Source organism: Hevea brasiliensis, chromosome 18 (genome assembly GCF_030052815.1).
Source record: "Hevea brasiliensis isolate MT/VB/25A 57/8 chromosome 18, ASM3005281v1, whole genome shotgun sequence".
Taxonomy (NCBI): Eukaryota; Viridiplantae; Streptophyta; class Magnoliopsida; order Malpighiales; family Euphorbiaceae; genus Hevea; species Hevea brasiliensis.
The window spans coordinates 22,681,547-22,753,635 of record NC_079510.1 but is presented as its reverse complement, the minus strand read 5'-3'; the positions used below and the strand labels follow the sequence as shown (position 1 = coordinate 22,753,635).

Sequence of the window (72,089 nt, the reverse complement as noted above, 5' to 3'; positions counted from 1 at the left end):
AGATTAGATATAGACCTAAAAATTTTATGCGGAACACAAACCCAAATTATGCCATTAACCCAATCAAATTACTGAACAAAGTTGAACCACTGAATCTGCAAAACTGCAGATTTGCCATATGAACAATAAAGTTTCAATGGCTATAACTCTCTCTAGAAAACTCTGATTTAGGTGATTCTTGAACCGATGGAAACCTAAGACATAGTAGAACATTTCATATGAAGAAAATTAGACCAAATTATGGACTTAACTTGATCAAATTGCTGAACGAAGTTGGAGTAATAAATCTGCAGAACTAAATTCTGCAGCATGAATAGTAACTGTATTTTGGCTATAACTTGAGCGAAAAAACTCCAATTGGAGTGATTCAAAAAGGAGAATAAACTTAAGACAATAGGAAACATTTTCTGTGAAGGAAGTTTTGTCAAATTCCAACAGAAAAGTGACCAATGGAACAGTGCAACCTTAGACACCAAAACTGAAAATTTATCAAATTTGCCTAAAAGACTTAAATTTGAATAAACAACCAAAACCAACAAATTTAGTGACTAAAATGTGGTATGTGGGTGAAGTTGGAGTTCCCATACCTATTAAGCCTTAGAAAGTCAACAATTTGACTTGAATAGTGTAGTGAATAGTAACCCGAAACACAAAAATTTCAAGAACGTCGAGTGAGCACATTAGGCTAGGTAAAAGTGAAGCTAAATTTATTTTGGGTTTATGTTAAGTTCTAGTACTGAAACATTGTAAAATTATGTGTTTCAGTTGGAAAGAATACCGGGAAAGAACCCGAGGAACCGAGTCGAGGCCAAGAGGTGACTCGCTTGAGGTTTGTGCACAACGTGTAATTTTTGTAAATTATTTGCTGCATATTGTTTTGAATGATTTGAAAAAGTGAATTGAGACATTATTTATGATGCTTTAATCGAAATTGTTGAAAGTTATTGTGTATATTTGAAATAACAATGTTTAGCAAATTATTAAGATAAGTTTTGAAACCACAGTGTCATGACCATATATTTGAACACCTCACTAGCACGACTAGTGGGGGTAATTAGTTTCGAATTTTGATTCCTTCTCTGGAGAAGTGTTGAGGTGTGCCAGTAGAAGATGATGTGAATGGATATCCATATATTTGAGCTAGCTAGCCTTGTGATGTGATTTCTCTTTAGCCTCTGGCTATTAAGATTTTATTTGTTTCGAATGGCATGATATAACTATGGGTTTTATGAAATGTGATTTGATACCTCAAAATGAGATTGTTTGGGATTAAAATCTCATAATGCATGACTTGTATTTAATTCTCATGTTCAGTCAAATTTTTGAATAAATGTGATTTTATTTCTGCATAAAGGTCATTTTAGTATGTTGTGCACCATTGAGTCCTAGTACTCAGCGATAGCTTTATTGCTGTCACAGATATGGAGACTAGAGGAGCAGCAGACTGAGCTGCTAAGGATTGAGGATCTTCCTGCTTTGAAGCTATCGGGTATAATTTATACTCTGATTGTAAATATTTATTTTGATATATGTAATGCACAGAAATGTATGGACATGTGAAAATGGGTTTGAGCAGCTTGTACAAAATCTGTATAAAATTCATAATAAATTTTAGTTTGGATTTTCTTAATGTAAATTTTTGTATGATGTATATATAAATTGTTTATCTTTAAAGAAATATGAATGTATGAAATTGATTGACAGTACCTTGAGGATTATTGAATTTTGGAAATTGAGAAATGTTGATTGTTGAATTTTGAGATTTGAAAATTGTTGAGATTGATTGTGAAATTGAAGTAGTGGTTGAGAAAATTTTTGGAAGTACTTTTTACAGGTATTTGAAGAATTGTTTTCTCAAAATACAGATAGAACTCTGTCAAAATTTTATAAAATTTGCAAAAAAATAAAATGGGCCAAAAGTTTTAACTAGTTTTTAATTTTAATTAAATGTTTTAAATACCTATTAGAAAATGCTCACCATTGAACAAAAGTAAGAAAATTATTTTAAAATCCCTTGTAGGGTACTTAATGAGTTATCGGTAGGTGAAGTTCGATAGTTCATTAGGTATTCTACGGGATCATGTTATGCCTTACAGAGGAGTAAGGTGTGATATGTTTTAGTGGTATCAGAGCAAATTTTTGAAGTATGTTTTAACTTGAAAATTTGTGTCTTTCCTTGTTAAGTACAACTGCTCAATTTCCATATTTGTTACATACAGTGCATTACATAATAAATATGAACTAACAGAGGAAATCTCCTTGTGTTATTTGTTCAGGAGATACCCTAACTTCAGCCTGAAATGGAAGAAGGGGATCGCTCAGTCGAGCAATCTGTTGAAGCTGAGGCACAAGGGGAAGCCCTAGCTTTACAGAATGTCAATGGATCTGTAGCACCAGCCCCACAAATGCTGCAGTTTCCTGCACAATTTGTACAGCAGATGGCTGCAATGTTTCAACAAATGGCTGGGGGTATGCCTGTTCAAGCTCCACCCCAACCACCTGTGGCACAACCACTGCCTCCAGCCAGACAGTATGATAAGTTATTGAAGTATAGGGCTACAGAATTTAAGAGTACAGTGGACCCTTTATAGGCAGAGCAATGGCTTGAAAGAATGGACAGAGTATTTAAGAAGCTGCACTGCCAAGATGAACTAAAGTTTGAGTATTTTGTGTCGCTACTGCAAGGGGATGCGTATGATTGGTGGAAGACCATCCCCACGGCCATTTGAACCACGATATTGACACAGGGATGACTTTATCAAAGAATTGCATGTAAATAAATCCCAGATGCATATGTTGATCAGAAACTACAAGAATTTTTGAGTTTGAAATAAGGGAACCGAACAGTAGCAAAGTATGAGAGGGAGTTCTCCCGCTTGAGTCATTATGCTGGGAGTCTCCTTACTACCAGCAAGGCAAGATGCAAGAGATTTGAGACGGGTTTGAAGCCCAGTATAAGGATGCAAGTTGTGGGATTTTGACACAGCAACTTCTCAGAGCTTGTGTCTCAAGCACTTGAACTGGAGAGAATTGAATCAGAAGCAACCCCAGTGAAAGAAAAATCAGAAAAAACTGAGAAATCAGAAAAAGACAAGGGGGAAAAATCAGTTGAACAGAGTTCTGGTGCTACCTCTGGAAAGAAAAAGAAATTTAGTGGACCCAGCAAGGGTCGAGGTGGAAGATTTGGTAGAGGCAGATTTTCTGGACAGAGACCCCCTAGGCCTGGTCAGCAGTCGAGCAGGAGTTCACATTCTGCCCACCCCTGTGAGACTTGTGGCAAGATTCATGGGGGGGAATGTTATTAGGCCACTGGAGCCTGTTTTAACTGTGGAGGCAAAGGCCATATAGCTAAAGACTGCACTAGTGCTCCGTCTCTGAGATATGGTCCAGCTCCTACTACTGCCGAGGGATCTATTCAGAGTCCTGCTCCCAGAGGTTCACAGTCTGTTGGCAGAGGAAGAGGTAGAGGTAGAGGCCCTGCTTCAGGCAGTCAAGGCACAATTAGTCTGTCTGCACAAGGAAGTGCATCAGCCAGAGTCTACACAATGAGACAGCGAGAAGAGGCTGAGACTTTCGATGTGGTAGCTGGTACATTCTCTATCTCTGATCAAGATGTATTTGTATTGTTTGATCCAGGTTCAACTTATTCATATGTTAGTGCTAGCATTGTCAGTTCACTTGCTGTTCCATGTGGGCAAATGGGTTTTGAAGTGCTAGTAACTGGTCCGTTAGGGCAAGAGGTCCAGGTCAACAGAATCTATAGAGACTGTGCTTTGGTTATCCAAGGACATGTTTTCCTGTCAGACTTGATTGAAATGCCCTTCAGAGAGTATGATATCATCTTGGGCATGGACTGGTTAGCCAGGCATCACGCCATGATTGACTGTAGACTGAAGACAGTCACTTTTGGTCTCCCTCTGTACGGTGATGTGATAATACACGGGGAGAGGCATTTACTGCCATCAAACATCATTTCGGCTGCACTAGCCAGAAGGATGATCAGAAAGGGGTGCGAAGCATACTTGGCACATGTGATAGACACCCAAGTGGGGAGTCCAACACTAAGAGACATCCCTACTGTATGTGCCTTTTCGGATGTGTTTCCTGATGAATTGCCAGGATTACCTCTAGAAAGAGAGGTGCAGTTTGAAATTGATGTTATGCTTGGTGTCGACCCAATCTCCATAACGCCATATAGAATGGCACCTGCAGAATTGAAAGAGTTAAAAGTGCAATTGCAAGAATTGCTTGACAAGGGCTTTATCCGCCCTGGTGTGTCACCTTGGGCAGCGCCAGTGTTGTTTGTTAAGAAGAAAGATGGCACTCTCCATTTGTGTATTGATTATCGACAGTTGAATAAGGTGACAATAAAGAATAGATATCCATTGCCCCGCATTGATAACTTGTTTGATCAGTTGAGGGGTGCAGCTGTGTTCTCCAAAATTGACCTAAGATCAGATTATTATCAATTGAAAATACAAGAGCAGAGTATTCCTAAAACTGCCTTCAGAACCCGCTATGGCTATTATGAGTTCCTAGTCATGCCATTCGGGTTAACTAATGCTCAGGCTGCTTTTATGGATCTGATGAACACTATCTTCAGACCATACCTCGATCAGTTTGTTGTGGTATTTATTGATGATATATTGGTCTATTCGAAGAGTGCAGAAGAGCATGATAGACATCTGCGCATTATACTGCAAACTTTGAGGGAGAAACAGCTATACGCCAAATTGTCGAAATGTGAATTTTGGCTGAAAGAAATATCTTTTTGGGGCATGTAGTATCTGAAGAGGGCATCAAGGTAGATCCAAGCAAAATTGAAGCTATCCTTAATTAGAGGCCACCCAGAAATGTCACAGAGATTCGTAGTTTTCTGGGTTTAGCTGGATACTACCGTCGATTTGTGAAGGGATTTTCCATGTTGGCATCTCCATTGACTAAGCTACTATGAAAAGATGTAAAATTTCAGTGGACGGATAAATGCCAACAGAGATTTGATGAATTGAAAAGATGTTTGACTGAAGCTCCAGTCCTGACCTTACCTACACCGGGTAAAGAATACACCGTTTATAGTGATGCTTCTCACAATGGGTTAGGCTGTGTATTGATGCAAGATTGAAATGTCATTGCCTATGCATCACGCTAGCTAAAACCGCACGAGAGGAATTATCCAACACATGATTTGGAGCTTGCAGCTATAGTGTTTGCTCTTAAGATCTGGAGACACTATTTTTATGGGGAGAAATGCCACATCTACACAGATCATAAGAGTTTGAAGTATTTGGACACTCAGAAGGAGTTCAATTTGAGACAGAGGAGATGGTTAGAGTTGATAAAAGACTATGATTGTCTAATAGACTATCAGCCAGGGAAAGCTAATGTTGTGGCTTACGCCTTAAGTCGCAAGACCATGGCAAGTCTACGGGTTACTCCTTTGTCTTTGGTACATGAGTTAAGATCATTGCATGCCAGCTTAGAGATTAATGATGATGGGCAGACAGCAGTTGCATGGCATGTACAGCCAGTGTTGATTGATCAGATTAGAATGGTCGCCGTAATGATCAAGTATCGTGAATCGTTGGAAGAAGTCCAGCAGGGCAAGAAACCAGAATTCTCAATAAGAGATGATGGTCTATTGCTACACTAGGGCAGAATGTGTGTTCTTAATGATGTTGATTTGAGGCAGATCATTTTGAAGGAAGCACATGAGTCTCCTTTTGCCATGCACCCTGGTGGTACAAAAATATATAGAGGGCTAAAGGAGCATTATTGGTGGATGGGTATGAAAAAAGATGTGGCAGAGTTTGTTTCTAAATGCCTAACTTGTCAGCAAGTGAAGGCAGAGCATCAAGTACCCGCCGGGTTGTTACATCCACTACCAGTACCAGAGTGGAAATGAGAGAGAATAACGATGGATTTTGTAATGGGACTTCCGAGGACACAGAAGAGTCATGATGCAGTTTGGGTCATTGTTGACAGACTAACCAAGTCTACTCATTTTCTACCAGTTCGGATGGACTACAGTTTAGAAAGATTGACCAAGTTGTATATTAATGAGATTGTGAGACTACATGGAGTGCCAGTATCCATCGTATCAGACAGAAATCCTAGGTTCACTTCTAGATTCTGGGGTAGTCTTCAGAGAGCCCTAGGAACTAGATTGAACTTGATCTTGCATTCCACCCACGCATGCATGGCCAATCCGAGAGGGTAATTCAGATCTTGGAGGACATGCTACGGGCTTGTGTGATTGAGTTTGAGGGTAGTTGGGATACACACTTGCCTTTGATTGAGTTTGCTTACAATAACAGCTTCCAATCAAGCATTGGGATGCCTCCATATGAAGCTTTGTATGGCAGAAAATGTAGAACCCCGTTGTGTTGGGATGACGTGGGTGAAAGAAAGATGATTGGACCCGAAATTGTTCAGCAAACTGAGAAAAAGATCAGAGTAATCAGAGATTGACTTAAGACTGCATCAGACCGTCAGAAGTCCTACATTGATTTGAAGAGAAGGGATATTGAGTATGCAGTGGGTGAGAAAGTTTTCCTCAAAGTTTAGAATTATGAGATTCGGCAAAAAGGAGAAAATGAGTCCTCGTTTTATCGGGCCATATGAGGTTTTGGAAAGAATGGGTCCTTTGGCATATCGTTTGGCGCTACCTCCAGAGTTGGAGAAGGTACATAATGTCTTCCATGTGTCTATGTTGAGGAGGTATCGATAGACATATCTCATGTACTACCAGTGGAAGAAATTAAAGTGAATCCAGACCTCACATATGAGGAAGAACCCATAGTGATTCTGGCTTAATAGGTGAAGCAGCTACGGAACAAGCAAATACCGTTGGTAAAAGTGTTGTGGAACCATCATTCGGGCCAGGAGGCTACTTGGGAAAGAGAGGACATGAGGAGACAGCACTCACAGCTATTCAGAGATTAATACTAGGTAAAATTTTGAGACGAAATTTATTTTAAGGGGGAGAGAATTATAACACCCCCGTTTGTATAGCCTGGTAGATTTCACTGTTCCAGTGACCAGTGTCGGTCTGGACAATTAAGGGGATTAGAAGCACACTTAAGACAACTAGAGAAGCCATAAACACAAATAATTAGTAATGTCCAATTAGTTAAGTATGAACAAGAAAAATAGAACATAAGAAGTTAAACGAGCTGAGAGTCACAGCAATGGATGACCTTCTCGGGAACTACTGCAAAGTCGTTTTAAACTCAAATTTCAAACCGTAAAATATGACGCCGCGGTCCTTAGGACCCTTATGAACACAGTGGAAAAGAGAAAATCACAAAAAAGAACTATTAAGCCAGTCAAATAATTAGGTCAAGGAGCCGGAAGAAATATTAAATTAATTACAAACCGGGAAGAACCGGCGAGGGGAAATTTGGTTAATTGACCCCGAGAGATGACTCCTGACCTAATTGTCAAATAAAATCGGAGAAAAGAAAATTTCGGAATCGAGAATTAAATTAAAGAACTAATAAAAAAAATAAATAGAAAAAAAAAGAAAATAGAAAAGTTAAAAGGTGATGACATCATGCATGGCTTCATGCATAATGCCATAAAAACAATACTTAATATATTTATTTAATTGGGATTTTTGGGTCTTCCTTAAGGATAAAAACAAAACAAAAGAAAAGAAAAATAAAAATCAAAGTCTTCTTCCACCAAGCTTGCCGCCCTCACTGTAACATCCTCCCGGTAGTAATTCCGCATAGTCTACTGTTCCGGTGACCGGTGTCGATCCGGACAGCTAGAACGTCCGGAAAAATATTTAAACTAAAGTGAGGGACCATAATTAACTCAAATGTTAATAAGAAAAATTTAGTAAAAATTTTAGAAATAAAATACAACCAAGTTAAATGAGCCGGTGCCCAAGCGAGGGGTAACTCAGAGGGAAGTTGCATTTCTCGCAACGAGGAGCCCTAGACCCGGGGCAAAAATTATAAAATAATTTTTGGGACTCCAGAGAAGGGTCATTGAGGTTCCTATGGCATTAGAATGCCAAGAAAATATTTAGAAAAATTTTTCAATCGGTACAGACAATTTTGACCCGTTAAGCCAAACGGAGGGCATTTTGGTCATTTCGCCTTCAGAGGTGATTTTTGGCCGACTTGTCCAGTTAATTAAATAATTAATATGACATAAAATATGAATAAACATTACTAAAAATGAAATTGGAAATGAGTAGTGGATAAAAGAAAAGGAAAATGAAATAAAAAGCAATTTATGACATCTTGATGATGTCATTTAAAAGCCATAACCAATCACAATTAAGTAACCATTTGACTAATTAATAAAAGAGATAAATAAAGACCAAGGAAGACAAAAAACAAGCAGCCATCTTCTTCTTCAAAACGTGATCCTCTCCTCCATAACCCTCCATGGAAGTTTTCTTTAATTACTTCCATTTTCCCATGAATTTGCACTATAAAACCCTAAGTCCCTTCACTAAAAACTTGTCTCTACCTCTTGGGAAGTGTTTGGCAGCCTAGAAAGGGAAAGAAAGTGAAGATTAACTTGGGAAAATTCTGCCCTATTCAAGGTTAGTGCATCTATATCCCAAAAACTCTTTAATTCCATGATTTGGGACTTGGACTTACTAAGAAATTGTAATCTAAATGGACAAAAACTCATGTGTATATGTACATGAATTTCGGCTGCCCTAGCTATGGAATAGGAGGGAGTGTTTTTGATGAGCTTGAAGTGAACTAGAATCATGTTGGAAGTTTATAAACATAAGAATAATAAGTTGGTATGCTAACTAAGGCATTTGTAGAAAACATAATGTGAAGCTAGGGTTTTGGGGAGTGAAAATTGATTTGGCTTATGAAATTGTTAGAGAACATTTTAGTGGTCAATTAGTGACTATTTTAGGTAAGTTGAGCACAAATTGGACTGAAAAATAGGATTGCAAAGTGAAGATGTAGGCTGCCCGAGGACAGCAGCAGAGGGACTAAAAATTCAGTCCACTTGGACTGCCATAACTTGGGCTGTGTTGGTCCAATTGGTGTTTGGCCAATTGGACATGAAACTAGGCTTATAATGGCACATTTTTGCTGAAGAAACCATGCCCAAAAGACCAAAGCAAGAGGACCAAAAATTGGCCCCAATCCGGATACCCTGCAAACAGCCCCTGCAGAATGACCAAATGAACAGTAACTGTTCATTTGGCCATAACTCACCGTAGAATGGTCAAATTGACCTGAAATTTTTACAGCAACAAGATATGATATAGACAAACAACTTTCATGAGGAACATTACCCCAAATTATGCCATTAACCCATTCAAATTATTGGGCAAAGTTAAGTTATCAAACCTGCAACTCTGCAGATTTTCACTTGAGCAGTAATGTTTGGATGGCTATAACTCTCTCTAGAAAACTCGGATTTAGGCGATTCTTGAACCGATGGAAACCTAAGGTATGGTAGAACATTTCATATGAAGAAAGTTAGACCAAATTATGAACTTAACTTGATCAAATTACTGACCAAAGTTGGACCAAAAATCTGCCAGACCCAAAATCTCAGCATGAACAGTGCACGTGAACAGTAAACTTATTTTGGCCATAACTTGAGCTACAAAACTTCGATTGAGGTGATCCAAAAATGAGAATACACTTAAGACAGTAAGGAACATTTTCTATGAAGGAAGTTTTGTCAAATTCCAACAGTAAATCGACCAATGGAACAGTGCAACTGCAGAGCACTAAAACCGCAAATTGGCAATTTTGCCAAAATGACCTAAGCTTTGAGAAAGTGACCAAAACCAATAAGTTTTAAATGCAAAATGTGGTACATTGGGAGTGTTAAAACCAATGCACCTATTGTCTATGCAAAAGTCAACATTTTAGTTGACTAATGAAGTGAATAGTGACATGAAAACTTGAAATTCAAAAATGTGAAACTTAAAAATGCAAAATGCCCTAGTAGGCCTAATGTGATTGGTTTGGATAGTTTGGCATGCCAATAGGGTATTGTTTTAGCAGTACTGCGAAAGGCTTTATGCCTGTATTCATGGCTTTATGCTCGTATTCATGGCTTTTATGCCCGTATTCATGGCTTTTATGCTGATTATGTGATATCATGGCTTTTTAGCTATACTGACTGCATACGTGGTTGACGTTCTGCGTCCCATGGTATGACGGCCCGAGGCACCGCGGTGTCCAAAGGTTAACGTTCGTTATCCAGCCACTGCTCAAAGATAGGTTACTTGGGCATGGAAAAGTATAACTGTGATTGAACTGATTATTAAAGAAAATACGAAAATTAAGTATCAGGAATGATTACAAAAATACAAAGAAACTCAAGATCATGAAGAAAATAATTAACGAAATGCATGAAGAAGTTAATATCATAAAACATTATTAGCCCTCGACTAAACAATAAGTTAGTAATTAGTCAATTCTTATGAACACAATAGCAAGGAAATTATTATTTTTATATGCATATATTATATTTTCTTGTATTATTGGCACCACTAAGCTTTATGCTTAGCGCGTCGCTTTTGCAACGCGTAGGTACTGAAGATTTGGATAGAGGGCCCGGTAGACCACAGATTGGGTAAGTTCATCCTGCAGCTCTGCATAGTGTTCGTGTCACCTCACCGTCTACAGTGCATTGGTAGGACACTAGGTCCCATTTTGTATTTTGAGATTTTTGTAAATTTGGTAATTAAACTCTTATTTTATCATATGTATTTGAACAAATGTAATATAATTTTGTATTAATGTAAGTACTTGTAATTTGTGATTATAAATCACATGTGAGAATTTATTTATGATTTGAGTCTAATGATGATGTGAAATGATAAATAGAGGAATCGTTAAGAAATTGCTGTAACTTGATGTGATACAAAATGTGAATTGTATATGAGTACCATGAGATGAATGATTGAGAAATAAATGAAATTGATGAAATTATTCTGAGACTTTGTTGATAATTGGAGTTGGGATTGATTGAATATGATCATAGGAAGTGTTTTTCACAGTTCCAAGAACTGCTTTTCTCCATTTTTAAGATTTACTTTGCCGGATTTTCTATAAAATTTTCGGAACCTCAAATAAATTACAATTTCAATAAATGAATTATATTTCACAAGTTATTTTCAAAACTATGATAAAAATATATTAAGATAAAATAGAGTGCTCCGGCACACTGAGTGGCATAACTTGCTCGGCTACACTGTAGTCGGGTAAGGGGTGTCACATTTAGTGGTATCAGAGCGCGGTTTAGGCGTTTCTGGACCTAGATAGACTGCATATCATGCATTGCATTCATAAGAGTCGAGGTGACACTATTGCAGATCTGTATTTCCCGTTTATTTTAGGTTAAGGTATGGAATAAGAAAGTGAAGAGACAATGAGATAGCGAATGGAGATGAGAAGCAGACTGTATTTAAGATGAAAAAGGATGAGTACAGAACTGTTTAAGGATAGTATTGAGACTAAGAGAAAGTGAAGTAGGATAACACGGAAAGGTGAAGAAATAAAGAGGTATTAGCTCCTTGGCTATTTACATTAGGTAAATTTCGAGGACGAAATTTAAATAAGAGGGGAAGAGTTGTAACATCCTCCCATCCAAGACAAGCCATCGCTCCTGGACCCAGATCGGTCACGTCCGGAAAAATATTTAAACTAAAGTGAGGGACCATAATTAACTCAAATGTTAATAAGAAAAATTTAGTAAAAATTTTAGAAATAAAATACAACCAAGTTAAATGAGCCGGTGCCCAAGCGAGGGGTAACTCAGAGGGAAGTTGCGGTTCTCGCAACGAGGAGCCCTAGACCCGGGGGAAGAATTATAAAATAATTTTTGGGACTCCAGAGAAGGGTCATTGAGGTTCCTATGGCATTAGAATGCCAAGAAAATATTTAGAAAAATTTTTCAATCGGTACAGACAATTTTGACCCGTTAAGCCAAACGGAGGGCATTTTGGTCATTTCGCCTTCAGAGGTGATTTTTGGCCGACTTGTCCAGTTAAGTAAATAATTAATATGACATGAAATATGAATAAACATTACTAAAAATGAAATTCGAAATGAGTAGTGGATAAAAGAAAAGGAAAATGAAATAAAAAGCAATTTATGACATCTTGATGATGTCATTTAAAAGCCATAACCAATCACAATTAAGTAACCATTTGACTAATTAATAAAAGAGATAAATAAAGACCAAGGAAGACAAAAAACAAGCAGCCATCTTCTTCTTCAAAACGTGATCCTCTCCTCCATAACCCTCCATGGAAGTTTTCTTTAATTACTTCCATTTTCCCATGAATTTGCACTATAAAACCCTAAGTCCCTTCACTAAAAACTTATCTCTACCTCTTGGGAAGTGTTTGGCAGCCTAGAAAGGAAAAGAAAGTGAAGATTAACTTGGGAAAATTCTGCCCTATTCAAGGTTAGTGCATCTATATCCCAAAAACTCTTTAATTCCATGATTTGGGACTTGGACTTACTAAGAAATTGTAATCTAAATGGACAAAAACTCATGTGTATATGTACATGAATTTCGGCTGCCCTAGCTATGGAATAGGAGGGAGTGTTTTTGATGAGCTTGAAGTGAACTAGAATCATGTTGGAAGTTTATAAACATAAGAATAATAAGTTGGTATGCTAACTAAGGCATTTGTAGAAAACATAATGTGAAGCTAGGGTTTTGGGGAGTGAAAATTGATTTGGCTTATGAAATTGTTAGAGAACATTTTAGTGGTCAATTAGTGACTATTTTAGGTAAGTTGAGCACAAATTGGACTGAAAAATAGGATTGCAAAGTGAAGATGTAGGCTGTCCTAAGACAGCAGCAGAGGGACTGAAAATTCAGTCCACTTGGACTGCCATAACTTGGGCTATGTTGGTCCAATTGGTGTTTGGCCAATTGGACATGAAACTAGGCTTATAATGGCACATTTTTGCTGAAGAAACCATGCCCATAAGACCAAAGCAAGAGGACCAAAAATTGGCCCCAATCCGGATACCCTGCAAACAACCCTTGCAGAATGACCAAATGAACAGTAACTGTTCATTTAGCCATAACTCACTGTAGAATGGTCAAATTGACCTGAAATTTTTACAGCAACAAGATATGATATAGACAAACAACTTTCATGAAGAACATTACCCCAAATTATGCCATTAACCCATTCAAATTATTGGGCAAAGTTAAGTTATCAAACCTGCAACTCTGCAGATTTTCACTTGAGCAGTAATGTTTGGATGGCTATAACTCTCTCTAGAAAACTCGGATTTAGGCGATTCTTGAACCGATGGAAACCTAAGGTATGGTAGAACATTCCATATGAAGAAAGTTAGACCAAATTATGAACTTAACTTGATCAAATTACTGACCAAAGTTGAACCAAAAATCTGCCAGACCCAAAATCTCAGCATGAACAGTGCACGTGAACAGTAAATTTATTTTGGCCATAACTTGAGCTACAAAACTCCGATTGAGGTGATCCAAAAATGAGAATACACTTAAGACAATAAGGAACATTTTCTATGAAGGAAGTTTTGTCAAATTCCAACAGTAAATCGACCAATGGAACAGTGCAACTGCAGAGCACTAAAACCGCAAATTGGCAATTTTGCCAAAATGACCTAAGCTTTGAGAAAGTGACCAAAACCAACAAGTTTTAAATGCAAAATGTGGTACATTGGGAGTGTTAAAACCAATGCACCTATTGTCTATGCAAAAGTCAACATTTTAGTTGACTAATGAAGTGAATAGTGACATGAAAACTTGAAATTCAAAAATGTGAAACTTAAAAATGCAAAATGCCCTAGTAGGCCTAATGTGATTGGTTTGGATAGTTTGGCATGCCAATAGGGTATTGTTTTAGCAGTACTGCGAAAGGCTTTATGCCTGTATTCATGGCTTTATGCTCGTATTCATGGCTTTTATGCCCGTATTCATGGCTTTTATGCCGATTATGTGATATCATGGCTTTTTAGCCATACTGACTGCATACGTGGTTGACGTTCTGCGTCCCATGGTATGACGGCCCGAGGCACCGCAGTGTCCAGTGCCAACGACCCGTTATCCAGTCCAGTTATTCAGTATAGGTTACTTGGGCATGGAAAAGTATAACTGTGATTGAACTGATTATTAAAGAAAATACGAAAATTAAGTATCAGGAATGATTATAAAAATACAAAGAAACTCAAGATCATGAAGAAAATAATTAACGAAATGCATGAAGAAGTTAATATCATAAAACATGATTAGCCCTCGACTAAACAATAAGTTAGTAATTAGTCAATTCTTATGAACACAATAGCAAGGAAATTATTATTTTTATTTGCATATATTATATTTTCTTGTATTATTGGCACCACTAAGCTTTATGCTTAGCGCGTCGCTTTTGCAACGCGTAGGTACTGAAGATTTGGACAGAGGGCCCGGTAGACCACAGATTGGGTAAGTTCATCCTGCAGCTCTGCATAGTATCCGTGTCACCTCACCGTCTACAGTGCATTGGTAGGACACTAGGTCCCATTTTGTATTTTGAGATTTTTGTAAATTTGGTAATTAAACTCTTATTTTATCATATGTATTTGAACAAATGTAATATAATTTTGTATTAATGTAAGTACTTGTAATTTGTGATTATAAATCACATGTGAGAATTTATTTATGATTTGAGTCTAATGATGATGTGAAATGATAAATAGAGGAATCGTTAAGAAATTGCTGTAACTTGATGTGATACAAAATATGAATTGTATATGAGTACCATGAGATGAATGATTGAGAAATAAATGAAATTGATAAAATTATTCTGAGACTTTGTTGATAATTGGAGTTGGGATTGATTGAATATGATCATAGGAAGTGTTTTTCACAGGTTCCGAAGAACTGTTTTCTCCATTTTTAGCCAGTGATTTCTGCGGATTTTCTATAAAATTTTCGGAACCTCAAATAAATTACAATGTCAATAATTGAATTATATGTCACAAGTTATTTTCAAAACTATGATAAAAATGTATTAAGATAAAATAGAGTGCTCCGCAAATCGAGTGGCATAACTTGCTCCTGGCCACACCGTAGTCGTAAGGGGTGTCACATTTAGTGGTATCAGAGCGCGGTTTAGGCGTTTCTGGACCTAGATAGACTGCATATCATGCATTGCATTCATAAGAGTCGAGGTGACACTATTGCAGATCTGTATTTCCCGTTTATTTTAGGTTAAGGTATGGAATAAGAAAGTGAAGAGACAATGAGATAGCGAATGGAGATGAGAAGCAGACTGTATTTAAGATGAAAAAGGATGAGTACAGAACTGTTTAAGGATAGTATTGAGACTAAGAGAAAGTGAAGTAGGATAACACGGAAAGGTGAAGAAATAAAGAGGTATTAGCTCCTTGGCTATTTACATTAGGTAAATTTCGAGGACGAAATTTAAATAAGAGGGGAAGAGTTGTAACATCCTCCCGGTAGCAATTCCAAGACTTCATCGCTCCTGGACCTGGTCGGTCACGTCCGGAAAAATATTTAAACTAAAGTGAGGGACCATAATTAACTCAAATGTTAATAAGAAAAATTTAGTAAAAATTTTAGAAATAAAATACAACCAAGTTAAATGAGCCGGTGCCCAAGCGAGGGGTAACTCAGAGGGAAGTTGCGGTTCTCGCAACGAGGAGCCCTAGACCCGGGGGAAGAATTATAAAATAATTTTTGGGACTCCAGAGAAGGGTCATTGAGGTTCCTATGGCATTAGAATGCCAAGAAAATATTTAGAAAAATTTTTCAATCGGTACAGACAATTTTGACCCGTTAAGCCAAACGGAGGGCATTTTGGTCATTTCGCCTTCAGAGATGATTTTTGGCCGACTTGTCCAGTTAAGTAAATAATTAATATGACATAAAATATGAATAAACATTACTAAAAATGAAATTGGAAATGAGTAGTGGATAAAAGAAAAGGAAAATGAAATAAAAAGCAATTTATGACATCTTGATGATGTCATTTAAAAGCCATAATCAATCACAATTAAGTAACCATTTGACTAATTAATAAAAGAGATAAATAAAGACCAAGGAAGACAAAAAAACAAGCAGCCATCTTCTTCTTCAAAACGTGATCCTCTCCTCCATAACCCTCCATGGAAGTTTTCTTTAATTACTTCCATTTTCCCATGAATTTGCACTATAAAACCCTAAGTCCCTTCACTAAAAACTTGTCTCTACCTCTTGGGAAGTGTTTGGCAGCCTAGAAAGGGAAAGAAAGTGAAGATTAACTTGGGAAAATTCTGCCCTATTCAAGGTTAGTGCATCTATATCCCAAAAACTCTTTAATTCCATGATTTGGGACTTGGACTTACTAAGAAATTGTAATCTAAATGGACAAAAACTCATGTGTATATGTACATGAATTTCGGCTGCCCTAGATATGGAATAGGAGGGAGTGTTTTTGATGAGCTTGAAGTGAACTAGAATCATGTTGGAAGTTTATAAACATAAGAATAATAAGTTGGTATGCTAACTAAGGCATTTGTAGAAAACATAATGTGAAGCTAGGGTTTTGGGGAGTGAAAATTGATTTGGCTTATGAAATTGTTAGAGAACATTTTAGTGGTCAATTAGTGACTATTTTAGGTAAGTTGAGCACAAATTGGACTGAAAAATAGGATTGCAAAGTGAAGATGTAGGCTGTCCTAGGACAGCAGCAGAGGGACTGAAAATTCAGTCCACTTGGACTGCCATAACTTGGGCTGTGTTGGTCCAATTGGTGTTTGGCCAATTGGACATGAAACTAGGCTTATAATGGCACATTTTTTCTGAAGAAACCATGCCCAAAAGACCAAAGCAAGAGGACCAAAAATTGGCCCCAATCCGGATACCCTGCAAACAGCCCCTGCAGAATGACCAAATGAACAGTAACTGTTCATTTGGCCATAACTCACTGTAGAATGGTCAAATTGACCTGAAATTTTTACAGCAACAAGATATGATATAGACAAACAACTTTCATGAAGAACATTACCCCAAATTATGCCATTAACCCATTCAAATTATTGGGCAAAGTTAAGTTATCAAACCTGCAACTCTGCAGATTTTCACTTGAGCAGTAATGTTTGGATGGCTATAACTCTCTCTAGAAAACTCGGATTTAGGCGATTCTTGAACCGATGGAAACCTAAGGTATGGTAGAACATTCCATATGAAGAAAGTTAGACCAAATTATGAACTTAACTTGATCAAATTACTGACCAAAGTTGAACCAAAAATCTGCCAGACCCAAAATCTCAAAGATGAATGAGCAGCACGTGAACAGTAAACTTATTTTGGCCATAACTTGAGCTACAAAACTCCGATTGAGGTGATCCAAAAATGAGAATACACTTAAGACAATAAGGAACATTTTCTATGAAGGAAGTTTTGTCAAATTCCAACAGTAAATCGACCAATGGAACAGTGCAACTGCAGAGCACTAAAACCGCAAATTGGCAATTTTGCCAAAATGACCTAAGCTTTGAGAAAGTGACCAAAACCAACAAGTTTTAAATGCAAAATGTGGTACATTGGGAGTGTTAAAACCAATGCACCTATTGTCTATGCAAAAGTCAACATTTTAGTTGACTAATGAAGTGAATAGTGACATGAAAACTTGAAATTCAAAAATGTGAAACTTAAAAATGCAAAATGCCCTAGTAGGCCTAATGTGATTGGTTTGGATAGTTTGGCATGCCAATAGGGTATTGTTTTAGCAGTACTGCGAAAGGCTTTATGCCTGTATTCATGGCTTTATGCTCGTATTCATGGCTTTTATGCCCGTATTCATGGCTTTTATGCCGATTATGTGACATCATGGCTTTTTAGCCATACTGACTGCATACGTGGTTGACGTTCTGCGTCCCATGATATGACGGCCCGAGGCACCGCGGTGTCCAGTGCCAACGACCCGTTATCCAGTCCAGTCGTTCAATATAGGTTACTTGGGCATGGAAAAGTATAACTGTGATTGAACTGATTATTAAAGAAAATACGAAAATTAAGTATCAGGAATGATTACAAAAATACAAAGAAACTCAAGATCATGAAGAAAATAATTAACGAAATGCATGAAGAAGTTAATATCATAAAACATGATTAGCCCTCGACTAAACAATAAGTTAGTAATTAGTCAATTCTTATGAACACAATAGTAAGGAAATTATTATTTTTATTTGCATATATTATATTTTCTTGTATTATTGGCACCACTAAGCTTTATGCTTAGCGCGTCGCTTTTGCAACGCGTAAGTACTGAAGATTTGGACAGAGGGCCCGGTAGACCACAGATTGGGTAAGTTCATCCTGCAGCTCTGCATAGTGTCCGTGTCACCTCACCGTCTATAGTGCATTGGTAGGACACTAGGTCCCATTTTGTATTTTAAGATTTTTGTAAATTTGGTAATTAAACTCTTATTTTATCATATGTATTTGAACAAATGTAATATAATTTTGTATTAATGTAAGTACTTGTAATTTGAGATTATAAATCACATGTGAGAATTTATTTATGATTTGAGTCTAATGATGATGTGAAATGATAAATAGAGGAATCGTTAAGAAATTGCTGTAACTTGATGTGATACAAAATGTGAATTGTATATGAGTACCATGAGATGAATGATTGAGAAATAAATGAAATTGATGAAATTATTCTGAGACTTTGTTGATAATTGGAGTTGGGATTGATTGAATATGATCATAGGAAGTGTTTTTCACAGGTTCTGAAGAACTGTTTTCTCCATTTTTAGCCAGATTTCTGCGGATTTTCTATAAAATTTTCGGAACCTCAAATAAATTACAATTTCAATAAATGAATTATATTTCACAAGTTATTTTCAAAACTATGATAAAAATGTATTAAGATAAAATAGAGTACTCCGGCACACTGAGTGGCATAACTTGCTCGGCTACACTGTAGTCGGGTAAGGGGTGTCACACTCACACACTCTCTCTCTCCCTCACCATTGCAAACTCCATTAAAGCTTGTCTTCAAGCTTTGAAACCTTCACTAAACCTCAACTTCTCCCATACTTGCTTCACAAAAACTTGTTCTAGCCACTTGGGAAGGAGCTTGACAACAAAAAGAAAAAGAAAGGAAGAAGTTTTGAAGAAAAAGAAATTCTACATAAAAGGTTAGTAATCAAATTTGATAATTTGAGTTTGATTCTTACACTTCTAACTTATTGAGCTTGCAAATAAACTTAAAATGGAAAGAAAATTTATTGAGGGATTATATAGAATTTTGGACAGCTAGGGTTTGGTTGGACAAAGTATAAATTTGTTTGAGTTAAACATGTTAGGAAGCTTAATTGAGTTAAGGGAGCATGTTTATAAGTGTTTAATTAGCTAAATGCAACAAATGACATGAATTAGGATTTTGAACATTAGGGTTTAGAGACTAAAAATGTGAAGAAGTGCTAAATGATGTCTTTGACATAGTTTAAGGTGAGAAATGATCATTTGTGACCTAATTAAGTGTGTTAGAAGTGTTTGAATCAAAGCCAAATTCGGATTGGGTATGCACCATGACCAAAAGTCAACTTTGAGGGACCAAAAATGGAATTTTACAAGTCCAATTGGTATGGGAGCAATTGGGAATGAAAATAGGCACTAAATGACACAATTTTCATTTAGGAAGTATGCCCCAAAAGTGACCAAAACCTAGTGAACAAATTGACCAAAATTAGAAAATTGCAGGCTGCCCTGTATAAATTGACCAAATGAACAGTGTTTATTCATTTGGTCATAACTCGAGCTAGGCAGGTCAAAATGACCTGAAATTTTACCAGTGGTTAGATGAGATATAGACCTAAAAATTTCATGAAGAACACAAACCCAAATTATGCCATTAACCCAATCAAATTACTGAACAAAGTTGAACCACTGAATCTGTAGAACTGCAAATTTGCCATATCAACAGTAAAGTTTCAATGGCTATAACTCTCTCTAAAAAACTCCGATTTAGGTGATTCTTGAACCGATGGAAACCTAAAACATAGTAGAACATTTCATATGAAGAAAATTAGATCAAATTATGTACTTAACTTGATCAAATTGCTGAACGAAGTTGGAGCAATAAATCTGCAGAACTAAATTCTATAGCATGAACAGTAACTGTATTTTGGCTATAACTTGAGCTACAAAACTCCAATTGGAGTGATTCAAAAAGGAGAATAAACTTAAGACAATAGGGAACATTTTCTATGGAGGAAGTTTTGTCAAATTCCAACAGAAAAGTGACCAATGTAACAGTGCAACCTTAGACACCAAAACTGAAAATTTATCAAATTTGCCTAAAAGACTTAGAATTTGAATAAACAACCAAAACGAACAAATTTAGTGACCAAAATGTGGTATGTGGGTGAAGTTGGAGTTCCCATACCTATTAAGCCTTAGAAAGTCAATAATTTGACTTGAATAGTGTAGTGAATAGTAACCCGAAACACAAAAATTTCAAGAACGTCGAGTGAGCACGTTAGAGCTAGGTAAAAGTGAAGCTAAATTTATTTTGGGTTTATGTTAAGTTCTAGTACTGAAACATTGTAAAATTGTGTGTTTCAGTTGGAAAGAATACCGGGAAAGAACTCGAGGAACAGAGTCGAGGCCAAGAGGAGACTCGCTTGAGGTTTGTGCACAACGTGTAATTTTTGTAAATTATTTGCTGCATATTATTTTGAATGATTTGAAAAAGTGAATTGAGACATTATTTATGATGCTTTAATCGAAATTGTTGAAAGTTATTGTGTATATTTGAAATGACAATGTTTAGCAAATCATTAAGATAAGCTTTAAAACCACAGTGTCATGACCATATATTTGAACACCTCACTAGCACGACTAGTGGGGGTAATTAGTTTCGAATTTTGATTCCTTCTCTGGAGAAGTGTTGAGGTGTGCCAGTAGAAGATGATGTGAATGGATATCCATATATTTGAGCTAGCTAGCCTTGTGATGTGATTTCTCTTTAGCCTCTGACTATTAAGATTCTATTTGTTTCAAATGGCATGATCTAACTGTGGGTTTTATGAAATGTGATTTGATACCTCAAAATGAGATTGTTTGGGATTAAAATCTCATAATGCATGATTTGTATTTAATTCTCATGTTCAGTCAAATTTTTGAATAAATGTGATTTTATTTCTGCATAAAGGTCATTTTAGTATGTTGTGCACCACTGAGTCCTAGTACTCAGCGATAGCTTTATTGCTGTCGCAAATATAGAGACTAGAGGAGCAGCAGACTGAGCTGCTGAGGATTGAGGATCTTTCTGCTTTGAAGCTATCGAGTATAATTTATACTCTGATTATAAATTTTTATTTTGATATATGTAATGCACAGAAATGTATGGACATGTGAAAATAGGTTTGAGCAGCTTGTACAAAATCTGTATAAAATTCATAATAAATTTTAGTTTGGATTTTCTTAATGTAAATTTTTGTATGATGTATATATAAATTGTTTATCTTTAAAGAAATATGAATGCATGAAATTGATTGACAGTACCTTGAGGATTATTGAATTTTGGAAATTAAGAAATGTTGATTGTTGAATTTTGAGATTTGAAAAATTGTTGAGATTGATTGTGAAATTGAAGTAGTGGTTGAGAAAATTTTTTGAAGTGCTTTTTATAGGTATTTGAAGAACTGTTTTCTCAAAATACAGATAGAACTCTGTCAAAATTTTATAAAATTTGCAAAAAAATAAAATGGGCCAAAAGTTTTAACTAGTTTTTAATTTTAATTAAATGTTTTAAATACCTATTAGAAAATGCTCACCGCTGAATAAAAGTAAGAAAATTGTTTTAAAATCCCTTGTGGGGTACTTAATGAGTTATCGGTAGGTGAAGTTCGGTAGTTCATTAGGTATTCTATAGGATCATGTTATGCCTTACAAAGGAGTAAGGTGTGACATAATAATTCTATAAAATATTTAAATTTTATTTATTTAAAATATAATATATAAAAATTTATAAATTTTATTATAAAAATATATCTTTTATATTTAATAATTATTTATATAAATAAATTTAGGTAACGTGTACTAAATACTCAAAATCCAAACTTGATTTAGACTCGTTATGGATATTATATTTTAAATTTAAATTTATTTTAAATCTGATTATACACCATCTAAATATATCCTATTAGAATTCATTCAGTGAGATACCCACAAATACTAAACTCATTGTCATCCCTATTTAAAAAAAGACATAAATCTCTTGATAAAGATCGTGTACAACAAAATAAGTAGTTGAATGATCTTTTACTATGATCTTTTTACGTAAATTATAGATAATAAAACAAAAGAAAAAGGATTTAAGATGTTAAACAGCATGTTAGAAACTAAAAATTTATAAAAATTTAATTAAATTAATTTTTTAATGAAAGAATTTAATTTTTTTAATTTTAAAAACAATTCATTTTAATAAAAATATAAATGAAATATAATTATATAATAAATTGATTAAATTTTTTCTTGTAAATGATTTTATTTTTAATTGATTAAATTTTTTCTTATAAATGATTTTATTTTTCTAAATAAAGCCTAAGAGATATTATGTGACATTTTTTAAGGAGAAAATAGCCTTTTATTTAATAGTTATTAATTTGTTTTATATTTTTATATCAGTATTTTGTCAATTATCTTGAGCAATTTTTTATTATTATATTCTTTTTGTCACTGTCCAATTTCTTTATTAGGTATTTAATTTTTTTTTACTATTATTTTCTTTTAACTACGTTCAATCAATATTATTAAAAAATTAATTTAATAAGTACCATGTGACTTAATAATCCTTTTTGGTATAAATTTGTTAGTATCACATAGTATTTTTATATCTCAATTATATTATTATTAATTTATTATAATTGTATATAAATTATTGATAATTAGACATAAAAATCAATAATAATAAATGAAATTTTGTATTTGTATAAATTATTATTATTATTATTATTAAATCAATAGTCCATCAAAAACTTAACATTACACAAATAATTTAATAATTATAAGTAATAAATTTAAATAAATAATAAAACATTTGAAAAATCAATATAAATATTAGTTGGAGTTAGAAGTTTGAAATTTGAAGGAAATGGTGGAAAACATAAGGAAAAGTCTCAAGCGGAAAAAGGAGTTGATTTTTATGCGGTACATGCACCGGTGAGAACTGAGAACGACATCACGCTTACTCTTTATTCTTCAAATCAAATCCTGCATTAAGTCTCTTCGTTTGAAACAGTTTGAATCTTTTATTGTCTCTTTATAATCTACGCGCATTTGCACATTTTATTAATAGAGGCTTAATTTTTTTTTTTATATATATACTTAAGAATCAGTATTATTATACTAGTCAATATATACTAACATAATAAATTTTTTTGTGTTCTTAAGTTGATATGATAAGTAAGTTCATCTATTTAATTACATAATCATATTATTTATCTAGTACTAAGTAATGAATAATTAAAAAAAAAAAAAAAATATATATATATATATATATATTGACATTTATCTCCCTATTATGTGAAAATCAATAGGTATACTAAAGTCACGTATATAACCAAATAGATTAAATCTATTTATCACGTCAGCGCAAAAGTATGGAGAGACTAACTATATTAATAAAATTGATATCGTTTAATAATTTTATCCTTAAGTACTAATGATGTAATAATGGAGATCCTTAAGTTAAAAAAAAAAAAAAATTCACCCTATTAATAAAATGTATAAACTGCAAAGTATTAAAATGTACTTGTCTTTTTTACTCGACTCCAATCAAAATTTGAAATCAAAATCTCACATATATTCTTAAATATAATTCCTGTAATTTTTGTCTCCAAACTTTTGATGTAAAAGTAAAACCTCTACGTAGAATCTTCTCGACTTCTCTTTTTCTAGACATACTTTGAATTCAACGGTTGTTTCATGATTTTGTCATCCAACCTAACCAAACTTCCAATCCGCATTGTGTTTTTGGTTGTTGAATTTGGAGAAGAGAGATTTTTCAACTCATGAAATTGTAATTTTTTTTTTTTAAATGGCTGAAAGCATATTTTAATTTTTGATTTTTATATATAAAAAAAAAAATCTAGTGTTCCCAAAGTTATAAGGGAAATCCATACATCAATTACTAATTTACTTTTTAATAACAATTTGATGCTAGAATTTAAATTTTGTTAACAAATTTATTTCAATCGTCTCAATTTATCATTATTTTTTTCCTTTTCAATTTGGAATATTTTAATTCTTGAAATTTTATTTTATTAATAAAATAATCCTATAACTTAAATTTATATTTAAGTAATTATTTATTTTATATTTAAATAATTATATATTTTTAAGATATTACTTATTTTTATATTTATAATTATTAAAATATAAAATAATAAAAATACAAAATATACAATTTACATATAAAAATTATTTTATTAATAAAATAAATTTTTAAAGAATAAATTATTTTAAATTGAAAACTACTCAAAAATGGTTTTGCTTTTGCTATACCAACAACTACATTGTAATTTACTCTAAAAAAAATATTTGTTCTGAGGTTTGGTAGTATAGCAATGCATGGACCATTTGAACCTCAAACTATATCGCCTTACGAGATGAAGCACACCTCTTTCTCGCTTTCCCTCCGACCTAAAATATATATATATATATATATATATATATATATATAATAAATTAAGACTAAGCACTACTACATCCATAAATTATAATTGAATTTAATAAAATAAAAGATGAAATACAAATAATATTTTTTAAATATATTTTTATTTTTAATTGAATTGAATGATATTTACAACATTTTAATCACTTACTTGTTAAGTTGAATAAACTGTAATTCCTTAATTTTTAAATGAAATAATACTATAATCTATCTTTTAATTTCTTTTAGGGATTTTTTTTACCGAATTCTTTCATCCCATTTGAAAATAAGAATTTTAAAAAAGTTTAATGCAATTGATTTTTTTTTAAAATAAAATAATTTGATTCCTTTTAATTTTAAAAAAGTTATTTTAATATAAATAAAAATTAAGTATAATTGGTAGAATTCGTTTAAATTTTTTTTTGAAACAATTTATTCCAAGGGATTAGATTGTTTCATTTGAAAATTTAAACCCTAATAAAATTTAAGGGTCAAAATTATATAATAATTAATGAAAATGTTAAGTATAGTGAAATTAAGACTCCATTTATTTGTATATAATCTACAATGTGTGTCAGATTCGAACCTATCTTCTAACAAAAAAAAGTGATGTTTATTTTATAAAAAATAATTTATGTATAAAAAATAAAATATTTATTATGGAAATATTTTTTATTATTTGATTGTAATATTAAATTAATAATGTGTTTATATCTTAAAAATATATTTTATTTTTATATTTTAATAAAATTATTAAAATCTAAAAAAAGTAATTTCCTATTAAGCCAAAGTTATTTTTTTTAAATAGTTTAAAATTTTTTAATTAAAAAAAATATTTTTTTATTCATTAATTATAATTACCCATTATTATTATTAAAACAGACTCACCTTTTACTGTTAGGAACCGTTAAAAGGATGATTTTGCCCTGTTCTTTCGTTTTTCTAATTTCTACTGGGCCGCCAACCTTACTGGACAGTGTGGCATGACATTCCTTTCAGCCTTTTAGATTTTTTTTTTTTTTAACTCTATTTACTTCCTTTTCTTTTTTTCTCAATTTTGCATGTATTAAATTAATTTGTTTTTTTTATAAGATATTGACTGTAAAATATAAAATAAATAAAAAAATTTCATGTAACAGAAGATTTTAAATATATAAGTTAATGTATGTTAAACGACTAACACAAAAAACTAAATAAATCCCACTCAATTAAGAGTATATAAATGGGTGACAATTAAAAAGGAGGAAAAAAATATATTTTTATTAATATAGATAGAAAAACCAATAGACTTGTAATAGAAAAAAAAAACTGATGATATGCTTTTTTGAGTTTTAATTTAATTAAAATTTTAGGTTATTAGAATTTTAAATAGAAAGACATGTTTATTTTTATTTTACTTTTGTTTTAATGATTAATGTAACAATTTGTTTCTCTCTCAAGTTTTAATTAACTAAAAAAACATATTAGCAATAAATTAATGGATCCATCTAAATCCATCGATAATACACCCCAAAAACATAGGTTAGAGACGGATTGGTCGCGAATCAGTCACTAAAGTCTATTAGCGACAAAATTTTTGGTAACAATCATAATCCACTATTAAATAATAGGTTATTTAAAAGATTGACTTTCAGTGATGAAACCCTTATTGCTAAAGTATCAACGACGAATTAGTGAAGTATTAACAAATTCGTCATTAACAAAAAATTTTGCGATAAAATTTGGGTCCGTCGCTAAATCTATATTTTCTTACAGTGGCTTAATTAGAATTAAAATTAGAATTTTATGCGGAGATAAATTTGCAGTAGAAAAATATTAGTTCTTTATTGTTATAATATCAATTTTATGATATTTTTATTTTATTTATATTTAAAATAAATTGATTTTCAATAATTAATTAAAATAAAATAAATTACATTTTTTATTGTTATAATACTAATTTATGGGACATTAAAGATTCACATGCACCCATCTCAAATTTAGATTTCACTGACTACTGTTGTAAGTTCCTTGTGGGTGAGCGACAGTTAAGCCCACCGCAAATCCCAATGGATTGTAAACTTTTCTTAGCCCTATAATTAAAATATCTCTCTCATAGTGATCTTTTCTCTATCAAAAATTAAAGAAATTTAAAAAATTCCTTAACCAATCAAAATGACCATAAAACTATTACTTCATATTTTTCAAAGGTCTAGTCTTTATACTACTTTGGGTTTCAATATTTAAAAAAGAAAAAAAAAATCCTTTTGAATTGTTTTAGAAAAAACGGTTAATTTATAACTTTTTTAAGCTAACTAATTTTCATAAACATGGATCAAAATTTTTTACGAATTTTCCATACGAACATTTTTTAAGAAAGTATGAATTTCTAATTTTAATCAATACATTTTAGAAAAATTTATTTTGAAATAAGTAGGAGTTAAATATAAGTAGATTAAAAATTTTAAATTTTATATAATTATAAATAATATAAAAATTTAAAAATATTTTTGACAATCAAGTGGTCCCTCTTTTCCCACACATACAATCTCATATATATATATATATATATATATATATATATATATATATATATATATATATATATATATATATATATACCTTTTATTTATTTTTTTTATATGAAAATTTTTATATATATAATATAATATTGTAAACTATGTGCATTTGTAAAAATTTGAAAGGGTAATTAATATAACATAAGTAAATATATAAAATAATATAATGACACACTAAACTATATATATATATATATATATATATATGGGGTTTTGCTTTTTCTTCAATGACATTATTGTAATAAATTAGTTGGTTTCAATTACGGGTTCAATATAATGTTTAAATCATTGAGTTCGTTTATATGCGTGGTTTAATACAACTTAATTTTAAATATAATAATTTTTTTTTTTTAGATAATATTTACTATTTAACTTTATGACCTATGAATTTATGAAAATTTTTAATTTATAATAGAGTTTTGTTTGCCATTCCCCCAAAGTTCAACACTTTTAAATTATAATGGAACGAAGAGTAATTAATTCAATTCTATGTCTTTGCATCTATTTTATTAGCATGGTGAAATTTTTAGTTCCTTGTTGCCAAACTTTTACATTTTAAAGGTTTTGACCCTCATCAATTTAAAAACTAAAAACACTTTTAAGTACCTGAAAGTTTATAGCTCTTATATTTAGGCTACTGATACAATATTTGAATTCTCAGTTCAGAAAGAATTTTTGAGCAATACCCCAAGCATACACAAGAATTAGAAAGTTTAAATATACTTGAAAGTCAAAATCCTTAATATATACATAGAAAAAAAAAAACATTGCAAACAAATTAGAGAGAAAATGGATTACATCATTATCACAATAAGATAATAGATTATTAAAAAAAGTAAGAAATAATTACCTATTCACTAGTGCATATTTCCTTTAGCCTTCTTTGTAACCCTATTGGCTATCCTCTTCAAATCCGCATCCACAAACAGCAAGACGTTAATAGCCCCTAAAATAAATCACAAGACATTAGTGTTTTTAAGATTCAATATAGCCCAAACATTTAAAAATTTCCTCACTAAATTCTTCAATATGTACCTTAATGCTATAACGTGACAATTTTTTTAATTTTGCTATATATATAATTTGTATTACAATTAGAATAGATCTAATATTATTATAATGAATAATTAGTGTTATAATAGCATTAATTTAGGATTTTTTTAATTTAATATAATCTTTTTTTTTATTTAAAATAAATTGATTGAATTATAATAAAAAACTTAATTAAATAGAAGTTAAATACAAGAAGAATTAAGAATTTTAAATTTATATAAATCTTATAATAAATTTAAATAATAAAAATAATATAATTGTATATTTTTTTCGCTTTTATATATATTATAAAAGATTATATACAGATTTAGATATATTATTAATTATTTATTATACTTATATTATTGACATATAAATTATAATATAATGTTATGAATTAATTAAATATATAATGGAACAAAACTAAATTATTTTATTTTAATTATTGATGTTGATATATTTTTTAGAAGGTTAATATTATTATAAAGTTACATAATTAATTTATTAATTTTATAAATAATAAATAGAATTATATATTATTTTATTTATATAATTGTTCCTTGCCATTTATATTTTTCACATATTCAAATTGAAATTAATCATTTTAAATATTAATTTATGATTTTTTTTAAGAAAATGTATAAGTTTTCTACTTTAATAATTTTTTTATAAGATTTTATTTTAAATTACATAAATATTAAAGATTTTTAATTATCATAAATAGATAGTAATGTTATATATATATAAAAAAGATTGTTCATAACAACTACTTCTATAAAAAATTTAATAACATGATAATATTATTATTTTTTTAATAGTAAAAAATATTAAATTTATATGTAATTTTTTTTGTTAATTTTATTCTTTAATTTAACATATACCATTTATAAAAAATAAAAAAATAAAAACTCTCTAACATTTCTGTTTCAATATAAATACATTAAAATAAAAATAAACTAATTTTTAATAATTAATTAAATTAAATCCTATATTATTATAAAACTAATTTATTATAAGTACTTTTAAAAATTCCAATATTCCCTTTTCATACCTTTATATATTATATAGATAAATATTTACATGCAACTTCAATATATATATTGATTTTTTTCACTCTCTTCTCCTGTCTTCTTTTTTTTCTTTTTAATTTTTATTTTAAATTACTTATATATATATATATATATTGTGATTTCTAATTGTTGATGTTTTTATTTTTCAAAAGGTTTGGAATTTATTAATAACTATTTTAACTAAATAATTTTATTAATTATTGATAAATAGTAATTTTATTTATAAGAAGTAAGTACAATGTTTTATATTTTTATAAAATAAAATTAAATATATTTTTAATATAAATATTTATTTATTAAATATATTAATATAATAAATATAAAAAATAATAACACCCGCGGAAAAGTAAGCTTATTATCATCTAGAAGAAGGGTTATACGTGTTTTTTTCTTTATTGTTTTCTACATGAATTAGATTTCTAGCATTTATGTGGAAAAACACTTAGACGATTCCTACCGCCCTCTGACTTCTGCAATATGCCGCCTTCATTTTTGTAGGGCCCAGGCCCAGACTATTCATACTTTTATATTTTATATATATATATATATATATATATTACTTGACGCTGATGGAGAGACAACATTACATACTTTTATGTTTTTATTTTTATTTTTTTTATTTATTTAAAAAAAATTATGTGTGAAAAATATTTTTTATGAAATTTTTTTTATTATTTAATTATAATATTAAATTAATAATAAATATTTATATTATATATGTACAAATATTTTTATTATATATGTATAAATATTTTTATATTTTAATAAAATTATTAAAATTTAAAAATAAAAAATAATTTCTTCTTAAAAAAAAGAAAGTTATTTTTTTAAAAATAATTTAATTTTTTTTAAAATATTTTTTGATATTTAGAGCACGTAAAAAAATATAAAAAATAATTTTTTTAAAACAAATAGAGCTTAAGACTATCAATTTTAAAAAAATAATTTTAGATAAGATCCTATTTATTTCACAAAAAATGTTTTTTTGAAAATATTTTTTACATTTAGGACACTTAAGAAAATTAATCAATGAATAATCAAAGATAAAATTAACTTATTTTTAAATAAAATGACTTATATTTTTTTAAAAAAATAAGTCATTTTTTATTTTTTAAATTTTAATAATCTTATTAAAATATAAAAATACTTATACATACATAAAATAAACATATATCACTAATTTAATATTTTAACTAAATAATAAAAAATATTTTATTTTTCATGAAACAAATAAAACCTAAATCCCTCAACTTTTTGTTTATTTCTAAATAAGTCGAATTTCATTTATTTTTTCCAAATAAACATAGAAATTTGCATTTAAACTCAAATTATTTATGATCTAATAAAATATTATTTTTTCTAAAATTTAAATATTAATATATAAATTTTTTTTATTAAAATAAAAATTTTAAAAATTAAAAAAAATAAGAACACCAGCGATGCCTCTCGGAGCCAACACCAAATAATGGTCGAATCCCAACCCCAGTCGAGTAATTTCTAAAACCATACAGCCCATGATTCATGGTTCTCAATCCAAATCTCAAATCCCCACTCCCAATCCCAACAATCCCAATCCCAACCTCCAATCGCCACCCACGCCTTAAAGAAGAAATTCGCTCTCCGTTTCCTTTGAAACCATCTTTGGCCAACTGCTCGAGTTGAGCTTTGCCCAGATATGTTTGATGGGATTATACAGATGTATGTGTTTGTGTTTAAGAGGAGTGTCGCTTGGGAATGGGGATTCCTAGTTTTTTTTTTTTTTATTATTTGTTTTATCTATCTTTTTTTTTATATTTTATTAATCATTTAAAATATAAAAATTAATATTTTATTATTCATAAATTAAACATTTTATTGTTTTATTTTTTTAAAATAAATTTATTTGACTTTAAATTAAAAGTTTGAATTTATTTTAAAAAAATGAAATTAAACTTATTTAGACTTGGTAAAAAAATTGAGAGATTTATTTTAACTTATTTTCGATTTTTAAAACTTAAATTTACGTGTTATCAACCTTTCTAAGTGTTGTTCGATATTGAGTTTGAAGGGTTATAAATACCGTTGAAAAAAGTAATTTAGAAAAAATAATTTTATTATTTTAATATTTTTATGATTAAAATTTATTAAATTTAATTTTAAATTATATTTTAATATTATTTAATTGGTATATTTAAAAAAATAATTTTCTCAATAATAATTCTAACAACAATACAAACATTGAGTTTAGAAGACCTAGATTGCTTTTTTGAATAAAAAAGTTATTTTATCAATAGTAATATTAAACAGCCCAAAATAAAATAGATAATCAAAGAGAGGGTTAAACGCTAAAATTGAAGTTGGCAAATAGGGAAGGTAATGGGTATGATACCATGAAAATCACCATATCCGAATCCGAATCCATCTCATGTAACACCCCTAAGTTCGGTAGTACGTTCTGCTGTTCCGGTGACCAGTGCTATCCGGACAGCTAGGATGCCTAGAATCACATTTCAATGTGAGTGAGGAGACATAAAATAATAAAATACAAGAAAAGAAAATACAAGAAAAATAAAGGAAAAATCATAGCAAAGAAATGTAACCAAGTTAAGCGAGCCGGAAACCCTAGCGATGGGTGACCGCACCGGGAAGCCACGGCGTGGACCGTTGACTAGCTCGGATCATGGGAACCCGGAAAACATTTTTAGGACTTAAATAGACCCTTATTGAAGAATAAATATCATTAGAAAGATCAAAGAAAAATTAAATAATTAGTACAAAGAAAAGTGAGAAATCGAAAAGCGGACAAAACCTTGCAGTTACCGAAAAATCGGGAATGCAACCCGAACAGGGGCATTATGGTCATTTGACATTCCGAATTGTCTTTTGACCTAAATGTCCACTAAAAATAAATAATATTACACTTAGAAAATAAAATGAAAAATTAATTTAATGGTACCTAAAGTAAATAGCTAAAATCATGGGTTAATGTGGGATAAATGAAAGCTAAACTTATTATATGATTTAATTGGAGTAAGTGGAGCACTAAGGGATAAAGTAAGAACAAAATGGGCAGGTGTAGGTTCATTAAACAATCTGCAAACTCATTTTTCTCTAAACCCTTCATCCATGCCGAAATGAAGCATAGAGAACCTCCATGGCCGCAAATTGGAAAAGCTTCATCTTCTTCTTTATTTCACCTCTAATCACTTAGGTTCCTTCATCAAAAATTGTCTACACATCATAAGGAAGAGCTTGATACCAAATTTGAGAAGTTTAATCAAGGTTTGGCAAGTTCCAACCATAAGGTAAGTTAGCATTTTTGAAGATTTCTTTGATAAACTTTGTATACATGTTATGGGTGTTGGATTTGTGAAGAAAATTTTTGAGTTTGAAGAGTTATTGTTGTGTTCATTTTGGACAGCCATGGAGTCATGTATTTGATGAAATAATTGTGCATATATTTGATGATAAATGATGTTGATCATGATGATTTAATAACCTAGTGAATTACTTCATATGTATATGGTGAATTTTGCACTTGGAATGGGATTTAATGAATTGTAGGACACTTTGGTGTTGAAGGACAATTTCGACAGCCTTGAAACTCTTGGATAAGTGTATGTGTTCATGAAGATATGGGCAGAATTGTGGCATTAAGGATTGATGGATATGTATATGAAATTGTTGTGTAAAGTGTATGTAAAAACTAGTAATGTTTATGTGTATGTGTAATGGTATTTGAACTTTGGGAATTAGAGTTATATTTGGTGTGTTGAGGATAATTGTAATATGCTCAAAGTGATGTTAATGTAAAGTAATATATAGTTTTGGTAATGTACCAAAATAGATTTGGTAGGGAAGTAAACATATTGCATGGTAAATGTGTGTAATTGATGTGTGTTAAGCAAAGTAACTAAGGACAGTGTACATTTTAGCCAATGAGTTTAAATGTGTAACCTCAATTGGTATTAGACCAATTGGAGGTGAAACTAGGCACAAAATGTGCCAACTTTCATTGAGAAAACATACCAAAATTCTGCTTGCAAGGTGACCTAAGAAAATGACCAATTCGGATTAGGTGCAATTAGGACCTGAAAAATGACCAATTGGGCAGCAGTGAGTGTTTAGGCCATAACTCACTCAAAACAGGTCCAATTGACCTGAAATTTTAACCATGAATAGCTAAGACCCATACCTACAAGTCTTATGAAGACACCAAAGCCCAGAAATGACCATAAGAAAGTCAAACAACTTGCACAAGTTCGGGTCCAAAAACTGGCCGAACCAAAGTTGACCAAATTGACCTAAAATTGACCTAATTTGATACCATTTGACCAGCAATAGTATAATGACCATAACTCGGTCTACTTAACTCGGAATGACCTAAAATTTTGCACCGCGGTCCATAAGACATAGATCTACAAGTTTGTAGTTTTGACCGAAACCCGAAAACCGAGGGAACTAGGCCTTCCGGCTAGGTCAAACTAGTATCCCAGAATCCAGCAAGTTGCATTAAAATGCACTGAACAAGGAAATGACTTTGGTAAAATGTACCAACCCTAAAACCCTATCGAATGTGACATATTAATGACACCAAAACCTAATTTACCTAGAACGCATCGAGGGTCAGTATATTAGGTGATTAAGCAAATAAAGGTATTCAGTGAATTGTTTATCGAACATTATCGTTAGAGACAATTTAATTTAGTACTAAAACACTTCAAATTGTGTTTCTCAGTTACCAAAGACTCAGAAAAAGGGAAGAAAACACTGAGTCCAGATCAAGAGACAGTTATCAGAGGTTTGTGCACAACTAGTTTTTAACTGATTTTGTTTAAATATTTCATATGATTAAATGACATATTTTTCTTATGTATTATGTTTAACAAGCATTGGATTTAATTCAATGATTATTGAAAATTGTTATAGTATGTATGAATTTAGCTTTGTGAAATGGTATTTCCACAAGTATTAAGCATTGTTATGGATTGAATAAATTATGTTTTGAATTGTGATGGTAATTCTCATGGAAAAATGCAAATTTATGATTTGAATTGTGATGAGCATAAAAATTATTGGATATTGGAATTGACTTTGAATCGAATTATATTGTGATTTATGCTCACTAAAAGGATTTTGATATTGTTTTATATCTCACTATAGATGCTTGACTCGGTTATTACCCGTCTCTCTCATTTGTTGAGAAGACAATGGAGTTAGTTGTGTTTTGATTACCATGGTACGTGCACAGGCTTAGATTTTCCTCTGATTTGAGGTTAGATCTAAGTTTATTTTATCGTTATGGCCCTTGCAGAAGATTCATTATTGTGATGGTACTGTGCACGATGATTCGACCTCCCCGACCATAGGGAGTTAGAATCACATCGAATATGGCCCTTTCGGATTAGTCTTGCATAGTTAGTGAGATAAAGATTGATTTTTGAGATACAACATGGTTTTTGAGATACATAATGATTTTTGAGATACAGAATGGCTTTTGAATGGTAAGGAATGGTGATTTCAATTATGGTTTATGTATAATTGATTTTGTTGGAATTACTTAAATGGATAGTCAAGATTTGATAAATTGAATTTTGTGCTCCAAGTCATTTATACAAATGATTTACATTATTGGCAATGAATATTTTGAGTTGTGAAATTTGATCAGTATTCAGATTCTCAAATTATTTACTGTAAATTTTGTCAATGTATATTGTACTATGTTTTAAATTATAGTTGTGCACCACTGAGTTCACCACTCAGCGATAGCTTTGTATGCTGTCGCAGGTAAAAAGAGCATAGAGCAGTGATTAAGTTGCTTTGAGGACACTTTCAGATAAGCTCCAGGTATATCATAGGTATACCCATGTACATAGGTTTTGATGTATGCATGTAATAATATGTATGTAAATTATTTGAGCAATTGTATAAAAACTCTTGTAAAATATTTTGGTATGTAATTAAATATAAATTATCGTGAATGTAAATTTGAGATTTCATTTACTTGAATAGTTTTGTATTATATTTCTTGTATCTCAGTCTTTGAAAAATCACTGCGGATTTGAGTTGAGAAAAATATTGCGTTGAGAAATATGTTGGAGTTGAGATTTGCAAATACATATTGAAGTGCTTTTTACAGGTTTTCTGAAGAACTGTTTTATCCAAAATACAGATGGCACTCTGCCAAAATTTTTACAGAAATTCCTAATAATTCAAATGTGTTATCTCGTTCATTTAAGTTCAAAAAAAAAAAATTTTAACACCTGTAAATAGTGCTCACAACTGTAAAAAGAAGTAAGAAAAGTTTTAAAATCCCTTGTAGTGTATTTAATGGGTTATCAGTAGACGAAGTTGGTAATTCATTAGGTATACTACGAGATCATGTTATGCCTTACAGAGGGTTAGGGTGTGACATCTCAAACCTGATTAGAATTTATTTTTAATTATCCGAACCTATCTCAAATCTGATTATTATTATTTGAAAAAAATTCGAATCCGTTTAATTTTATATATTTTAATTAATATTTTGCATACAAAATTATTTTGATTAATAATTTATATTTTAAAAATTTAATAATTTCATAAAATATTTAAATTCCATTTTATATACAATAACATATATAAAAATTTGTAAATCTTATTATAATTTATATAAATAGGTTCGGGTAACGGATATCCAACATATAAACCCGAATCCGATCCGAACCTGTCGTAGGTATTACTTTGTAAACCCAAACATATTCTATTAGGGCTCGATTAAATCAGATATCCGCAAAAACTCAACCCGTTACTATCCCTGTTACTAAACACAATCCATCACAACAACAACAATAGTAGTGATATTAAAATAGTTTTCAAAATTGTTAAGTTAACAATAATAATAATAATTTATTTTTATTTTTATTTTTATTTTTATTTTAAAAGTTAATTATTTTCAAAAGTAATAAATGAAAAAATATTGGATGATAGTGTTTGTCACGACCCAACCTATGGGCAGGACCGGCACTAGGACTTGGGCCAGCCTAAAGCCCCCGAGGCCCGTAGTAAGCCTAACTATTCATTAACCCAACTCTAAAGCCCATTTGGGCCTAATTTCAAGAAATCAACCGGACAGAGTCCGGCCATAAAATGGACCTTTCAACGGGGAGTTTTTGACTCACCCGACCTGTAAACACAGTAAATACTCAATTGGGGAGCTCAGCTCACCCTCCACATACTCATACCATCATAAAAATATATGGGAGCTCAGCTCCCTCATCCAATCCATCAAACATGCATGAAATATTAAGTTTACAGGTCCAAAATAACAATTTATATCACAGACCCAAATCAAATAAACATTTCTAACACATGCAAAAATTCTAGAAATTTATAGAATTACACAAACATGAATAAATAACCTGCGAGGGAGAAAGCATGTTAACCTCAAAAATATTCTCCTGTGGCCTGAAAAAATATTGAACAGGAGTGAGCGTTCGACTCAGAGAGTAAAATATCAATTTTAACCATAATCTCTATAACTATCTAAAACTAATGCACCCTGTAGAGTGAAATGCAACATCAGCAATAAATTCACATCATAACAGCAAAAAGGTAATTTGGAGCACTCACACACCCAGTAATGTTAATCACAATAATATATAGGAGCTGATCCCCTATACAGCTCTCTTAAATCCAACCTGTGCCAGCGAAGAACTCAGCTCGGACTTCCACTTAATAACCAAATCGGGGTCCCAGCGAAGAACTCAAGCCGTGTCTACCCCGAAGGACCAGGTCCCAGCGAAGATCTTAAGCCGTGTCTACCCATCCTATCCATAGTCCACACCACATCACACGCACGCCAACACACGCACGTTGCTCCAAATTACCATAACAACATACATGGCACTTTCACAGTTATGAATGCAACATAAATCGTGCCTAGAGTTTATCTACATAGATATATGCATATAAGTGATGCATGGGCATTCTTGAACATATAATAATATCGAAATTATAATTAAAATTAATATTTTACTCACAGACTTGACAACGGTTACTGTGGCGGCTGGGCAGAGAAACAAGGCTATCCCGGCTCACCTGACAATTACATTATAATTATTTAACATAATTGACTCAATACAAATCATGAAAAGACCAAATACGTCCTAAGTCGTGCCGAAAATCCGGCAGAGTCTTCCCTATACCTAGGACCTACCCAACCTGCAAAAGGGCTCAAAACACACTTCTATATTCGCAACTCATATATCCACAATTCAATCACATCACATAGCCCCTCCTGGGCCCATCAAATCAGTCATCCATCACAATATGTAAAATTTCAATTTAGTCCTTATAATTGATTATTTTTGCAAAAACTATCCAAACAAGCTTTAAAAATTCTAAAACTTTGCCCCGCGGTCCTTAACAATATTACTAGGCTATTGCAAAAAGAATCATAATTTTCTGAGCTACCACGAATATTTTACGGATTTTTAATCTCATTTAGGCACTAGAAAATTATGAAAAAGTAAGGTTCGGGTTTACCTTTGCCGATTCCGACTTCGGGAACGTGCTCGAGATGTCTGAAAATGGTTGGGTAGCCAAAACCTCGATCCAATTTGGAGACTTTTCCTGTAGCGGGTCTGTCTGGTCGGAAATTCATAGACCCGGACAACTGTCGAATTTCCGCGAATTGAGGATACCTACATGAAGCCCACAACACGGGGGTTAGTACATAAATTTTACAGAATTTTCTAAACTCATTAAATGCTCGGAAAAACACTGCGAAATTCCGTGAGACCTACCGAAAAACGGTGTCGAAAAATTTTGAAATTTATATTCCCGCAAAGCTTTCGACGAGTGGAGCGCTCTGGTACTCTTGGTTTTCTCGTGGGGTTTACGGTTTGTGAGAAATCTAGCCCAAAAGTCAAAATGGGCTAAAACTTCCCGGGCAAAAATTGGATAAACTGCTCGATGGATTTCAGTTTTCTTGGTGTCTATGGAAAGCTCTCGACGAGTAGATGAGTTTAGACACAAGATCCGGTCCGATTGGTGGCCGGATCGGCCGGATTTTGGCCGGGAAGACGAATGGTTGTGCGCGCAAGGGAGGGGCGTTCGCGCGGGTTTTCCTGCCATTTGGGGCGGTGGCCGGCCGGGGAAAAGGGGTGGGGCGGCGCGTCGGTGAGCTGGGGTGGCGGGGGAGGTGGCTGGCCGGCGGGATGGGGCAGGAGGAGAGAGAAAACGGGAGAAAGAGAGAAGGAGGAGGAGACGCGCGCGGGAGTAAAAGAAGAAGAAGAGGGAGCCGGTCCGATCCGGTCCGGTTCGATTCGAACGGTTCGATTCGAAATACAAAATTTTAAATTTTTACTCTGTCTCGGGACCGAAAACGAGGTCCGAAAATTTCAAAAAAAATTCTAGAAAACTCAGAAAAATTTGTAGACTCCAAATATATTTTTAGTTTTGTCACTTGGTCTTTAAATTAATTTTTAAAAATCATCAAAGTTTATATTTTCGAAAAATCGAATGCGGTTTTTAAAATTCGAAAAAATCTCAAATAATTTCTTAAAATTTAAATAAAATTAAAATACCAATATTACTCATAAAATAATAAATTTAAAATTTTTAGAGTGTTACAGTGTTAGTAGGGTCACTTGGATGATTAATTTTCATGAAAAATATTTTTTATTTTTATAAAATAAATTAAAAAAAAAGTTTTTGACGTTTAAATAAAATATTATTTTTTTATGTTTTTATTTTAGAAAAACAGAAACAACATTTGCAGCCATCGAAACAGTAAATACATATATGACCCTTCACCGGGTTTATATTGTACAAAGACAACTCAAATTTGATTTGCCAATACAAACAGCAGCTAGAAAAAATTGGTCATGCTTCATTAAGATTTGACTATATTATTTACAGTGTAATTGTTGTATACACCAGCATTTTAATAAAAATAAGGAATTAGCACACTTTAGTATTTTATGATTTATGCATTTTATTAATTGAGAATTGAGAATTTTTTTATATATATTTAAAATTTTGAGTTATCATACTATTAATATTTAAAGATAAAATTACTAAATGAAGATAATGTTAATATATTCAAGACAAAATTACTAAACGAAAACGATGTTAATATATTCTGATGTAGCAGGTTTCGTATTTCCAAATTAGGAAGAATAAAAAAAAATGCTAATATTTACTCATTTGTCGCATCAGTTTAGGAGAGAGAGATTTATCATATTAATACATATTAACTTTGTTTAGTTATTATTTTCTTAAATATTAATAACGAAATAATATAGGCTCTTAAATATAAAAAAAAAATTCAGACTTCTATTAATAAAACGTGTAAATCACATAATACTAAAAATATAATTATCCCTAAAAATAATCTATTTCAAAATTAATTATTTTTATATACAATATATCTCTTATTACATTATAAATTTGCTTTTTAAGAAGTCGTAATTGAGATTTTCATCAATGATTTAGAGAAATTTTCTTAAATTCTAAATACTGGCATTTTTTATTTATATTTTTAAGGCAAATTTAAATCTTTGGAGCAAGCTCGTTAAATTCGGCCCACATTTTCAGTTCAACCAGACAAGGAATTGTCTCGTAGATCTTTTGTCAACCAATTCCCCAAATATTCTATTATTTTAAAGGAAATTTTTTAAGTGCCAATGGAGAAAAATTGGAATAACAGTAACAAGTAGCATCAAAATTAAAATTATTTTTAATACTATTCATATTCATATTTAGTTAGTAAAATAATAAACTAAGTTAATACCTTATATATTGCAATGAAATATATTAAAGAGCAGATAGAGAACTGCAATTATTGATTTTTTTTTTTAATTTTGAGTTGATTCTAAATTTGATAAATTTAATGATTGAATTTTTTTATTTTATTTAAAAAATTTTGATTTTAACCAAAATCAAATAGATTAATTTAATTATATTCAAAACAATTTTTTTATTTTAAATTGAATTGGTTCAATGGATGCTTAAAAAAAAGTTGAAAATCAGTTGCGGTAAAAGAGATTTGCAAAATATTTATATTTTATTTTTTATTATAGAGATTTTGTTTAATTCAAAAAATAATTAAATTAATTAAATCAATAATTTTTTATAAAATTTCAATTAAAAATAAATATAAGATATAATTTGTTTAATAAATATATTGTATATAATAAATAAATAATATTTAAATATAACATTTTAAATAATAAGTTATTTTATTAATCAAATAAATTTTAAAGGGTATATTGTAATTCATCATTAACTTTTTTTAAATTTATTCTAATCCTTTGAATATAATTATAATAAACGTTAAAGATTTAATATTTTTCACAAAATTAAAAGAATAGGAAATAATTTTTCATCCACTTGGCGTGCACATATACATAACATTATTTTTATTGTTATTTTTATAATAAATAAATCAATTAATTATTCCTAATATTATACAGCATTAATAATTTTAAATTCTAAATCTTGATAAAATTCTTAATAATTTTTGGAAACAAATATATTTTATTTAATCTTTTAGTATCATTCAATAATTTATTTATAATAAAATTTAATAAAACCTGTTTTATATAAAATTTAAACCACCATTAAGATGTATATATATATATATATATATATATATATATATATATATAATTTAATGAATGATGAGAATTTTAATTTTAAAAAATTAAAAATTAATTAATAAATTTATTTATTCATATTAACAGGTATATTATTAATTAATTATTGTGATTCAGTGACTCATCAACTCAATCCTTCAAATTGGGCTATTCCTAGAGCTCCTTCAACCATGTTTCTGGAAGGCTCAAAACAATGGAAAATAAGGTAAATGTCAATGGAGGACTCCCCAGTGGCCCAACACCAGTGGAGGACTCCTCCAGATGGAGCTACAAAAATTAATTTTGATGCAGGGGTAGATGCAAAGGCAAGGCAAGCCTCCATAGCAGCATTATGTTGAAATCACATTGGCGAAATTCTTGGTTGGAAAGCCAAAATTGTTAAGAGGGATTTATTCTCCTTTGGTGTTGGAAGCATTAGCAGATAGAGAAGCTATTTTGTTAGCTAAATCAAATGGTTTCAACAGCATTATTCTTGAAGGAGATACAAAAACTGTTATTCAAGCTCTTCATGGGGTTGTTAATGAAATCAAAAGATTAGCAGACTGTTTCACCTCTGTTAGTTTTTCTTGTCAAAAGGTCATGTAATATGACTGCTCATGGAATTGCCTCTAATATGCTGCACAATGTATCTTTTAGATGCAATCCCATGACCCAGTTTTCATATGTACTCTTCACTTCACCCACTCAATGTTAAATGAATTTAATGACTTTCAAAAGAAACCCCTCAACCCAAGTTTTTCATTTTTTATCCAAGTTCTAAAGGTTGCAATGTTATAACATAAAAAAGGAAAATACTATGTGAAAATGAATGTATCATTTTAATCAAATATATAGAGAGATCTGAACAACACTTTTTGACCACAAAAATCATGGAAAATCCTCAACCTAAGATTAAAAGTTGTCATCTACCAAGTTTACATCAGGCAAAGATCATCAAAACTATCAGACAAATTAATTCCATAATTACAGAACATGCTATGATATCAAAGTTCTATTGAAGCAAGCCAAAATCTAAATTCTAATAAGAGCGAGTGCAATGGAGGTTTAACTTTGGAAAATCAGGAATTCAATTGTTACAATTTAAAGGGTATGACAAACTAAAGATACTGTACAGGGCAAGCAAAAACATTTTCATCTTACTGTATATGACTGAGATCACCTCTTGCAGACTGTGGATATATACTGAAACACTTCAATAATGAATGATGAGCGAAAAGTTCACAATTGACCGGCCCGAATGTCTCTATCTATACGATCTGCATTAAGGGTCCCAGGAAGCTCCCTGAAGTCATCATTGAAGATAGAATATGCACTGCATTATCAGAAAAAAATAGTTAAAACTTGCAATTTAAAGTGTGAAGATTCACATTAACTATCATAAACACATTGGCAAGCTCTAAAGAGCTCCAATTACATTTTCAACAACACTAACAAAAAGATAAAAAGAAGATGGGCACAGAGACATGCAGGATAACAATAAGACCACAGTGGACAACAGAACAATAATCATAAACAAACATAGTAAGAATCCAGCACGACATCAACACATTATCACATAACATCACGAGCAATTACAAATCTGTTAGCGACAAGCAAGAACATGAGAAGAATAATCAAGAATAACAATGAATTAAAAGGAAGTGCATCTCCTTTTCAACAACTTATGTACTTCAGTTAGTTTCCCCCGCTTCATCCGTCAAAGATTGGTTGTCTTTCGTCTCAATTATTTTTCATGATCTTTTGTTGTAATTTATTTAATTATCTGCAAAAATTATTAAAATTAGTACACACCTGAGATCACCAGCTTGCCGTCGTCCAAGATTAAAGAAAATAATGGCAAATCCTGTGCCAAGTATCTGAAAATTACATGGATCAAGAAATTAAGATAATATATATATATATATGTATATATATATATATATATAGTTTCACAGAAAAGATTAAGTGATACAGTTGAGTGCACAATGCATTGCTCCAGTCCATTCTGGTCTCTCAGGCATGATAAATGGATTTTGCTAGTGTAGAAAATTATCCAAACAAAATGCATAAATGATCACTGGATTGGCAACATGGGCTTCTTCTTAGATTGTACAAATCAAGCAAAACTGAATTTTAAAGGGAAAAAAAATGCAGTTCCCCATAAATATAGTCAACGGGAAATGTCCTGTGATTTATTGCTACATTTTTTAGCTACAAATTTATTGTTAGTAGATTAAAAAAAAGAAAAAAAAAAAAAAAAGAAAGAAAGAAAGAAAAAAGAAAAAAGAAGAAGAATTTAGTCCTTAAGCCTGCATGATGCAGCAAGCAGGATTGTCTTCTAAAATTCTGGGGCTACCTATTTTAGGAAGAAAATAGAGTGTAATTTGGAAGAGTGATTTTGACCAGAGAATAACCTCTAATGGCCAACAAGTAATGCAATTTCAACCCAGCACACCTTCATTCACATTGCTCAATAATTGAATCCCACACCTGCTTTGTTTTTGACTCCTAGAGGAAGATGATCCAAGTCAAAACCTCTCTTCTTCTTCTTCTTTTTCTTCTTCTTCTTCTGTTTTTTTTCCCCTTTCCATCTCAATTTTTTTAAGCAAAATCCGTCGACTTTCATATATTTTGAAAGGAAATACAAAGCAATTGCTCAAAAGAGAAAACCTATGTAAACAGGAAAGAGCAAAGGAGCAACTTACATATACTGGTCCAAGATCCCATCTGTGTGCAACAGGTGCCAAAATGAACCACAAAATAATCACAGCCCATGCTTTTAGACTGAGAGAGAAAAGCGCCATCAAGAGGATATCTACCATTGGAATAGAAAAGAATAATTGATCAGCAGACTGTTATATTCAAATGTAACAATATCTCTACTAGATTACCTGGAAGTTTCAACTTATCATGAAGAAAATAGTAAAGCCTCCTCTTCCACCGACTTGTTGACTGTGGCAACTGAAATTTCTAGAGACTCGGAAATTAAGAAAAACAATTTCTTGAGAAAAAATTTGTATTATCTAAAACACATCTAAAATAAGTTCAAAAGCATAATTAAATTTCAGTTGTACCAGGTCATCATCATCAAAATCAAAACCATCCCGAAGATGTTTAGCTGGTGGCTTTGGTTTGACAGCAACAATCAGCGAGTCTTGAGAGTGAACAAAGAATAAATAGATTTCAAAAGACACACACAAGGCAAAATTAAACAACTTTGCAGAAGCTAAACTAAATATTCTTTAACTGAATATTAAGAAGAAAAAACTAACATGTTGTGCTAGTATATTAGTTATTCTTAGCAATTTAGCACCTAACCATGTCATTATGTTTATAATTATAACAAGAAAAACCCTTAATATGGTAATAATAACTTTTCAATTATAGCTTGTTTGGATTGACGGAAAAGGAAGGGTAAGGAAAATAATAGAGAGAAAATAAAGTGGTATACCTACTTTCCCCTGTTTGGATAAGTAGAGGAAAATAAGAAAAGAGGGGGAAAATATCAAGTATAATTCCCTGGTTATTTTCCCTCCATTTTGGAGAGAAAATATGAGAACAAAGGAGAAAAATTGTACAGCTCAATATAAAATTACCTATGTACCCTCAGTTATATATTTCATATTTCAAATCTTAACCCATGCAATATGGACTTTTGCTTCTCTACATTCTCTTCCATTTTCCACTTTTGCTTTTCCTTTCTTCAAATTTCGCCATGTCATTGTAATCTCTTTTTTTTTTCCCATAAGGTTACTATTTAGCCCCTATAAGTTAGTGTATTGAATGTAGAGAACATAGGAATGAAAAACTTTAGGAACACCTATTTCATAGAGCATGGGTTGGGATTTGGAAGTATAGTTTAAAAATGTATGCCAATGTAAATACAGATTATTTCAAAATTATACAAAAATATAGTATAGATACAATTTTTAAAATAAGGGTAAGATAGAAATTTTAATTATTTTCTTTTCATTCATTCTCTTTTTAAACAAGAGAAACTAAATTTATTTTCTACTTATCCAAACATAAGGGGGAAAATAAAAGAAGGGCAAAAAAATCCTTCTTTTATTTTCGTTCTCAACTCCGCCTAAGTAGTTTGCGCTTAACCGATCCCAAGCCCGGATAAAGGAGGAGGATTGCGGGAGGTGACAACCACCGTAAAAATTTCGTCACACTTTATGATATGGATTCAAATGATATTAACGTTGGGGCGTCCTCTACTAACGACGCGCTACATCGGAGCCCGAGTATAGTGAGAAATATGCAAGGGTGTAGGGCGTTCACCGAAAGCGATGCGCTATGCCGGCGCCCGGGTATGGTGTTAAGTGAGCAAGGGTTCCCACATCATGGACTGGTGTGGGTAAAGAAGTTAGTCCATAGGACAGATAGTAGGACAGATAGTGGAACAGAACACAAGATAGACATAGAAAATAATAGAAGATATCATAAAAGGAGACCAATTAGGAAGGAGCAGGCTAGGAGGAGGATCAGGGTTGGTACTTGGAATGTTGGATCACTTACAGGAAAATTAATGGAGCTTGTGGATACTTTGAAAAGGAGAATGGTGAATATTGCTTGCATTCAGGAGACTAAATGGGTAGAAGAGAAAAGTAAGAAAGTAGGTAATTCAGGGTACAAACTGTTGTTTACCGAAAAGGAGAGAAACAAGAATGGAGTGGGCATAATCATAGACAAGACATTGAAAGACACAGTAATAGATGTGAAAAGAATAGGAGATAGAATTATATTAGTAAAGCTAGTACTAGAAGGAGAAATAATAAATATAGTTAGTGCTTATGCTCCACAAATAGGGCAACATAGAAGCCAAATCGACTTCCTCTTAACCAGGAAGACAAATAGAGCTCTATGCAAGAATTGCAAGATCATTCAAGGAGAAGCTTTAACAAGTCAATATCGGTTGGTGGTATTGGATGTCAAGTTTAGGAACAATTCAAGTAAGGTCAGAAGAAATAGTGTAGCTCGAACAAAGTAATGGGAGTTCAAAGGAGTAAACAAGTGAAGTTCAAAAATGAGCTTCTCAAGTTTGAAGTATGGAAGCTGGGTATGGAGGCCAATGATATGTGGATACAGATGGCATCAAAGATTAGAGAAGTAGCTAGAAAAGTACTTGGAGAGTCTAAAGGATATGGACCACCCTCAAAAGAGAGATGGTGGTGGAATGAGGAAATACAAAAGGCAATGAAGAGAAAAAGGGAATGGTATAAGAAATTACCTAAATGTGATAATAATGAGGCATATGAACAGTACAAGATAGCAAAGAAAGAGGCAAAAAAGACAATTAGTCAAGTAAGAGCACAGGCCTTTGAAAAGTTATATGAGAAACTTGGAACTAAAAAAGGGGAGAAAGATATTTATAAATTAGCAAGGAAGAGAGAGGAAATGTCAAGATCTTAATCAAGTTAGGTACATTAAGGATAAAGAAGGAAAAGTGTTAGTGAAAGATAAGGACATTAAAGAAAGATGGAGAAATTATTTTAATGATCTCTTTAATAATAATCAAAATGGTAATAGCGTGAATATAGACTATAGAACAATAGAAAAGAATTTGAATTATACTAGAAGGATTAGATCTTTAGAAGTAAAGGAAGCACTTAAGAGAATGAAAGTGGGTAAAGCCTGTGGACTCGATGAAATACCAATTGAAGTGTGGAAGTGTTTGGGAGATATAGGAGTGGCATGGTTAACTAAATTATTTAATAAGATTCTGAACTCAAAGAAAATGCCTGATGAATGGAGGAGTAGTATTTTAGTACCTATTTTTAAAAATAAGAGAGACATATAGAGTTGCTCAAACTATCGGAGAATTAAACTCATGAGTCATACTATGAAGTTGTGGGAGAGAGTTGTGGAGCATCGACTACGTCATGATACTTCTATCTCTCCCAATCAATTTGGTTTCATGCCCGGTCGTTCAATTATGGAAGCGATCTTTCTCATTAAAAGCTTGATAGAGAAATATAGAGATGTGAAGAAAGATCTACACATGGTTTTTATTGATTTGGAGAAGGCTTATAATAGTGTTCCAAGAGATGTCTTATGGAATGTGTTAGAACAAAAGAGGGTATCTATTAGGTACATACAAGTGTTGAAAGTTATGTATGAAGGAGCAACTACTATTGTGCGCACAGTGGAAGGGGGCACAAGAGATTTTCTGATCTCAATTGGATTACACCAAGGATCAGCCATAAGCCCTTACCTTTTTACATTAGTTTTAGATGAATTGACGAAACATATACAAGAGAGTATTCCTTGGTGCATGATGTTTGCGGATGATATTGTTCTGATAGATGAGACATGAGAAGGAGTCAATAGAAAGCTAGAGCTTTGGAGAAGTACTCTAAAGTCAAAGGGTTTTAAGTTAAGTAGAACGAAGACAGAATACATGCATTGCAAGTTTATTGAAGGCCAAACTAGTGATAGGGAAGGAGTTAGTTTGAATGGAGTGGTACTGTTCCAAAGTAATCACTTTAAATATCTAGGCTCAGTCCTTCAAGTAGACGGGGGATGTGAGGAAGATGTTAGTCATAGGATTAAAGCCGGATGGTTGAAGTGGAGATGTGCCACGGGAGTTTTATATGATCGTAAGATTCCCAATAAGTTGAAAGGAAAATTTTACCGTACAGCCATACGACCGGTTATGTTATATGATAGTGAGTGTTGGGCACTGAAAGAGTCGTATGCGTCTAAGATAAGAGTTGCAGAAATGAGAATGTTAAGGTGGATGAGTGGCCATACTAGACTAAATAAAGTCCGTAATGAGAGTATTAGAGAAAAGGTAAGAGTGGTGCCAATTGAAGATAAGTTGAGAGAAGGGAGATTGAGGTGGTGTGATCATGTGAAGCGTAGACATATGAAGGCTCCAGTTAGACAAGTAGAGCACATTAGGTTAGAGGATAGAAAGAAAAAAAGGGGTAGACCTAAATTGACTTGGAGGAGAGTAGTACAACATGACCTAGAAGCATTACACATTTCTGAGGATTTAACCCAAAATCGTTTAGAGTGGAGAAAGCGAATCTATATAGCCGACCCCAAATTTTTGGGATAAAGACTTAGTTGAGTTAAGTTGAGTTTTTATTTTCGTTCTCCTCCCACATTTTATCCAAATTCCAAACAGAGGCTTACTTTGATTTCTACAAGAACATAAGAGACTTCAGTAAAATAGGTCCTGTTTGTCCAAATCTTCAATGCTTAGAATCTAGAATTAGAAAAGCCAAGCGGCTTAAGAATGAAAATAGACAGTCTCTCTTAATTCCTTTATCTAAAATTTGGTTATTCTTGGACCTCTTTTTGGTTTGTATAAGGTCACCTGTAACCCAAGAAAAATATATAACATCACATAATAGAGAACTTAATATTTCTGCAAACATTTTATAATATTTCCATAATTTTCTCTAGTTTCCACAAATCTTAAGAAAAGTAAACAAAAAATCTGACATTTGAAGGTAAATTCCACTAGGAAGCACAAATTCTAGGATGTTACGATTTTATTTACAGTGAACAATTTATAGGAACATAATAAAATTCAAACAAAGCAATTAATATGAAAGGCAAGATTCATACCACCATTACTGAGTTGCAGGTGTACTTCGTCCTCATTTCTGTTATCATGCAAAACATTCCCACGCAAGATAAGCCTCAAATTCTCAATTGGTAGATGATTGTTTTCAGCAATCAATTTTCTCAAGTCACGCACCTATCATGATTAAAACAAATGCAATAACAGTAACACTTTCAAGTTTCATAAAAACAAGCATTTTCAATATCTTTGTTAAACTTCCAAGGAAAAAATCAAATGTAATCCATAAAAAAATTTGTTGCTTAAATAAATAATAAGACAATTTTTATTGAAAACATATTAAAACTTTTTTTCTTCTATATTCTAATGTCGTTGGCACTGCAAAATAATTTGCATTTGCAGAATATGAAACATTATATGGTCTAAGAACAATAAAGTATATAGCAGCCAGATGGTTCATAAATGTAAAATAAAAATTTGTTGGAGGAATCTAGGCAATCAAAGCTCCAGTGTAACTATATTACAAGAAACTCCATCTTGCACAAACCTCACACTTTCCACTTCAATGCATTATTATTTGCGAAACAGTGAGAAGGTGCTGCATCATACCGTAGGTGAGCATAAAGTAGAGAGCATAGATGTTTGACTTTGAGTATTTAATACTTTATATTTAAGCATAACATTGTATTTGTAGCATGGAAATATATTCAAACTGGTCCAACAGTTTAATTTCCATCATTGTACTTGAGCTGGTGATTCCAAAAGAACACCATTTGGGACAACACTGATTGAGAAACTATAAGCATTTACCTCCCACATTCCTAATAGCATTTTTGTGGTGAATTGATCTTCCAGGAGAGCAAAAGATGTGCTCAAACATAAAGTAAACTTAAGAAAAATAATTTATTTTACACTTGCAGCATGGGTATTAGTTATGAATACTTTCTTAAAATCAGAATGAATAGCCAATCTTCTTCAATGCTTGGAAAAGTTGTTAATTCTTTAAACTCAAGAAAAGCCATAATTAAACAATCTCATTATCTTTCTGTCACCAACCACAACTTATTCTTTAACTGAGGGGAAGGGAAAGCAGCCCTCTCTTATCGCTCAAATCTCAATTTTTCTTAAACCCTAAATTGAGTGTGAGAAGGTAAACGTTGACCATTTTTATTTTATACCCCCTTAAATTTACACTTCCTTCGCTTCTTCCTAAACATAAATAATATACATTTCCCTCTTTACATTTCCATTAATTCACACTTTCCATGCATGAAAATTTTTTTATTGCAACCCTCTTACCCTCTTCTCCTTACCCTCTTACCCTTCCATTGCGTATCCTTTCCGCACTCCATCCAAAGACCCGGGTCTAATTGAAGTCAGCCAAGGGCAACATCGCTAAACTGATATGGCTTTGAATTAGGATATGCAAAAGGGGCATACAACAAATAATACGAAAATACAAAGGCAACCCACGAATTTATATATATATATATATATAGAGAGAGAGAGAGAGAGAGAGAGAGAGAGAGAGAGAGTAATAGGCGTACTTTGATGAGAGAAGGAACAAGAAGGTAAGATGGACGAGAAGGGCCAATGGTTTTGAGTTTGATCTCTACCAAATTCTTCTTCTCATCACCATCATCTCCACCTTTTCTTCTTTTTTCATCAGAATTATCTATTTTGCTGCTGCTTCGATTTCTGTCTTCCTCTACCATATCTGCCATCACTCCTGTTTCGATTTGATTTCTTTCTGCTCTGCCGTTCCTTCTTTGTTTATTTATTTATTATTATTATTATTATTATTATTATTTAAGAAGTTCGCATTCTTCGGCTCTTGCAATTTCCTTTTACTTCTAAATCTTAACAATTCTCTCAGAAATAGGCCAAGCCCACTTATGTATCCATGATCAATGTAAAAGATTAATATTTTCATTTTATTAACTAATAAATATGACTTCTTTTTATTTAAATTTCAACTAATTTAGTGAAATATAAAATTACAACAATTAGGATCAATTTTGCCTAAATTTTCAAAATTAAAATTCAATTAAATTATAATTTTGTAAAAAGATTTAGATTTTTTTATTACGACTTTAAATTATTAAAGTCAAATGGTAAAAGCAATTCAAATTTTTAAGTTAATATTTAATCTTAGTCATAAATTTTAATCTTAATAATTTTATCCTCAAATTTTATATTAATTTCAATTATAACAATTAGATATTTCCACTCAAAATTTTAATTTTAATATTTAAATTATAAAATTTTTTTAATGAAAATTAACAAACTAATTAACAATTTTTTTTTGTCTTAATTAGTACATTATATTAGCAATTCATGTAACACAAAAGATTTATATGGGCTTTATGTTCTCTTACTCTAAGCAATCTATTATGATTATACGGGATTAAAGGGACTATATTCTGACTTTCTTGAATGATGATGAAAAGGCTTAATTTTAGAGCTATCTCTGAAGAAAAAGGTTGGATGTTTATGCATGGAAAATTAGAGCATAGTTATTAAGTTGCTACGAGTTTATTGTTTTAAAGGAATAAGTAAATGTTTTAAACAAGTTTTAGACTTGTTACGGGTTTCAGCAGCTTTAAACTAACCTATTTCTTAGCACCGGCAATGTCCCCCGTAGTTGGTTCATTACAACAAGGATTAAAGTTTAGGGCATCCTAGATTGTGATCCATTTTTTTACAAACAAGTATTAAGTATTCAAAACTTGAAGTCTTGTACTTTCACTGATATCCATCAATGATTTGGCCTCTTTTTTTTTCTTGTATATTCCACCAATGCCATTTAAATTAAGTATGCTTGGTATACCAAGGAGAAATTTTCAATAAAAATAAGCTTGCATTTACAACCTAGAGTAATTATAACAACTTTATAATGCGAACCCTTGTATATAATAAAATTAATTATTACATTCTCAAAAAAAATAAAAGGAGTAAACAATCACATTGGTCTCCTACGATCACCATTCATGCATAAGTATACATTCAACAATTGAATGGAAAAAGCATTTTAAATATCATATATTTAAAATAAAGTCCTAGAATCTCATTCCAAGATAAGTTAACTTGCTTTAACTTGAGATTTGAAAATGTAAATGACCTATATGCTGCCTTATGTAACTCTTACTTATCATAATACAACATTTATACAGCCCCGTGTTGTCACACTCTACTCCTCCATAAGGTATAACATGATCCTATAGTATATCTAATAAATTATCGTACTTCGTCTACCGGTAACCCATTAAATATACTACAAGAGATTTTAAAATAATTTACGATCATTTTTATGGTGGTGGGAACGTTGAATATTTATTAAAAAACCTTTAATTGAAATTTTGGTCGTGGATCGAATCCTCGACTAAAATCTGGTATTATGAAAATTTTTCAAAATTTTGGCAGAGTGCTAGCTGTATTTTGAGAAAAAAGTTCTTCAAAACCTGTAAAGAAAAACACTCCCAATATTTTTACTTAACCACTGTCACACCTTACCCCTCTGTAAGGCATAACATGATCCCGTAGAATACCCAATGAACTACCGAACTTCACCTACCGATAACTCATTAAGTACCCTACAAGGGATTTTAAAACAATTTTCTTATCTTTGACAAGTGGTGAGCATTTCAAATAAGTATTTAAAACATTTAGTTGAAATTAAAACTAATTAATATTTTTGGCCATTTTAGTTTTCCGCAAATTTTATAAAAATTTTGACAGAGTTTCCTCTGTATTTTGAGAAAACAGTTCTTCGAATACCTGTAAAAAGCACTTCTAAAAGTTTTTCTCAACCACTACTTCAAATTCATACTCAATCTCAACCAATTCTCAAAATTCACAAGTTCAAAAATTCTCAAAATACTGTCCATCAATATCATTTATTCATATTCCATTCAAGATAAACAATTTATATATTCATCATACTAAAATTTACATTCAAAAAGTCCAAATTAAAATTTATTACAACTTTTATACAAACTTTGTACAAGCTGCTCAAGACCCATGTACATGTCCATACATTTATGTGCAATATATACATCAAAAGAAGTATTTACAGTTAGGGTATAAATTATACCCGAAGGCTTCAAGCTGATGACTTCACACACCTCAAGACTCGATCACGCTTCTCTAGTCTCTCAGATCTCATGACAAAGAATAAAGCTATCACGAGTACTAGGACTCAGTGGTGCACAATATACTAAAATAATCTTTATGCAAAACTTAAAGCACATTCATTCAAAAATTTGGCTAAACATGAAAATTAAATACAATCATGCATTGTAAGATTTTACATGTAAACCAAGTTTATTTCAAAGTATCAAAACACATTTCATAAAACCCACAATTAAATCATGCCATTCGAAACAAATAGAATCTCAATAGCCAGAGGCTAAGAGAAATCACATGAATCTCGATAGCCAGAGGCTAAAGAGAAATCATGTCACAAGGCTAGCTAGCTCAAATATATGGATATCCATTCACATCCTCTTCTACTGGCACACCTAAACACTTCTCCAGAGAAGGAATCAAAATTCGAAACTAATTACCCCCACTAGTCGTGCTAGTGAGGTGTTCAAATATATGGTCATGATACTGTGGTTTTAAAACTTATCTTAACAATTTGCTAAACATTGTCATTTCAAATATACACAATAATTTTCACAATTTGAATCAAAACATCATAAGTAAGGTCACAATACTTTCAACAATTCAAAGCAACAATAAAATGCATATTTCATTCATTTAAACAAAGAATATATATATAAAGCATAGTAATATTTTGCACAAACCTCAAACGAGTCGCCCTTAGCCTCGACTCGGTTCCTCGGTTCCTTCGATATTCTTTTCAACTGAAACACACAATTTTACAATGTTTCAGTACTAGAACTTAAAATAAATTCAAAATAAACTTAGCTTCACATTTACCTAACTCTAACGTGTTAAATTCGACGTTCTCGAAATTTTGTGTTTCGGGTTACTATTCACTTCACTATTCAAGTCAAATTATTGACTTTCTAAGGCTTAATAGGTATGGGAACTCCAACTTCACCCACATACCACATTTTGGTCACCAAACTTGTTGGTTTTGGTCATTTTTTTAAAGCTTAGGTCATTTTGGCAAAATTGCCAATTTTCGGTTTTGGTTTTCCGAAGTTGCACTATTCCATTGGTCGATCTACTGTTGGAATTTGATAAAACTTCCTTCATAGAAAATGTTCCTTATTGTCTTAAGTGTATTCTCATTTTTGGATCACCTCAATCGGAGTTTTGTAGCTCAAGTTATGGCCAAAATAAGTTTACTGTTCACGTGCACCGTTCATACTGCAATTTAGGTGCTGTCAGATTTTTGGTTCAACTTTGGTCAATTGTTTGATCAAGTTAAGTTCATAATTTGGTCTCACTTTCTTCATATGAAATGTTGTACTATGTCTTAGGTTTCCATCGGTTCAAGAATCGCCTAAATCCGAGTTTTCTAGAGAGAGTTATAGCTATCCAAACATTGCTGCTCAACTAAAAATCTGTAGAATTTCAGTACAGAAATTTTAACTTTGCTCAATGATTTGAATGAGTTAATGGCATAATTTGGGTTGGTGTTCTTCATGAAAGTTTTAGGTCTATATCATATCTAATTGCTGGTAAAATTTCAGGTCAATTTGACCTACCTAGCTCAAGTTATGACCAAATGAACAGTTACTGTTCATTTGGTCAGTTTAGTGCAGTGGCAGCCTGCTATCAACTCACTTTGGTCAATTGTTTCACCAAGTTTTGGTCAGTTTTTGGCAATGGTTCCTTAATGAAAATTGTGCTCTTTTATGTCTATTTTCATCTCCAATTGGTGGCATATCAATTGGACTTGTAAAATTTGAGTTTTGGTCCTTCAGTGGTTTGGTCATGCCAAAGAAGATGACCATTGACCTACGAATTTGGTTTAATTTCCTACCATTCCCACACAATTCATTTGGTCATAATTGACCACTATTTCACTTCACAATAGGTCAAACATGCCATTTATGTATTTCTCCAAAATTTGCCTCAAACCCTAGGCCTCCAAACCCTAATTCATCTAATTATTGTAATTAATCACACTTAATTGTTTTAATGCTAATCATTCAACACCAATAAGCTCACATACACCTTTAAATTCACCAAGTTCATGCATACACATCCTCAAACCCTAGTTGACTAAAATTTAGGTTTGGTCCTTCAACAATTTATTTCATTGTATTTTTCCACAATTTCTAGTGTAATTCAACTACTTAATTATGAATTTAAACATAATATTAAAAACTAACCACTAACCTCTTTTGTTGAATTTCTCCCTTTTCAAATCTTCTTTCTTTCCTCCTCTTTTTGTTGTCAAGATGCTTGTCAAAGTCCAAGAACAAGACTTACTTAAAGGAGTTAGGGAGTTTATAAAATAAAATCAAGCTTTTGAAAGCTTGAAATGGGTGTTAATGGTGGAAAGGGAAATGAGAGAAATGAGGGAGAAAGAGTGACGGGAATGAAGTAATCAAAAAATTTTTTTTTCTTTTCTTTTATCTATTTTGCTTATGGAAGACCCTTAAATCCAAATTAATTAATTCAATTTATTAATTCTTTTATGACATCACCTTTGACTTTTCTAACTTCTTTCCTTTTCTTTTTTTTTTCTATTTATTTTTCTATTAGTTCTTTAATTCTATTGTCGATTTCGAAATTTTCTTTTCTCCGATTTTATTTGAAAGTTATGTCAGGAGTCAGCTCTCGGGGTCAATTGACCAAATTGCCCCTCGCCGGTTCATCCCGGTTTGCAAATAATCCAATATTTCTTCCGACTCCCTGACCTAATTATTTGACTGACTTAACAGTTCTTTTTCGTGATTTTCTCTTTTCCACTGTGTTCATAAGGGTCCTAAGGACAGCAGCGTCACTTTTTACAGTTCGAAATTTGAGTTTAAAATGACTTCAGCTGCTCCGAGGAGGTCACTCATCGCTGTGACTCTCGGCTCGTTTAACCTCTTATGTTATGTTTTTCTTATTTATAGTTAACTAATTAAACATTACTAATTATTTGTGTTTATGGCTTCTCAAATTGTCTTAAGTGTGGCCCTAATCCCATTAATTGTCTGGACCGACACCGGTCACCGGAACAGTGAAATATACCAGGCTATACCAATAGGGGTGTTACAACCACAACTCTAATACAAATCATTTTCATCTCCCAATTCAACACAATCAACTCAATTCAATTTTCAAGCCATACTTTTCATGAGGAAAACTATACATGGATTTCAAAAATTAGGAAGAAATTTGGATATTACATTCATTACAAAACTCAGAAATAAATTTGAATATTAGAATAATTTGCATTTTAATTACATACCCAAAATAATATTATAAAAGTTCTTGTACAACTGCTCAAATAAATTACATACATATAATTATATGCATACATCAAAATCTATGTACAAGGGTATACCTATGATATACTAGGAGCTAATCTGAATGTGTCTTCAAGGCGCAGCTACAGGAAATCTCACTTGGCTGTGTTATCTTTACTTTCACTTGTGACAGCATACAAAGCTATCGTTTAGTGGTGAACTCATTGGTGCATAACTATAATTTAAAATGTAATACAATATACATTGACAAAATTATAGCAAATAATTTGGAAATCTTGAAATTCATCAAAATTTCAAAAATCAAAATATTCATTGCCAATAATATAAATCATTTGTTTAAACGACCTTGATTAATAAATTCAATTTATTAAATCATAACTGGACATTTAAAGTAATTTCAGCAATTTATGGAAATAGATATTAATTTCAATCAAATTAAGTATGCTCAAATCTTATTTAAAATCACAATTCCTTACTATTTAAAAACTATTCTTTATCTCACTAACTATGCAAGACTAATTCGTAAGGGCCATCTTCAGAGCGATTCTAACTCCCTATGGTCGAGGAGGTCGAATCGGGATTCTAACTCCCTGTGGTTGGGGAGATCGAATCATCGTGCACATTACACACCACAATAATGCAACTTTCGAAAGGGCCAATGAAAAACTTAGATCTAGCCTCTAATAAGAGGAGAATCTAAGAATGTGCACGTACCATGGTAATCAAAACAAAGCTAACTCCATTGTCTCCTCAACAAATGAGAGAGACGGATAATAACCTAGTCAAGCATCTATAGTGAGATATAAAATAATATCATGAATCTCTTTGTCCTTTTCGTGAGCATAAATCACAACATAATTCAATTCAAAGTCCATTCCAATATCCAATAATTTTTTTATGCCTATCACAATTCAAAACATATTTAATCCATTTCCCATGTTAAGTATAAACCATTTTTCAAATTAAATTTTCCATGTAAACTATGTAAACGTATTTCAATCAAAATTTTTTCGAAGCCAGTTTCATTCAATTCATAACAAAATAAATCATAATTAATTTTATTTTCCAAAACTAAACTCATTCATACCATAACATATTTTAATAATCATTGAAATAAATTCAATAATTGGTAAACATAATACATAAAGAAACTAAAATCATTTAATCAAATAAAATATGCAAAACATGAACAATTTAAAACTAGTTGTGCACAAACCTCTTTGTCGACTAGTTTACTCAAATTTTCGTTTCTCCTTCAAAGATCTCTTTCCAGTCTCTTTTTCAACTGAAACACATAATTTATAGTGTTTCAGTACCATATCTCATAATTAATTCATTAATTTATTTCATGCCTACTTAATTGTAACCTTAAATTTGCTTAAAATTATATCCTTTGAATTTTTCATATTGGGTCACTATTTATTGCACTATTCAAGTTAAAATATTGACTTTCTCCTACTAAATAGGTTTATTAATTCTAATTGAACTCATATACCACATTTTGGGTGTTAATTTTGTTGGCATTGATTGCCAATTCAATTTCTAACTTCCCTAGGTTCAAATCCAAAAATTCAGTTTTGGGTCACTATTCTACTATTCCATTGGTCTGGTTAGTATGAGAATTTGGCTAAGTGTCCTCCATCAAAGTTGTTCCTGTAACACCCTCCCGGTAGCAACTCCGCACATTCTACTGTTCCGGTGACCGGTGTCGGTACGGACAGCTAGAACGTCCGGAAAAATATTTAAACTAAAGTCAGGAACCATAATTAACTCAAATATTAATAAGAAAAATTTAGTAAAAATTTTAGAAATAAAATACAACCAAGTAAAACGAGCCGGTGCCCAAGCGATGGGTAACCGGAGGGAAGTTGCGGTTCTCGCAACGAGGAGCCCTAGACCCGGGGGAAAAATTATAAAATAATTTTTGGGACTCCAGAGAAGGGTCATTGAGGTTCCTATGGCATTAGAATGCCAAGAAAATACCTAGAAAAATATTTCAATCGGTACAGACAATTTTGACCCGTTAAGCCAAACGGAGGGCATTTTGGTCATTTCACCTTCAGAGGTGATTTTTGGCCGACTTGTCCAGTTGAGTAAATAATTAATATGACATAAAATATGAATAAACATTACTAAAAATGAAATTGGAAATGAGTAGTGGAGAAAAGAGAAGAAAAATCAATAAAATGCAATTTATGACATCAATGTGATGTCATTTATAATTTTCAACCAATCACACTTAAGCCATTATTTGACTAACTATTAAAAGAGATAAGAGAAGACCAAATTCAACAAAGAAATCAGCAGCCATCCTTCTCTCCTTAGTGCAGCCGAAACCACTCCCATACACCCTCCATTGATGTGCCATCAAAAGCTTAATTTCTCCTTTGTTTCCACCATAAAATCATAACCTAGCTTCACTAAAATTTGCCCTAGCACCTAGACAAAGCTTTTGGCAGCCAAGAAAAGGAAGAAAAATGAAGTTTAGGGGCTTGGAAAATTCTGCCACTTGAGGTTAGTGCATATATACACTTAAAACTTTTAATTTCTATGTTAAGGACTTGAAACCAACAAGTATTTGTGAATGAAATGAACCAAACTCTTGTGTATGTCCAATATAGAATTCGGCAGCCCTATTGAAGGTATAGGAATAAGTGTTTTGTTGGTCTTAAAGTGGACTAAAAATGATGTTGAGGATATATATATATATATATATATATATATAGGTGATGAATTGGTATGCTAACTAAGGCACCTTGTAGAAATTATATTGTGAAGCTAGGGTTTTGGGGAGTAAAAATTAGCTTGGCTTATGAAATGGTTAAAGTACATCCTAATGGTCAATTAGTGACCATTTGAAGGAATTTGACCTTAATTGGGACTGGAATAAAGCATGGCTAAGGGAAGGTGTGTGCTGCCTAGAGGGTGCAGAATGGTGACTGAAAATTCAGTCCATATACACAGCCATAACTTTGGCTGTGTAGGTCCAATTGGTGTTTGGCCAATTGGACATGAAACTAGGCTTATAATGGCACATTTTTGCTGAAGAAACCATGCCCAAAAGACCAAAGCAAGAGGACAAAAACTTGGCCCCAATTCGGACACCCTGCAACTGCCTCTGCAGAATTGACCAAATGAACAGTAACTGTTCATTTGGCCATAACTCACTGTAGATTTGGTCAATTGACCTGAAATTTTTACAGCAACAAGTTAAGACATAGACAAACAACTTTCATGAAGGAACCTACCCCAAATTATGGCTAGAACCTAACCCAAATGGTAGTGGAAGTTACTGTTCATGATACTGTAGATATGGTAATTTCTGCAGAATGCACATCCGGCCAGCTTGGGTTTTTAGACCATATCTAGAGCTAAAAAACTCCAAATGGAGTGATTCAAAAAAGGAAATTCAACTAGACAAAATAAGGAACAACTTTTATGTTTACCAATTCCTCAAATTTTCACTGTAAGAGTTCCAAATGGAACAGTGAAGTTATGGTACAAAATCTGAAAAATCTGCTCCTTTGGTTTAATGCTTAGAAATGGTATTAACACTTAATGCCAACAAGTTTTGAATGCCAAATGTGGTATATTGAGAGTGCCAAAGTCAATGTACATATTTTCTATCCAAAAGTCAACATTTTAGTTGACCATAGAGATGAATAGTAACACCGAAACTTGAAATTTAAAGATTGAAGAATTTAAAAGTTTCAAATACCCTAGTATACCTAACATGATTGGTTTGGATAGTTTGGCATGCCAATAGGGTTCAGTTAGCAGTACTGCACATGGCAAAAATGCCATTCTGTGATTTCATGGCTTTTAGCCATTCTGACTTTGCATTGAGACTTGGCCTTGTGCCTGAGATTATTCTGACTTGGTAGTATTGCATTTACCTGCCGGGTGATGCATACGCGATCGATGGTGTGTGGCCGAGGTATTAGATACCCAGTGCCAGTTTACCCGTTATCCAGTCCAGTCGTCTAGTGTAGGTTACTTGGGGCAACCAAATGAATAAAAGTGAACAAGGTTAATGAAATAATGAATACACCAACATCAAACAAATAAAGCATATACATTTACTACACATTTAATTTCTTGCTATTTTCTTTTATTATATTATTGCACCACTAAGCATTATTGCTTAGCGCGTTGCTTTTGCCACGCGTAGGTACTGGAGACCCCGATCGTGAGCCCAGTAGACCACAGACTGGGTGAGTCCATCCGAGATTCGCTTTCGATGTCCGTGTCACCTCGTCACCTGCAGTGCATTGGTAGGACACTAGATGTCATTTTGTCATTTTGTAATTAAATTTTTATTTCTCATGTGTATTTGGAATTTATGTAATGTATTTTGAGCTTTATGTAAATAATAAAGATTTTTGGTCATGTATGGTATTAATTTGAGTATTTAATGGTTGTTTATATATGAGAACCCTGAGAAAGGGATGTTTTGAGAAATGAAAAGGTTGTTGAGACCTGAAACTGAAAAATTATTGAAATCTTGATATTGAGTTTTGTGATGATATTGGAGTTGAGAATGAATGAATTTGTATATTGGAAGTGTTTTTAACAGGTTCCGAAGAACTGTCTTCTCCATTTTTAGCCGGTACTCCGCCGGATTTTCTTTAAAAATCTTCGGAACCTCAAATGAATAATACTTTTGATAAATGGTTAAAATAAATCATATTTCATAAATTAACTTCAAAAGCATGATATAAATAAATTGAGGAATATTAGAGTGTGCTTGGAAATTTGTGTGGCATTACTTACTCGGGTATACTGTACACGGGTAAGGGGTGTCACATTTAGTGGTATCAGAGCACGGTTTAGGCGTTTCTGGGCCTAGATTGAGTCCATACCATGCATTGCATTTGTAAGAGTCGAGGTGACACTAATGCAGATCTGTTTGTTTTTCTTATTTTGAATAGGATATGGACCTTTCATCTCAGAGGGCAGTTGAGGAGGAAGTGGAGAGTCATGCTCCACCTGCAGCAGCTGAGACTAGGGGCATGAGAGAATCTGCTCCGCCACCTCAAGCAGAGCCTGCTCAGCCTCCACAGGCCATGTTCCAACAAATGGCCGACTTCTTTAGTCAAATGGCCGGAGTAATGCCAGCACCACCACCACCACTAGCTCCACAGCAGAAATCACATCTAGAAAGACTAAGAAAGTTTGGAGCTGTGGATTTCTATGGCAAGAGAGAAGATGACTCTGTTGCAGCCGAGAATTGGTTGAACAGAACAGGCAGAGTACTAAAACAACTTCACTGCACTCCAGAGCAAAACCTGGAAGCTGCCATATCTCTGTTGCAAGATGATGCCTATGAGTGGTGGGACACGGTGTCCAGTGAAGTGCAGCCAGAAGCTGTAACTTGGGACTTTTTCCTCTCCGAATTCAAGAAGAAGTATGTGGGTACTGTATACCTGGAAGAGAGAAGGAGAGAGTTTTTTAATCTGAGACAGAGACAGCTATCAGTGGCCGAATATTAGAAGGAATTTGTCCGATTGAGCCGTTATGGAAGGGAGATAGTCCCTAATGAAGCTGAGAGGTGCAAGAGATTCGAAGAGGGACTAAATGACAACATCAAGATCCAGCTCACTGCCTTGGGAATCACAGAATTTACCAAGTTAGTGGAAGCTGCAATAAAGGTGGAAAAAGTAAGAATTAGTGAGCAGACCAGAAGGGAGAGACAACAGAAGAGGGGAGGGTCAGTCTAGTTCAGCCCCTGCATTTGGGAAGAAGTTCAAGGGTCCTCCTGCACAGAGCTCAGCTCAGCCACAGGGTCAGGGTCAGTCTCAGGGGCCCAGGCCACAGTTCACCCCTAGGAGAGGTCAGTCCACACCATCAGTGGGCAGCTCTCCAGGGATGGGGTTCAGGGGACCAGCCCCAACATCTTCTGCGTGTCCACACTGTCAGAAATGGCATAAGAAGTGTTGGAGAGTGGCGGTGCTTGCTTGAGGTGTGGGTCGTGAGCATCGGTTGAGAAACCGTCCACGCAGAACTACTACATTGCTCCAACACAAGCGCATGCACCTACTCTTGCACCACAAAGGGTAGGAAACACAGTAAATCCGTGGGACCATCTCGAGAGGCCTACATCCGAGCAGCAGAGAGGCCGGATACGGACCACACCAAAAATTATGCCCCGAGAGCTCGGGAGGAGCAAGATGCCCTGGGCGTCATCGAGTGCGTTCTTCCTCTACACTACACCTGTGCATGCATTGGTGGATCCAGGATCCACTCATTCATACATCTGCATCAACCTACCCGTAGAAAGGGGGATACTAGTAGGGGAGAGTGACCAAGACATTCTGGTCACTAATCCATTGGGCCACAGTGTGGTAGTGAACAAAGTGTATAAGGGTTGCCCGTTAAGGATTCAGGGGTATGAATTCTTGGCAGACTTGATTGAGTTGCCCTTCCATGAGTTTGACGTGATTTTGGGAATGGACTGGTTGTCACGTCATCAGGCAATAGTTGATTGCAAATTGAAGAGAATTTCTTTGAAAACTCCTGAGGGTAATGAGATCACAGTTGTGGGGGAAAGGACAGATTTCTTGTCCAATGTCATCTCAGCCACAGTTGCAAGAAGAATGATGAGAAAAGTCTGTGAAGCCTACCTAGCACATGTGGTGGATACTAGGCGAGCTAAGCCAAACACGAGTGACATACCCACAAAGGACTTCCCAGGTATTTCTGAAGAGTTGCACAGTTTACCACGAGAAAGGGAAGTCGAATTTCTTTGTTGAGACAACTGCCGATCTGACACCCATTTCCATTGCTCCTTATAGGATGGCACCCCCGGAATTGAGGGAGTTGAAAACTCCGTTGCAAGAGTTGCTTGATAAGGGCTTCATACGCCCCAGTGTGTCACCATGGGGAGCTCCAGTGCTGTTTGTGAAAAAGAAGGATGGGACTTTGAGGCTATGCATCGATTACCGACAGTTGAATAAAGTGACAGTGAAGAACAAATATCCGTTGCCTAGAATTGATGATCTGTTTGATCAGTTGAAAGGAGCAGGAGTATTTTCTAAGATTGATCTCAGATCAGGGTATCATCAGTTGAGGGTAAAGGATGTAGATGTGCCCAAGATTGCATTCAGGACCCGGTATGGGCATTATGAGTTTTTGGTGATGCCTTTTGGCCTAACAAATGCACCAGCAGTATTTATGGACCTTATGAACCGTATCTTCCATCCATACCTGGATCGGTTCGTAGTGGTCTTTATTGATGATATTCTGGTGTATTCCAAGACCAAGGAAGAACATGATGAGCATTTGAGGATTGTTCTGCAAACCCTGAGAGAAAAGAAACTGTATGCTAAGTTGTCCAAGTGTGACTTTTGGCTGAATGAGATTGCATTCCTTGGACACATAGTGTCAGCTGATGGGATTAGGGTGGATCCCAAGAAAATAGAAGCAGTGATGGAATGGAAGCCTCCCAGAAATACAACTGAGGTCAGAAGCTTCTTGGGGCTAGCTGGGTATTACAGAAGATTTGTGAAGGGATTTTCCCTAATAGCTGCTCCAATGACTAAGTTGTTACAAAATAATGTCTGATTTGAGTGGATGGACATGTGTCAGACCAGTTTTGAGAAGTTGAAGGCTATGTTGTGAGAGGCATCCGTGTTAACACACCAATGTCGAGAAAGGACTTCGTGGTCTCTGATGATGCCTCTCATAATGGGTTAGGGTGTGTATTGATGCAAGAGGGGAAGGTGATCGCTATGCTTCCGCACGGCTAAGACCACATGAACAGAACTACCCTACCCATGATCTAGAACTTGCAGCAATTATCTTCGCACTGAAGATATGGAGGCATTACTTGTATGGTGAAAAGTGCTACATTTACACAGACCACAAAAGCCTGAAATATTTGCCAACCCAGAAGGAGCTCAACCTTAGACAGGCGATGGATTGAGTTCTGAAGGATTATGACTGTAATTGACTACCATCACGGGAAGGCAAATGTAGTTCTTGATGCTTTGAGCGAAAAGTCCATCACGACTTTGAGATCATTGAATGCTCGTTTAACCTTGATTCGAGATGGAGCTATTTTGGTGAGTTGCAAGTGAGTCCAAACTCTGACAAGATATTTTAGATGGGCAAAGCGGATGAAAAGTTAATGGCTATTATGAGCAAGATCTCGGAGGAAAAGCAACCGACTATGGGGTAAAGCGGATGGGTATCTGACTACAAAGGAAGACTGTGTGTACGGATGATGGGGAATTGAAAGCTAGTATTCTAAAAGAGGCACACACGGTGTATATGCTATGCACCTGGGAAGTACAAAGATGTATCATGACACGAAGCTTGATATTGGTGGCACAGTATGAAGAAGGACATAGTGACTATGTGACTAAATGCTTGACATGTCGGCAAGTCAAGGCAGAACATCAAGTTCCATCGGGTTTGCTCTGACCTATACGCATACCGAATGGAAATGGGATCGGGTCACCATGGATTTTGTAAGTGGTCTACCTCTCACCGGAAGAAACATGATGCAAGATGGGTGATAGTTGATAGATTGACAAAGTCGACACACTTTCTCGCGATTAGGGTGACTACTCACTGGAGAAGTTAGCAGAATTGTATATCAGTAAGATAGTTAGATTGCATGGAATCCCACTTTCCATCATATCTGATCGAGACCCAAGGTTTACATCGAGATTTTGGAAGAAGTTGCATGAATCCTTGGGTACACAACTCCATTTCAGCACAGCTTTCCATCCTCAGACGGATGGGCAATCAGAAAGAGTAATCCAGGTAAACAATTGAAACCCATGAAATTGATACAAATGTTGAACTGAAATGATAATAATAATATGAAAAAATTTGTCAGGTCCTTGAGGATATGCTGAGGAGTTGTGTCATTGAGTTTGAGGGAAGTTGGGATAGATACCTCACTCTGGCAGAATTTGCATACAACAATAGCTACCAAGCTAGTATCCAAATGGCCCCGTATGAAGCACTGTATGGGAGAAAATGTAGAACTCCAGTGTGCTGGACTGAATTGGGTGAAGATAAACTGGTAGGGCCAGACCTGGTGAAACAGACTGAGGAGAAGGTAAAGATAATCAAAGCCAATCTGAAAGTTGCCTCAGACAGACAGAAATCCTATGCCGACTTGAAGAGAAAAGAAATAGAATATGTGGTTGGCGACAAAGTGTTCCTCAAGGTGTCACCATGGAAGAAAGTGTTGAGGTTTGGAAGAAAAGGTAAGTTGAGCCCTAGGTTCATTGGCCCATATGAAGTCATTGAACGTGTGGGTCCAGTGGCCTATAGGCTAGCTTTACCACCAGAGCTGGACAAGATCCACAATGTGTTCCACGTGTCCATGCTCAGAAGATACCGCTCAGATCCTTCACATGTCATCTCCAGGGAAGAAATTGAAATACAACCGGATTTGACATATGAAGAAGAACCTCTACGGATCCTGGCTCGGGAAGTAAAAGAATTGAGGAACAAGCAGATTTCACTGGTGAAAGTGCTTTGGAGGCACCACAACACTGAAGAGGCAACTTGGGAAAGTGAAGAGACGATGAGGCAACAGTTCCCTCAACTGTTTGCATCAGGTAAATTTCGAGGACGAAATTTAAATTAGAGGGGAAGAGTTGTAACACCCTCCCGGTAGCAACTCCGTACATTCTCTTATTCGGTGATCGGTGTCGGACAGCTAGAACGTCGGAAAAATATTTAAACTAAAGTCAGGAAGCATAATTAACTCAAATATTAATAAGAAAAATTTAGTAAAAATTTTAGAAATAAAATACAACCAAGTAAAGCAGTAGGTGCCCAAGCGATGGGTAACAGGAGGGAAGTTCGGTTCGCAATGAGGAGCCCTAGACAGGGAAAAATTATAAAATAATTTTTGGGACGCCAGAGAAGGGTCATTGAGGTTCCTATGGCATTAGAATGCCAAGAAAATACCTAGAAAAATATTTCAATCGGTACAGACAATTTTGACCCGTTAAGTCAAACAGAGGGCATTTTGGTCATTTCGCCTTCAGAGGTGATTTTTGGCCGACTTGTCCAGTTGAGTAAATAATTAATATGACATAAAATATGAATAAACATTACTAAAAATGAAATTGGAAATGAGTAGTGGAGAAAAGAGAAGAAAAATCAATAAAATGCAATTTATGACATCAATGTGATGTCATTTATAATTTTCAACCAATCACACTTAAGCCATTATTTGACTAACTATTAAAAGAGATAAGAGAAGACCAAATTCAACAAAGAAATCAGCAGCCATCCTTCTCTCCTTAGTGCAGCCGAAACCACTCCCATACACCCTCCATTGATGTGCTATCAAAAGCTTAATTTCTCCTTTGTTTCCACCATAAAATCATAACCTAGCTTCACTAAAATTTGCCCTAGCACCTAGAAAAAGCTTTTGGCAGCCAAGAAAAGGAAGAAAAGTGAAGTTTAGGGGCTTGGAAAATTCTGCCACTTGAGGTTAGTGCATATATACACTTAAAACTTTTAATTTCTATGTTAAGGACTTGAAACCAACAAGTATTTGTGAATGAAATGAACCAAACTCTTGTGTATGTCCAATATAGAATTCGGCAGCCCTATTGAAGGTATAGGAATAAGTGTTTTGTTGGTCTTAAAGTGGACTAAAAATGATGTTGAGGATATATATATATATATATATATATATATATATATATATATATATATATATATATAGGTGATGAATTGGTATGCTAACTAAGGCACCTTGTAGAAATTATATTGTGAAGCTAGGGTTTTGGGGAGTAAAAATTAGCTTGGCTTATGAAATGGTTAAAGTACATCCTAATGGTCAATTAGTGACCATTTGAAGGAATTTGACCTTAATTGGGACTGGAATAAAGCATGGCAAAGGGAAGGTGTGTGCTGCCTAGAGGGTGCATAATGGTGACTGAAAATTCAGTCCATATACACAGCCATAACTTTGGCTGTGTAGGTCCAATTGGTGTTTGGCCAATTGGACATGAAATTAGGCTTATAATGGCACATTTTTGCTGAAGAAACCATGCCCAAAAGACCAAAGCAAGAGGACCAAAACTTGGCCCCAATCCGGACACCCTGCAACTGCCTCTACAGAATTGACCAAATGAACAGTAACTGTTCATTTGGCCATAACTCACTGTAGATTTGGTCAATTGACCTGAAATTTTTACAGCAACCAGTTAAGACATAGACAAACAACTTTCATGAAGGAACTTACCCCAAATTATGGCTAGAACCTAACCCAAATGGTAGTGGAAGTTACTGTTCATGTTACTGTAGATATGGTAATTTCTGCAGAATGCACATCCGGCCAGCTTGGGTTTTTAGACCATATCTAGAGCTACAAAACTCCAAATGGAGTGATTCAAAAAAGGAAATTCAACTAGACAAAATAAGGAACAACTTTTATGTTTACCAATTCCTCAAATTGTCACTGTAAGAGTTCCAAATGGAATGGTGAAGTTATGGTACAAAATCTGAAAAATCTGCTCCTTTGGTTTAATGCTTAGAAATGGTATTAACACTTAATGCCAGCAAGTTTTGAATGCCAAATGTGGTATATTGAGAGTGCCAAAGTCAATGTACATATTTTCTATCCAAAATTCAACATTTTAGTTGACCATAGAGATGAATAGTAACACCGAAACTTGAAATTTAAAGATTGAAGAATTTAAAAGTTTCAAATGCCCTAGTATACCTAACATGATTGGTTTGGATAGTTTGGCATGCCAATAGGGTTCAGTTAGCAGTACTGCACATGGCAAAAATGCCATTCTGTGATTTCATGGCTTTTAGCCATTCTGACTTTGCATTGAGACTTGGCCTTGTGCCTGAGATTATTCTGACTTGGTAGTCGCTACATTGCACCGGGTGATGCATACGCGACCGATGGTGTGACGGCCCGAGGTATTAGATACCCAGTGCCAGTTTACCCGTTATCCAGTCCAGTCGTCTAGTGTAGGTTACTTGGGGCAACCAAATGAATAAAAGTGAACAAGGTTAATGAAATAATGAATACACCAACATCAAACAAATAAAGCATATACATTCACTACACATTTAATTTCTTGCTATTTTCTTTTATTATATTATTGCACCACTAAGCATTATTGCTTAGCGCGTTGCTTTTGCCACGCGTAGGTACTGGAGACCCCGATTGTGAGCCCAGTAGACCACAGACTGGGTGAGTCCATCCGACAGTTCTGCTCAGTGTCCGTGTCACCTCGTTACCTGCAGTGCATTGGTAGGACACTAGATGTCATTTTGTCATTTTGTAATTAAATTTTTATTTCTCATGTGTATTTGGAATTTATGTAATGTATTTTGAGCTTTATGTAAATAATAAAGATTTTTGGTCATGTATGGTATTAATTTGAGTATTTAATGGTTGTTTATATATGAGAACCCTGAGAAAGGGATGTTTTGAGAAATGAAAAGGTTGTTGAGACCTGAAACTGAAAAATTGTTGAAATCTTGATATTGAGTTTTGTGATGATATTGGAGTTGAGAATGAATGAATTTGTATATTGGAAGTGTTTTTAATAGGTTCAGAAGAACTGTCTTCTCCATTTTTAGCCGGTACTCCGCCGGATTTTCTTTAAAAATCTTGGGAACCTCAAATGAATAATACTTTTGATAAATGGTTAAAATAAATCATATTTCATAAATTAACTTTAAAAGCATGATATAAATAAATTGAGGAATATTAGAGTGTGCCGGTACACCGTGTGGCATTACTTACTCGGGTATACTGTACACGGGTAAGGGGTGTCACAGTTCCTTATTGTCTTAGCTTTAATTTCCTTTTTAAATCACTCCATTTGGAGTTTTTTAGCTCAAGTTATACCTATTTTTCTAAGACTGGCCGGATTGGTTACAACCCAGAATTCTGGGCACAATTCTTGTTCTGGTAGTTTTGGTGTGCCGATTGTAGCTCACATTTTGGATGGGTTATGATCAAAATTTGAGTTTGTGTTCTTCATAAAAGTTGTAGTGCTATGTCTCAGCTTTCCATCGGTATAAAATTCATATTATTTGAACCTTTCTACACCAAGTTATGGCCAAATGAACAAATTGGGGTGGCAGTGTATAGTTTTGGTCCTTGAAGTGGACTAAGGTCAAACTGCCTAATTTGGGATAGCATCACATTCCATTTTCAATCCAATTCCAAAAATTCAAACACATGCCAATTGACTCCAATTAACCATTTTAAACCTCACTTAGGTCAAAATATATCAATTTACTAAATTCTCAAAATTTCTCCTCAAAACCCTAAGGTTCAAGAACCCTAATTTTTCCAAGTGTTTCAATTTATGCAATTAAGGTGTCTAAACATTCTCTACACACTTAATTTAACTTAATTACACTTTTCATTGCATCAAACTGATGCAAACCCTATTCCTACTAATGTTGGCCGAAATCCTCAAATGGTCTCACATGTTTGATTTGTTTGAATTTTTCATAATTTCTAAGTTATTTCAACTACATAAACATGAATTTAACTAGAAAATGGTAAGTTAGAACACTAACCTCTTCTTTGAATTCCAATTCTTCAAATCCTTCACTTTCTTCCTTCCTTTTCTTCTTCAATCTTCTTTTCTAGTTGCCAAAGTAAGGTAAATCAAGAAATTTTTGGGGAATTTATGGGAATTTTGGGGTTTATGAAGCTTAAAATTAAGCTTCCATGGAGGTTTGTGTTGAGAGAGAGTTTAGTGAGAGAGAGGCCAGCCAAATTAGGGAAGGAGAAGAGTGATTTTAATTTTTCAATTTTTGTTTTTATCCTTGTATTTGACTTAGTCAAATTGTAATTAAATAAAAATGATTTATTGTGTCATAGCTTATGTCATACCTATGATGTCATTATTCAATTTTACTTTTCTTTTCTTTTTCCTTTATTTTTCCATAGCTCTTTAATTTAATTCTATATTTCAAAATTTTCATTTCTCAGATTTTATTGGAAAGTTAGGTCATGGGTCACCTCTAGGGGTGAATTGACCAATTTGCCCTTCGCCTGTCTGATCCGGTTTACCAATAATACTATATTTCTTCTAGAACATTGACCTAATTATTTGATCTAATTCTCTATCTTTTTCTGTGATTTTCACCTTTCCCCTAGCTATGCAATTTTTCCTAGGACTGCGGTGTCATAGTGTCCCGTACGAAAATAGGGTTATAGTTGACCTTGCAGCCACTTCCTGGTACGGTCACCCATTGCTGTGACCCCCGGCTCATTTAACCTTTTATATTCTATTTTTTTGATATGTATTTACCCTTTTGGTAATCACTATTAATTTTTATTCAAAGCTTTTCTAGGTGACTTAAATATGATTCTAATCCTCTTAATTGTCCGGACCAACTCCGATCATCGAAACATTGATTTGCACAGGACTTTGCATGTAGGGGTGTTACACGTGTTATAATGATAGTGCTCGGTGCAACATTTGCAAAACCCCATGCAACACTTGCATAAGGTTCAGCCCATGCCACAAGGCAGTGTCACCAAGGCATATTTCAACATGCCCTATGTAGGGTCTCATGAGAATCTCGGCAACTTTTCAATTTAACAGTGGGAGCCAGCATGCCCCATACCAGGGGTCATACAAATCTCAGTAGGTTTGGAGATTTTTAGCACTAGGTGTCACACCCTACCCCTCTGTAAGGCATAACATGATCCCGTAGTATACCTAATGAATTACCAACTTCGTGTACTGATAACCCATTAAATACACTACAAGGGATTTTAAAACTTTTCTTACTTCTTTTTACAGTGGTGAGCACTATTTATAGGTGTTAAAAACTTTTTGAACTTAAGTGAAAGAGCTAACACATTTGAATTATTAGTAATTTCTATAAAAATTTTGGCGGAGTGCCCTCTGTATTTTAAATAAAACAGTTCTTCAGAAAACCTATAAAAAAGCACTTCAAATGTTTTTCTCAATCTCAACTCCAACAGTTAAACAACACAATATATTTCTCAACTCAAATCCACAATAAATTTTTTTCAATATTTTCAAAGGATGAGATAAAAGAAATATAGTACAAATTTTACAAGTCAAAATAACTCATAATTTATTTTACAACTTCAATGTACAATTTTAATTTATAACTGCTCAAAATCAAGAACAATATATACATACAGTGAACATACATTACAGTACAAAATGCAAAATGTGGTATACTCAATATACCCGATGATCTCTCGCTGAATGCACTAGTAGCCTAGTCTGCTGCCCTGTCCGTCGGTCTACCTGCGACAGCAATGAAAAGCTATCGCTGAGACAATGTCTCAGTGGTGCACAAAATTAACCAAATATAACTTTAAATCATAATTCATAAGTCATATAAATAGTGGATACTTAAACCATAGTTAAATTCAAGACAATGAATGTCATAAAGAATTTGAACTCCATTTCACAATTTATCAAAGCTCATAATAACACAATTTAGTAAAATAATTTAAGAACACAGTGTTGCCAATTCATACACAACTTAAGCCATGACACAAATTTCTGATCAATACCGCGTTATACACCACGACAAAGCAATCTATAACCCCACTAATCGAAATCAATGAGGGAGGAAGCTAGCTATATAATGAGTACTCATCCGATCTACAACCTCAACTGGTAAACCAGAGATGGAGGAAAATAAACGATCTCAACCCCATAAATGGAGGAGGAAAATAAACGATATCAACCCCATAAATGGAGGATGAATAATGTGATACTGTCATGCTAAGTGTGAACACAAAATCAATTCCAAACATTTTATTCAAATGATTCGTGAGAAATCCAATAAATTTCCAAAGTCATAATTTCATTCACAAGATGGCAACACAATTCATAATTAACTTCAAATTTTCACAATCACACTAAATCAATTTTTTTCACAGTTTCAAACCATTTACAATGCTTTTCAAGCAATAAGTATCCGTTCAAACACATTTCCATAATTGAAAACAATAATATACAAATAGTCATAATTTATTTCAATTGAAAAATTCAAAAGAAATAACTGTTGTGCACAAACCTCTGATAACTATCTCATGGCCTTGACTCAGTGTTTCCTTCCCTTTCCCTGAGTCTTTGCTAACTGAGAAACACAATTTGAAGTATTTCAGTACTCATTTAAATTGTCTCTAACGATAATGCTTAATAATTAATCCACTGAATTCTATTATTTGCTTAGTCAACCTAATATGTTGACCCTCGATGCGTTC

General features: G+C 33.1%; 1 protein-coding gene across 1 annotated transcript; it reads right to left on the bottom strand.

Moving 5' to 3' along the window:
- Nucleotides 1-41,815: 41,815 nt before the first annotated feature.
- Nucleotides 41,816-50,262, bottom strand: LOC110673708 (uncharacterized). Its single transcript, XM_021836867.2, has 7 exons — nucleotides 50,012-50,262; nucleotides 48,509-48,641; nucleotides 44,002-44,081; nucleotides 43,819-43,897; nucleotides 43,633-43,742; nucleotides 42,740-42,804; nucleotides 41,816-42,260 (listed from the first exon to the last, which is right to left on the bottom strand). The coding sequence occupies exons 1-7, from the start codon at nucleotides 50,186-50,188 to the stop codon at nucleotides 42,167-42,169; spliced, it is 738 nt and encodes a 245-aa protein (XP_021692559.2). The 5' UTR covers nucleotides 50,189-50,262; the 3' UTR covers nucleotides 41,816-42,166.
- Nucleotides 50,263-72,089: the final 21,827 nt, after the last annotated feature.

Excerpts from the sequence above, each read along its gene's own strand:
- LOC110673708 (XM_021836867.2), bottom strand. The coding sequence starts at position 50,188 with ATGGCAGATATGGTAGAGGAAGACAGAAATCGAAGCAGCAGCAAAATA. Across the intron at positions 48,642-50,011 it reads TTGTTCCTTCTCTCATCAAA|GTGCGTGACTTGAGAAAATT; the intron begins GTACGCCTATTA and ends TAATCATGATAG. Across the intron at positions 42,805-43,632 it reads GGGATCTTGGACCAGTATAT|ATACTTGGCACAGGATTTGC; the intron begins GTAAGTTGCTCC and ends TGTAATTTTCAG.